The sequence below is a fragment of the Muscardinus avellanarius genome, assembly GCF_963383645.1.
Source record: "Muscardinus avellanarius genome assembly, chromosome: 1".
NCBI classification, from domain to species: Eukaryota; Metazoa; Chordata; class Mammalia; order Rodentia; family Gliridae; genus Muscardinus; species Muscardinus avellanarius.
This window is the reverse complement of record NC_137786.1, coordinates 159,510,616-159,582,704: the sequence shown is the minus strand read 5'-3', so window position 1 is coordinate 159,582,704 and position 72,089 is coordinate 159,510,616. Positions and strand designations below refer to the sequence as shown.

The 72,089-nt window shown below is 41.1% G+C and overlaps 1 pseudogene across 1 annotated transcript; it reads right to left on the bottom strand.

Moving 5' to 3' along the window:
• Positions 1 to 35,632: 35,632 nt before the first annotated feature.
• On the bottom strand, positions 35,633 to 65,187 carry LOC308258479 (oxysterol-binding protein-related protein 9-like; annotated as a pseudogene). The gene is made up of 6 exons: positions 64,921 to 65,187; positions 49,202 to 49,466; positions 44,791 to 44,810; positions 41,795 to 41,838; positions 39,492 to 40,921; positions 35,633 to 35,816 (listed from the first exon to the last, which is right to left on the bottom strand). The product of its transcript is annotated as an oxysterol-binding protein-related protein 9-like (transcript).
• Positions 65,188 to 72,089: the final 6,902 nt, after the last annotated feature.

Genomic DNA, 72,089 nt, shown 5'->3' with positions numbered 1-72,089 from the left:
TTAACCTCTTTCATGTAGAAGACAAGATTATAGAGTTAAAGTGAACCTCGGTGAAAGAAGGATGCACAGCTTCCCTCAACCACTTAACATCCTGATGAGCTCCAACCAGCTATAATGTGTAGAATTTCTTCTCAGTTGTTCATTTTGACAGTCCGATCTGAAGGTAACGTTACCCTGCAATACTTCCTGTGCTCTTTATGAGTTTTCAAAATACCTTCATCTGAAAACAAACAAAACACATCCTTCATCTGCACTGTTGTCTTTGGTTACCACATGTTCTGTGAAGACAGGGATTCCTATTTGAGGAGAAGACCCTGGTCTCAGCTGGTAAGGGAAGAAAGTGAACATGTGTGCTCTGAAGAGTAGGGGTAGAACATACATGCACTTTCCTGATAAACTTGGTACAAAACCTGACTTTGTCATTTATTAACCACAAGGCAGTGAGCAAGTTATTTAATTTCTCTAGATTTCATAGTTTTTCTTATCAGTAAAATGGAGACAAAAGCAGCTAATTGGATTGTGATGAAGATTAAAGTACTGGAAAAGAAAAGGAGCGGGTACCTGATAAATTTAATCTTCTCACATTAGTCCAGAGTTCTTCTGACTACACCGTGCAGTTTCCTTAATGGAAACATTCCAGCCTCTTCAAGTCTAAGGAATAACATTCTTATTGTTCAGATGGATTAACGATGCAAAAGTTCATTGATATGCAATGGGATTGCCATCTGAGTTAATATGAGAGGCTCTGTATCCTAGCAGGAGCATATGTTGCTGTAACTTGCTCACAGCAGAAGTCACCTGGAAGAGGCCCATCTGTTTGGCATGCTGGTTAGTGCAGCAGCCACGCTGTGTGGGATGTGAAGAGCACGGACAAGGCCACGTCTGAGGCAGTTGCAGGCTTGTCATCTATCAGGAACCCACTGAAGACAAGCAGGAGCCGACAGGCATCCTGCCCCATTCAGATGCTGGGAATGCCATTAATGCCAGCATTAAACCACTCTTTATTTGCATAGGCTATTTCTCAAGGGGAATTCAAAGAGATGCCTGCTCTGCCTTTTCTCGGGAGCCCGGGTAGGGAGAAAGCTCTGTGAAGAGGCTGAGCTGAGCTGGCTGTGGAATGGGCAGGTGGCAAAAAGATGTTGCAAGTTTACAAGTCTATTGAGGTTGGCTCTTCTTCCCTTTCTGGGTGGTGAGGGATCTGAGGAAGTTGCTGCTGCCTGTGCCTCAATGACCCAGGCTTCATTTTGACTTGTCTATAATAATAGGGGTAGAGAGACAATCATCAGATTTAGCCTTTTGTGGACTTCTGAGTCAGAGTCAAGTCTGAGACAAAGATATAGATCAAATGAGATAGATGAGTAACAAAGCAAGCAGGTGGGGTCTTCCAGGGAACTGATGTGGTAGCATCACAGTGCATAAATGAAAATGGGCATGGAGGAATTGAGCCATGATTCAGGAACAGTGGTACTTTTTAATGGATGTCTGCAGCCACTCGGTATGGTTGAGTTGTGACCAGTTATGGGGTCTGCTATGGTTTGAACGTGTTCCCTAAAAGTTCATGTGTGTGACACTTAATACCCAAATTCATATCTTGGTGGTATTTAGAAAGTAGGGCCTTTGGTAAGTACTTAGGATGAGATGAGATTATGAAGGTGACAACATTAGTGGCTTTATAAGAAAGGAAGCTATAGCCGAGCTGACTGGCTTGTTGCTTTACCAAGTGATACCCTCTGCCATTTTATGATGCAGCAAGAAGGCCCTGACCAGATTCTGTGAAATCCCCGGCCTCCTTTACAAATGTCCCAGGCTGTGGTATTCAGTTACAGCAAGGGAAAACGAACTTAGATGGAAACAAGAAGAGAGAACATTATTTTTATCTTCCTAATGTGATAACTACTTAACCAAATCCTGCTGAATGAATAGATTAGTGAGATCAAGAATTAATATCAAGAAAAGCCGGTTTGTGTTTTTCACCAGACGTAGCAAAAGAGACTACTATGGAAAATCTCTTGTCCCTTCTAGCCCTTTCAGGCATTAATAAAGAAATTCAAGGGATTAAGTTTATTTTTTTTTCCTCTGTGAATTAGGAGCTGCTGTTACTCTTTCCAGATAAGTCTAGTTTGTTTGTTTGTTTGTTTGTTTGTTTGTTTGTTTGTTGTTTTTAAAGTACTGGAGATGGAACCCAGGGGCATTCTACCTCTGAGCTATACTCCCAGCCCTATTTTTTTTTTATTCTTTATTTTGAAACAAGGTCTCATTGAGTTGCAAAGGGCCTCACTAAGTAGTAGCTGAGGCTGTTCTCGAACCATGATCCTCCTGTCTCAACCTCCCAAATGCTGGGATTACAAGCATGTGCCACCATGCCTGGCTAAGACTGTTTTAAATTTTACAAATAAAAACTATATATTTACAGTATACAACATGAAGTTTTGATATTATATATATATATATATATATATATATATATATACACACACACACACACACATTAAGACTAGCTAAATCAGTTGATTAACATGTGTGTTACCTCACATATTCATTTTTGTGTGGTAAAAGCACATAAAATCTCCTCTCTTTACAGTTTTCAAACTTACAATATATTGTTATTAACTATGATGTAGAGGAGATACCAATCCAAAATACCTCTGATCCTCACCAACAAAGAGTTCTACTTCTAAATTTTAGGAAAGGATTTCTGGGAAGATGGCGGTGGCCGCGGTCGCATTGGCGACTATGGCCGCAGCAACAATAGCTGGCAGCGGCCAAATAGGACAGGTATTCCTCTGAGAAACACCGGACATCAGATTTTGGTTTAATTGGGACAATATAGAGAGACATTTATAGCCATGACTTCCTAACTAAAATATAAGAAAGAAGAGCTGGACCAAGATGGCGGAGACGGCGGCGACAACAGCGGCCAGTATTCGGGAGAGGTAGATAAAACCAATCCAACCTGCATTGAACTGTTGGAGAAATCTCCCCCCAAAAAAGACTGCTCCTGCTCCACATTCTTAGGAATTCTGGACAACATACTGTGTAAGAGAAATGCTCCAGAGGAGGGCCAAGATGGTGGTGGCGGCAGTGGCCAGTATTGGGGAGAGGCAGGTAAATTCATTCTAATCTGTCCTGCACTTTTGAGGAAATCTCCCCGAAAATAGACTGCACCTGCCTCACATGCTCAAGAACTCTGGACAGCATACTATGTAAGAAAAATGTCTGGGGCACATCAGATGTAGCCCCACATAGTCGGGTTGGCTGGCACAACGCGTCCTGGGAGCCAAGGGCACTCCTGGCTACTGCGCTCCTCTGCGCAGCGCTGGGGCTGGGTGCACTTGGAGCAGCAGAACCCGCTCTCCGTCGTGAAGCTGTGGGCCTCTACTCTTGGGGAGATAAAACACATTGCTACTAAGTACTTGGGCCCCCAACTCCTGCAAAAGACACGTACTGTTTTCTTTTATTAAAAAATATTGAAGAGGGCAGAAGATGGTGGCGGCTGCAGTTGCAGCTGCAGCAGTGACCACGACCACAGCGATGATGGTTTGTAGCAGCTGAATAGGATATGCATCCCCCTGAGAAACCCTGGAAAACATATTTTGATTTAATAGCTGAATGGGACAACACACAGAAACATTTCCAGCCATCACATCATATCTGAAATATAAGAGAGAGAGTGGAAAATGGTGGAATTAGAGGCATGACAGCAGCACGTGAAGGAATGCAGGAAGAGAAATAAGAAAGCAGGATATTAGAATTAAAGTAGGACCCTTGTAGAAGTAAGAGAGTAACAAAACATGTAAGAGTGCTGTGAGGAAACATTCCCCTCTCCTGATAAAATTAAAATGTGAAGACATGGAATTAACTTAGAATAAAACTGCGAGTCTCTGCTTCGGTAACCCCACTTGCTAATATAAAGTACAACTTATAAGTTCCTGCTTATGATAACTGCCTGAGTTCTGGCTTCTGTGAAACTGCTTGCTTATATCCCATCTACCTTAATGTTAAAAGTTGTTTTAATTTAAAACCTAGGTTACTATCAGAAATTATTTTAAGGATAGACTTGTCTTTCAAAATTCTTGATGCTAAGAATTGTTTTTTTAAAGTTTGAAATATTTTAAAATAGTATAAAGTAGTTTAGAGAGTGAAGCTATTTTTCTTGGAAGTGAGTCCCAAGCTTACCACAACCTTATCTAAAGGAAACACCCGGACAGTTCCTCAAACGGTCAGTACTCATGGGCCGAGCTGAAGGTTGCCATAGTAACCAAGCATGAAAGAGAAAGTCACTCCTTGGCGGGCGGTGACGTAGAAAGGCTGTCCTTTAAAACTATTTGCTGTAATTCAAGTGTGTGTGTGCTTTCTTTTGAAATCATTGGTTGTACTTGTTTACCTTTTTATTTGATTGGTTGTATCCTACTTTTTGGCGGGCTGTGACGTGTGTAACCACCCCTCCAGGGGCTATAAATATAGAGCCTGAAGTGTGCTCGGGGTCCACTCTGACCACTCGCTCTCTGTTGGTGAGGCTGGACGTTGGCTCGGCCAGGGCACTCCCTGGTAGCCACCCGGACAGTCCTCAAACCACAGGCGGGCTTGTAAAAGAGCTTCGACCACTGGCTAGCCAGTACAAAAGAGCTGCAGCACAATAAAAGCTCTGCCTGTGTTACATCCTTGGTGAGTTCTTCGTTATTTGGGCAAGGGGGTGCATCTCGGACCCTAACACACGGTGCCCGCCACTGCAAGAAAAATGATTTTTGGAGGAATATCCCAGAAGAGATCAGAAAGCAGACTGCTCCTGCCACCCATGCACAGGAATACTTAACAACAACATACTCTAGGAGAGACCAAGAAGGTGGCGGTGGCCAGTATTCAGGAGAGGCAGCCAGATCCAACCAAATCCACCTTGAATTTTTGAAGAAATCTCTCCAAAAGTAGACTGTTCCTGCCCTAAATGCTCAGGAACTCTGAACAACATACTACGTAAGAAAAAGTTTTGCAGAGACAAACCAAAATGGCAGTAGCGGTGGCGGCCAGTATTCAGGAGAGGCAGACAGATCCAATCCAATCCACCTTGAATTTTTGAAAATATCTCCCAAAAGTAGACTGCTCTTGCCACACATGCGCAGGAACTATGGACAACATACTATGTAAGAAAAATGTCCAGGTCAAGTCGGAGGGAGCCCCACCCATATTGCTGGGCCGATTCACTGTGCTGGAGATCCCAGGAGACCTCAGCTCATGGCTGCTGCGCTCCTCTGCACTGTGCTGGGGGTCGGGGTGTGCTTGGAGCAGCGATCCCACTCTCTATGGTGAGGCTGTCAGCTTTCACTTTCAGTGGGGAGATAAAATCAATTGCTGCTAGGAAATTGGTGCTCTCAGCTTCTGCAAATGACACATGCTTTTTTCTCCTACTTAAAATATATATATGGAGAAAAACAGGAACCTCTGTAAATGTCATGCCCACAGTAACAGTAACCAGTGCCTGCAGCATGGCGAGGCCGAGTCTGGAGCCAGCCAGCCGGGCCCGGAGCCTGTTGTGCTGCAGGCCTGGAACTAGGGCCTGCTTCACAGGAAAGGACCAGTGGGCTTCTTCAACTGTGTGGCTAGGAAGCAATAGAAGCTGCTGCTGCCTCACATAATCTCTCAGCAGATTTCCAGACCCAAGTGACCTCTATTTAAAAAAAAAATGGTTATGAGTGGATCATCCTGTCAAAGTTATTCATCTTCTGGCTTTCAGTAAGTGGGAATAAGTGAGGAGAAATAGAAGCTGTAATATATTGTTGGTGGGATTGCAAGTTGGTGCAAACACTTTGGAGAACAGTATAGAAGATCCTCAGAAAAAGGAAAACGAACTTTCCATAGGATCCAGCAATACCACGTCTGGGTATCTACCACAAAGAATGAAAACCAAAATACCAAACTAATGCATGAACAACCATGTTCACAGCTGCACAGTTCATCATTGCCAAAATGTGGAATCAGCCAAGATGCCCTTCAATGAATGAGTGGATTTCAAAACTATGAGATATGTACACAATGGAATTTTGCTCAGCCATAGGGAGAACAAAATTATGGCATCTACAGTGAAATGTCACAAAAAATAAGAAATCAGATGCTTTTCTTAATATGCAAAATATTAGGGAGAAATGGGTAACAGGAGGAACTCTAGATGAAGAAGGGACCCTATAGAGGAGCAATGAAGGTGACATATCTGAGGAGATAAGAGGGAGGATAAGAGATGTACTTAAAGACATCAGAGTCAATCAGTAAGCCAAGCATGGGTAGGAGGGAGGGGAAGGGAAGGGTTAAAGATTGGGTAGGGGCTGATTGGGTGACGTGTGCATGTATATCTCCAGAAGCTTTTTTCCCCCCATTGAGATGTATGACTACAATGCACCAATAAAATTTTATTTTAAAAAATAAATAAATTTTAGGAAAGACCAGAACTTTCCTAGGATGCACTTAAGGCAGTGAAAAGACTTGCTTAGGGAAAACAGAAAGAGATAAATGGAACTTAGCAAAGCTTTCCAGTTGCTGCAATGGATGCTAAAAACTACTGGGCTTGGAATTCTGGGCCCCTGCACTTTACTGTCACACAGAAACTATCAGGAGAAGAAAAGCCACCAACCAGCTGCTATTGTTAGAGTAGTTCAGGTCACATGATTGACACATGAGGCGTTTGTTTTTTACTAAAAGCTTCTGCTTTCCTTGCAGAATCTGCTCATGTTAAAAGATTTCCACGAGGTGTACCTGAGAAGTCCAGTGCAGACGGGTTTGTAGAGCAAGTTTATCTCCTTAGCTTTCCTTCCAGGACTTTTGTAATTTATTTTGGTTTATTTGTTTTTGACAAAATTTGAAATTATAAAAAAAAATTATGTTACTCGTGAAATTCAATAGATCTCTCCGGCCTGCCTGATCTTTTCAGATCCTAATTATTTCTTGAATATCTACTCTGTGCCAGATGTTTTGTATATTGGCTTTAGTTTTCACAACAAACCTGAAGGGAAGTATTCTTATCATTCCCATTCTATAGGTTATGAAACCAAGGCTCATTATTGGCTTGCCCTAGTTGACATGCTGATATTTGAGCAGAGGTAGAATTTGAAACCAGCATTTTTAATAAAACATAAAAATGTATATATTTGTGTGGTACCATATGATACATATATACATTGTACAATGTTCAAATCAGGGTAAGTATATTTAACTCTTCAAACATTTATAATTTTATTACAGTAAAAACATCAAAGTCCTATTATTGTTACTGATAGTGAGCCAATTCTGCAATCGCACACCAGAAATCATCCCTCCTATCGAACTGTAACTTAGAACACATTGATCAATCTTTTTCTTTCCCTATCTCCCCAGGACTCTCACTAGTTTCTGGCAACCACCATTCTACTCCCAATTTCTGTAAGATCAACCTTTTTTAATTCTACATATGAGTTAGATTATGTAGTACTTATTTTTCTGTTCTATCGATGTTGTCGAAAATGACAGGATTCCTTCCTTTTTATGATTGGATAGGGTTCTGGTTGCACCAGCATTTCTCTGGGGAGTTTCCAAGCCTTTGGCTTTGGACTGAAGCAGCAGCATTGACCCGTCTTGTTCAGAGGCTTCAGCTTGGACTGAGCTTTGGACTAACCACCTGCTGGTTTCTGCTGCTCTCCAGCCTACATATGGCCACTGTGGGACTATTCAGCCTCTGATTCTATAAATCAATTCAATATAATTCTTTTTATAATTAAGTAGATTCTATTGGTTCTGTTCCTCTAGGCTAATATAGACATCTATGCATAATGGGTTTTCTGGGTTGTATATAGTTCTATTTTTAATTTTTTGAGGAAACCACATTGTTTTCTAGACTGGCCATAAGAATGCACACCCACAGCCAGGCATGGTGGTGCACGTGACACACTCGTAATCCCAGCATACAGGAGGCTGAGACAGGAGGATCGCGGTTCGTGGACAGCTTCAGCTATATAGTGAGGCCCTCCGCAACTTAGTGAGACCCTGTTTCAACATAAAGAATAAAAAACAGGGCAGGGGGTGTATCTCGGAGGTTGAATGTCCCTGAGTTCCATCCCCAGACCGGCAAAAAAAATAATAATAATAATAATAATGCACACCCCTCAATAGTGGGCAAGTATTCCCTTTTCTTGTCTGTCATCTTTAGTCTTTTTGACAATAGGCATTTTACTGAGGTGAGCTGATACCTCTTTGTGGTTTTGATTTTCCTTCCACTGATGATTAAGTAATGTTGAACTTTTTTTCATATTAAATGGATATTTATATTTCTTCCTTTGAGAAGTGTCTACTTAAGTCTATTGTCAATGCATCTTGTTCCTAATCCCATGCCTTGTTTGGATTATGATGTACTGGACTAGCAACATTGATAAGTATGCTCTTTAGGTCTTCAGCAGACTCTGATGAGAATATTAAACCTCAACCCAGGGCCTGGACCAAGCACAAGCTCTGCCACTTAGAAGTTTCCTCTAGGTTATCTTCTTGGTTTCAGGGCAAACAGCCTGAATCTACCAGTGTTTTCATATTAGTACTATTGTTCCTTGGTATCTGTAATGTATCCTCGCAAATACTATACATTTTTTCTTCTAGACATTTTCTATTGATAGTTGATTGAATTCATGGATATGGAACCCATGACTGTATAGATTCCTTGAATAGAAGGAGATCATAGGACTTCATGTAGGGCCTAACCCAAATAGTATTACCTATGCCTCTACCTTTCTATCTAGAGCCCAATCTAACTCTCTTATTAAAGAAGGAAATTAGACTTGTCTGCCATGACACATTATTAAAACAAACCATGCTGAGACCTATGGCCATGGTTTATCCTCCAAGATCCATATTCCTCGCCTTTCTTTCTTAATTCATCAGTCCCTTCCTGCTGTTCTTGTTTGACTAAGGACTTGAGGTGTCTTCTTTATGCATTATTAGACTTATGTGCGTGCATGATTTGATGAATAATTATATAATAAAATTAATTGATTGATTGATTGATTACAAATAAGTACCATTAAGCAAGACCAAAAGGTTTTATATCAGAATAGCACTACTTGGGAGGCTAAGAGAGGAGGATTACAGGTTTAAGGACAGCCTCAAAACAATTTTAACAAAATTGTTAGGTTTTAGCAAGCAGCAGCTCAGCAAGACCCTATTTCAACCTGTTTAAAAAAAAATGGGGGGATGAATGTACAGGTTGGAGATAGAATGCCCTTTGGTTCACTCCCTTGCACATGCACACATGAAAAAAATTAGAAAAGGAAAATTGATGAGAGAAAATAAGATCTATTTATACAGGCTATAAAGGTTTTATAGTTGATACAGTTGGGCCTGAAGCTGCTTCCTAGTGCTTTTTAAGAAAATTTGACACTGTACATTACATAATTCTAATCAAAATGTAGAAAATCATGCTGGTTACTCAGCAGGAAAAAACTTTGCATTTTATTCAGTACTGAAAGAAAATGTTCACATCCTACTTTATTAGGAGTACTAAAATCAAATCTATATGCTCACAATCAACCCTGCCTAAAACCTTGCTTAAAATTTATCTCATTCTTGTCTGCCTGAAGCTTACAAAATTCACTTTCTTCCACTCTTTAAAACTTGGAATTAATTCATCTTTGGTTTCTATTATTTTCAACAACTTTTACAATTCCACAGGGAAGCTGCAGGTGCTACTTAAAATCAAGGAGGATATTTCCTGGGAGAAAAAAGATAAAAGAAAGAGAAACTCTTCTTACCAATAATGATTGTACGTGCAGGGCATATATTCACTCAACAAATTTAAGCATCTATTCTATATAGAATTAAATCATAAGCTCAAACTTTGAACCAGCCTTTGAAAAAATTAAGAAAAACTATGTTCTGTGATATTTTATAGAGAAAACAATTTTGTCAAAATAAATATTTGGAAAATTCAAATGTGGGCCTGTTTATTACCCTTTTTAGCAAATATGAATAAGAATGTCAGGAAAATGTTATACTCTAGTGACCACAACCGTACAATAAAAAGGAATACCATCAAGAAACTAGGCAAGCCAGGCGTGGTAGCACATGCTTGTAATCCTAGTACTTGGGAGGCTGAGACAGGAGGATCGCAGGTTTGTGGCCAGCCTCAGCTACTTAGTGAGGCCCTCCACAACTTAGTGAGACCCTGTTTCAAAATAGAGTATAAAAAAATATCCACCTGGGGATGTAGCTCAGATCCAGTACTGTGGGGGGGGGAGGGAGAGATGGGGCAAGTGGGACAAGGGTCTTCCTTAAATGTACAATATTCACCAGGAGTGGTGGCCCACGCTTGTAATCCCAGCGCTTGGGAGGCAGAGACAGAAGGATAGCACTGGTTCGGAGCCAGCCTTGCTGGCTTAAGAGACCCTGTTTCCAAATTTAAAAAAATATATATAAAATAGGTCTGGGAGTGTAGCCCAGAGGTAGAAGGGCTTCCAGGAACCCCAGTACCACCAAAAAAAAAAGCGAAAAAAATGTACAATATTCATGTTCTGCTTCTTTTTCAATTATGAAATTTACAAAATAATGCATAAAGTGTGCATGCATGATTTGATAAATAATTATATAATAAATACCCATGTAACTACCACTCCAGTGAAGAAATTAAACATTGCGGACATTCCAGAGCCCCTCCATATCCTTCCCCATCTACACTTCTCTACCTCAAGGACTTAACCCTTGTGCTGAAATTTGTGATAACAATTTCCTTGCTTTTCTTTATAGTTTTATGACATATATATATATTATAAATACAGTTGACCTTAAGCACCTACAGGGCATTTGTTCCAGGACTCCTTCAGATACAAAGAGCTACAGATGCACAAGGTTCTCATGTAAAATGGTATAGCATTTTCATATAATCTTCTCACATTTACATAGACTTTAACTCATCTCCAGATTATTATACCTCATGCAATACAAATTCCATGTAAATTGTTGTTATACTATATTATTAAATAATGACAAGAAATTGTTTGTGGCAACACATTTTTTCCTGGCACTGGGGATTAGACCCAGGGGCATTCTACCTTTAAGCTACACTACCAGTGCTTTTATTTTTTAATTTTGAAACTGGGTCTCACTAAGCTGCTGAGAGTCTTGTTACATCACTGTGGCTGGTCTCCAACCTGGGATCCTCTGTCTCAACCTCCCAAGGACTGGGATTGCAGGCCTGTGCCATTATCCCCAACCACATAATGTGGTTGAATCCTCAGAAGCAGAACTGGTGGATTTGGAGAGTCAACTATAAAACTATTTCAGTTTTCCTCTCTTTGAATTTTGAATTTCCTGGTTTTTAAAGTAATTGGAATGTATATATTCTTTTATATTCTGAGAGCTCATATATCCTTGTGCTCACGTTCATGTGTTTTACTAGAGAATGTTTCTGGAAATGAAAATGTTGAGTCTAAGATATATGTGTCTTCAAATTCACTGAATAATGCCTAATTGTTCTTCAAAATGATGATAACAATTAATGTTCCCTATCCTGACTACTACTTGGTGGTGTAAAATATTTTAATTTTCCCAGTTAGAAGCATATATAATGCTATCTTCTTAATTGCATTTTCCTCATGCCTGATCATGTTGAGCACATTTTCCTGTACTTTTTTTGTGCTTTGAGATATTCTTTTTCTCAAAGAAACTTTGAAGATTTTTGTCTATTTTCCTATTGATTTGTTGTCTATCTTTTCTTATTGATCTGCAGGAGCTAGTCATATAGTGGAGATTCTAGCATTGTGTTGCTTTTATGTGATATGAATCTCTCTTCATTCCCCATAGTATGCATTTATTTTAGTTAGGTGTGTGTGTGTGTGTGTGTGTGTGTGTGTGTGTGTGTGTGTGTGTGTGTGACCAGGAATGGAATCCAGGGGCTTTCTACTTCTCGGCTACATTCCCAGACCTATTTTATATTTTATTTGGAAACAGGGTCTCACTGAGTTGCTGACAGTCTCACTAAGTAGCTGAGGCTGGCTTTGAACCTGTGCAATCCTCCTATCTCAGTCTCCCACATGCTGGGATTACAAAAGTGACCAGAAACTTTTGTTCCTCTGAGTCCTTTGCAGCTGGGACAGCCAACTGTGACCTGGACTCTACCGACCCATATGGAACTCTTACTTGGAAATGAGCAACTTGAGGAAGGTGTTCCTGTGTGAAAACATTTTGCTGGTGGTGGAATCATTCAGCCCAGGAGGGCTGCTACCAGTGTGGGTTCCAAAGCAGAGCTGGCATTGGTGGGGACAGTAGTGGTTGAATTAATTCATTCTCTTTCTGAGCAGTCAACTACATGAGTTTAACCTGTGCTTCTGGAATTCTGGCATCAGCATGAGTTACTCAATAACCAGAGTCAGCCAGGCATGGTGACACATGCTTGCAATCCCAGGTCTTGGAAGGATGAGACAAGAGTATTGTAAGTTTGGGGCCAGCCTCAGAAATCTAATGAGGTTCCTAGAAACTTAGAAAGACCCTGTTTCAAAATAAAACGTAAAAATGGCTGGGGATGCAGCTCAGAGGTGGAATAACCTGGGTTCAGTCCTCGATACCAAAAAAAAAAAAAAAAAAAAAAAAAGTAAGCAAGCAGAGTCAGTTCTGTTGCTTGCAACTAATAATACAGACATTACTTTTAAAAGAATATTTATATACTTTTATTGGTGCATTGTAATTTTCCATCATGGAGAGAGTTAAAGCGATACATTCCTCCACGCACACATCACTTGGCATAACTCCTCTGCATCCACTGCCCTCCCCTCAACCCTCCCTGCACATGTTAATGGCGTGGGTAGTGATGCCTTCATAGACGGACATAGCATTATTTGAACTACTTCCTTCCCTCTTGACCTCCCTCACCCAATCCCCTTCCACTATTCCTTCTCATTTATCTGAAATTCATTTTGTTCCCTAGTTTCTCTCTAGCTTCCACCTCTGAGAAAAAAATAAGACCCTTGACTTAAATGTGATTTTTCCCTAATATATAGAAATATAATTCACTTTCATGTGTTGATTTGTTATTTATCTACCTGTTTAAACTGTCTCATCAATTTTCTTTAGTTTTATTATAAATATACTTGTTATCTTCAAATAATGACAATTCTATTTCTGACTTTCTAATTCTTCTACTCTCCCCTGACACTCCTGTTTCTCTTCACTTTCCTCTTTCTTCTTTGTCATTCCCTCCTCTCCTCTCTGTTTTCTTTAAATATTGAATAAAATTTGTACTTCGAAATAACAGGAACTTGAGTTTTGTGCATAGGATTTTTTTTTCTTTCTGCCACGTGATTAAATCTATTAAATGGTTTTCCCTCTAGTCAAGATTTTATTTCTTATTTCAGTTTTGATAAATTACGTTTCTCAGAAATTTATCTATTTCATATAAATTTTTCAAATTTACTGCCTTAGAGTTATTTACATCTTCTTTCCATATTTTAATATTTAAAGCTCTAGCATATCTAGTCATACCTTTTCTCTTTCTATTTTAATTATTTGTACCCTCTCACTTTTCTACTTTATGAGTCTAATTTCAGCTTAATATTCTCAATGTCTTTATTTTTAAGGATATTAGCTCAAATGACCCTTTTTTCATAAATACATTCCATTTTATTAATGCTTACTGATACACAGTGAGTCTTGTCAAACATTGCTTTCCTTATCTGTTTCCCATCCATCTCAGGGTATTAAAAAACAAGTTGAAGATTCTCCGATGTATTTAGCTATTCAGCTACAAAGATTTCGCTGACTTTCATAGGGCTATAAACATTAACTACACATTTGTTATAAACACAAAACTTGTTCAACATTTTTTGGGAAACTTTATTTGTTCACTTAGGCTGTTAAATATGTTTGTTAAAGGAAATTGATTTTGCACACAAGCCTTAAATGCACTCACCATATCTTGAGTTAATTAACCCATAACTCTAACTCACAAGCTGAATATTAATGAACCCACTACATTATAATGTTGGGTGTTTTTTTTCATTAGCAAAAAGCATCATATTCTAGGGAAGATTTTTCTCTCTGAAGTCTCTTTGAAATAAGCAGCATCTATAGCAAATTTCAATTCAAACACAATGTGTTTGACCTCATTAAGGTCAAGTATTTTTTAATCCTTGGTGAAAATATTCAAATGGGTGATATAGAGTGAATAAGACAGATAGGGTCCCTGATCTCATGGAGCTGACATTCTGAAGCAGGGAATGGAAAACTACTGGCTGCAGGCAAGACTGAACCTGTGCCCTTGTCAGATGTCTGGATGTCCTTCCCAGAGTGACCCTGGAAATTATATGTGAAAAATGGCATTTCTCAGCCTAGTCGTGTGTGTGTGTGTGTGTGTGTGTGTGTGTGTGTGTGTGTCACTATGGATTGAACCCAGGAGCATTCTACCTCTCAGTTACACCATCAGCCCTATTTTATTTTTTTATTTTAAAATGAGGTCTCACTAAGTTGCCAAGGCTAGCTGAGAACCTGTGATCCTTCTGTCTCAGCTTCCCAAGTACTGGGATTACAGACATGCACCACAATGCCAGGCAGCCAGTTCCTTTAAATGACAAAAAGTCAGAGATGCCTCCATCATGAATGAGAAGGAAATTCTTTTGAATGAAGCCATCCACATTTCAGCAATGTGGATATACACACAGGGTTCTGAACAGAAAAGAATAGAAAGATACACTGGGATAGAGCAAGTGACAAGTTTTGGGGGAAAGAGTAATAAACAGGTGAGACTTTGAGTCCAATAGACAGCTGGATGGAAGCCTCTAATGGTAATTTATTTTAAAATAAATTAATATAAATAGTATGGTATAAATCAATGCACAGGTTAAAGTTGATCTATACTTTAAGAAAAGTACTACAAGAAAGAAAGCTTTAGAATATCATGGCAGCAATCTCAGATTGGCATTTCTAGTAATGTATTTTGATGCAGTCCCTAAGAACAGAGAGCAGTGAGTGTTCCTGGATAGACAAAATAATCTGGAGTTGTCATTATTCTCAAGGTAATTAAAGCCACTCGTGACCCAAAAAGCTGCTGGACGTTTCTTTTTTCTCTAGGCACAAAGCTAATGTTCAGAGCCCCATTCTAGTGTCCCGGATCTCCAATTGTGAAAGAGTTATCTTCTCTAAAGAGTGCATTTCTGTTGCCCTATGAACTGAATATAAAGTTATACATCTCCTTTGGAAATGTGGAGTGACTTCTCCCTCTCATTACCAGGCCCTGACACAAACAAGTGAAGGGTGACCTTTGACCCTGCTTTCCCAGCCAGTGAATTGCTAATGAGATCTGCTGCCCTTCAAGCAACAGAAGATGCTATCAACTCTTAGCTAGCTATGCTGCAGGACCGACTGAGGGTTCAGGTTAAGCATCAGCCAAATTTTTGAAAAATGATTCTTTCCCTTGGGGATTGCTGTTGGAATGAGTGATGCTGTCAGTTAAACAAAATAATTGGATTTGTATACTTTCATCTCTTTTGTTTTAGTTTTTGTTTTGACAGGTGAATTTGGGTGGAAAACGAGGGAATGATAGTAATCACTACATGTTTCTCTACCTTAAGTTCATTTACATTCCTCCATTTCAGTGCCAGAGAGGTCACTTTGGTGAGCTTTGTGTTTGAAAATGCAAATTAACATATATATATATATATATATATATATATATATATATATATTGCAAGTATACCTAAGTCAGTGTTGTCATTCATTCATTGTCAAGTTGTTTTGGAAATATATCAACCTCTGCTAATTAGACTATGTAGAGAGTACAAGTCTCTTTACCACCAATATTGCTCTTTAATAATAATTTAAATAAAAGCAAGTCTCTACTGGGCATGGTGATACATGCTTGTAATCCCAGCATTTGGAAGGCTGAGACAGGAGGATCGCGGTCGGAGGCCAGCCTCAGTTACTTAGTGAGGCCCTTTGCAACTCAATGAGACTTCGTCTCAAAATAAAAGAATAAAAAATCTAGCTGGGGGTGTAGCTCAGCGGTAAAATGTCCCTGAGTTCCATCTCCACCACCACACACACACACACACACAAAAATCAAGTCTCTGACCATATTTTGCCATAGGTGCAGCATTTATTACCATTCAGACACAAAAAGGTAGTATAGTCTTTTCCTGTAAGCATATGAAAAGTCTGTTCTCTGTTCTTAGGCACTGCACCAAATACATTCCTAGAAATCCAATCTGAGATTGCTGCCATGATATTCTAAAGCTTTCTTTCCTGTAGTACTTTTCTTAAAGTATAGATCAACTTTAACCTGTGCATTGATTTATATCATACTATTTACATTAATTTATTTTAAAATAAATTACCATAACGATCATACAATTTATTGATTTTTTTAAGTATAAAACCACCACAGAGTCAGACACAAAGTTTTCATTCCTGATCTTTGATGAATTGGGCCATTGTTGGCATTAAAAAAAGAAAAGTACATGCTTCATCCAATACCACTAAAACATTAAAATTTTTCAAAAACTAAAAAGCAGAATATCTAAAATAGAACAAAGCACTCCACCAACATACATGTCATTTATTTTAGACACAATCTCAGAAAAAAAGAACTTGAGTCTATCAATGCTGGCATGGCATTCCACCAATTTCCAGAAACCATTGGTGGAAAGAATAAAAATAATTCCTACGAGTCTCATTTCTATTATATTTAAGTACTATTTTACCCAGTATTTGGAAGGAGGACAGTAACTAGTATATTTTTTCAACAATATGTAGGAATTTCTTTCCAGTATATGAGAGTAACACTGTTTAATTAAAAAAAAAATAATGGATTGTTGACATGTTCATGAGTAGAATAGTTACAAAAATATGTCCTATTAACCATGTGATAAGAAAAATAAATTTATAATCAGAATAATACATCATACAAATAAATGGTGTAATGATCTTCCCCTGTAGTATTTAGAAAAGAAGGTTTGGGTTGGAGCATCCCTACCTACAGTACAACTCAAATAAGATTTGAGGCTCCAAGAAAGAAAAAGAAAACAGAAGCAAACAGAGGAAGAAGTTAGTGATCTTTATCTCCAACATTAGGGCGGGGAAGCATTCTGATAGCTTGAAATGGCTCCAATACTTCCTTATGTATCCCATAGTCCATTGCTGAAGAGGCCTTTCCAAATATTCTACAACAGACTCACGGAAGTATCAACTATTCTTAGGGTGAGAGAGAGAACTGCCTCTCAATGTATGCCTTGTTTTTTACCCTAGCGAGGGGCGAGCTGTAAGTGGAGCCTACTCCTTTCTTTTCTACATTAGAGGCTGAATGACATGACACCCACCTGGAAATTCCACCAGCTCACCCTAACAGACCTCACTGTCCAGCAATATGAAGCAGATGTTTCGAAGGTGAATATGAGGTGGTAATTACATGTTTTGAATACTGTATTTGGGATATGGTGGGAGGTTTGTTGCACCCTTTCACTCATGTCCAATTATATCATACAAAACAAGGTAACGGTTGTGCATAATTTAGGACAAACAATATGTTTTTTTTCCCTAAAAATGTGATTTTAGGACACCTATTCTGCTCTTTTATAAATAGGGATTGTTTATTGTTGTTTGTTATATGAAAATGGGAATCGTTGCAATAAAATGAGGAAATAGATGCCCATATCACTTCTAATATTTCCCTAAGTAAGCAAAAGCATCAAAGCAATTAATCTGAAAATAGTTGGAAATTGTGCTACAGGCATGTGTTATCAAAAATTTTAAAGTAAAAAGTATGTACTTTTTGTATATGTAGTATATCTGTAGATTATAATATTGGTGTAGTTGGGTGTCATTTGGGCATGTAGCTTAGTGGTAGAGAACACTTCTCTAGCATGTGGGAGGTATCAGGGAGGTATCAGGCTCAATCCTCAACACCATAAAAAAATTAAAGTTTTAAATCCACTATAGTGCTGACATAGCAAGGCTATCATTCATCTTGAAAGAAATGCTTAAATGCTTACAGTAATGGAATTGAAATTAGAAACACATATTAAGAACATGGCAGATGATGTAAAAGGCAGAGTGTTTAGAGAGGAATTGTCCAACACCCTGACGATTTGGTTAAGGCAGAACTTCTGGCTGATTTCTTCTTCTACCTTAGAACCTTCAAGTCCCCAGGAAAGGGAGGGTGTTTCTAAGTGAAATGCATTAGTCATCAGCTGAGGGACTGCCCAGCCTTCGTGAAGTACAGTGGGAATATGGTTTATGCAGTCCTCTGATCAGGCATCTAAAACACGAGATTCTGAGAAACGTGCAGTGAAGGGTGGTGGTGGGTCTTCAGGAGTAATGAAGGGGGATGTTATTCTCTTAAAAGAAACTGCAAAGTTATATGTGAAACTTTCATGGTACTGAATATATCCACAAATTTTGTTTGGGAGATCAAAACCAGATACTTTCTTTTGCAGAGCCTTGAAGTGTGACACAGCCACCAGGAGTTTGCAGAGAAGAGCCAGAGGTTTCTATCTAGCTCCTGTCAGCAAGAGAGAATGTGAACAGCGCATTGTCTTCACACAATTCCAGACTGCAGTGGAATTCCTTATTGCTGAGTATGGGAGAGTATTGGTGGTAGGCTGATGGAGATAACATGAGGGCGGTAAGAAACGCAGAAGCATACACGCATAGCTGTGTTTATAGCAACATGAGTGACAATAGCTGAATTATGGGACCAAGCTAAGTGTCCATCAACAGATGAATGAGTAAAGAAAAGAAAACAGTATATTCACACAGCGAAGTTTGACTCAGCCATTAAAAAAAAAAAAAGAGCAATATTGGGTCATTTTCAGCAAAGTGGATGGAACTAGAGAAATTATGCTAAGTGAGATTAGTCAGCCTCAGAAAGTCAAGGGTGGTATGTGTTCTCTCATTTGTGAAAGCTTCAGAGAACATAAAAACAAGGGAATTTAAATAATTCAAAGGTAGATCAGTAGAGTAATTGAAGGGGGTTGGGGTGAGAGTTAGAAAGAAAAAGAACCAAAGAAGAAAACAGTCCAAATAACACTATGATAATATGTAAAGGCACTATTATCAGTCTCACTCATGTGGAGAGAGAGGAAGGTGGAGTGGAGTGAGATATGGAAGGAAATAAAGGGCTGTGAGCATGTATATTTTTAACACAGTGAACCTCATTATGTTGTATAATATAATATTGGTAATTTGCCAATAAAATATAAAAAAGATACAAGGGGAAGGCACATGGGAAATGAGAGTCTTTTCCATTCTCAAGTGATCCATTATAATAATCTGCATGTTGTGAACTATAACATGAAGAGGTTCACACATATCTTTGCTGTGGCTCTTACACAACTCCCAGAGAAAGGTAGGATGCTGTGGAGCTGTCAGGGGTACTCACAAGGCCCAGAGATGATCTTCCTTCCTCTCTCTTTTTCTCTCTCTCTCTCCTCTCTCTCTCTTCTCTCTCTCTTTTTCTTCTTCTTTTTCTCCTTCTTATTCTTCTTCTTTTCTCTCTCTCTCTCTCTATCTATCTATATATATATATGATATATATACAAACACACACATACACACACACACACATACACACACACATACACACACACACACACACACACTGATGAAGAAGAGACAATGGGCCAGGTTTGGTGGCATGTGTCTGCAATATCAGTATTTGGGAGGCTGAGACATGAAGTTCATGGGTTCCAGGCCAGCCTCAACAATTTAAGGAGACCCTTAGCAATTTAACACGATTCTACTTCAAAATAAAAAATAAAATAGGGCTGGGGATGTTAGCTTGGAGGTAGAATACCTCTGGGTTGAATCCTAGTACCAAAGAAGTAGAGGAGAGGATTGAGGGCATGTGGCTGTGGCTGTTAATGTGATCATAGAAAATAGGAACACTTTATCATCAGTGTTCCCAACTGATTTTTAGGGTTAGGAAGTTCTGATCCTTGTAAGGGAATGAAAAATGTAAGAATGGTTCTAGGTTGACTCACATATGTGGAGAATGTCATGTAACTTACGAGAATAAACACCACTGTCATTGCAAATATACTTTTCTAGCAGCAGTCCAGCGCAGCAAAAATGATGTAAACTGCTTCACCCTGCTCTTGGCTCATCCATAAAGGCACAATGGATACACAATGCCACAAAGATTAGCTTTCAAGAAAGAAGAGTGGAAGTGCTTTCGGTGTGTTTCCTCAGAGAAATATGAATGTGAGGGCTGTCAAAAATAAAATACAATCCAATTTTTTAAGTTTGTTGAAGTTTTTGTGCACACAAAAGAACACCTGGGGAATTTGGAGACTTTGCACCAAAGCTAGTAAGAAGCCCTGCTCACAGCATTTTGTAAAGTATGAATGAGGACAGAAGGGTTTGGGCCTTCTGCACAATAGACTACAATGCATTAACATTTTTTATAGGATAAAAAAAATCTGTTTAAGCTGATGTGTAGATAGCTTATTTCGTTTCACGGAGTAATTCTGAAAAAGATATAAAGCTTATATCTTTTATTCTATAATGCATTTCCCTATGCACCACAACTATAATTAGAGCTAGCATTTTAGGAAATCAGAATGACCTAAGTTCTGGCTACATGGTTCTGTGTAATTGGTCTTGGAGTCTATCTAAAGTTCCATAGACACCCAAAATTATTTGTCTTGCCACCCCCTTTTCAGAAAAAAAAAATCACTCATCATCCCCCTGAATGTTTCTACCAAGTCTTTATTTTATCCAATGGCTCCCAATTGTACCTGAAGCCACTACTGCTCCATCGGATCATTCCAGCGTGCAACCCCACACTCATCAAGGGGAGGTATCATTGACCGTGGGAATCTATAAAACTATGTCTCTATATTTTTTCTTTGACAACTGCCCTCTTTTTTTTATTAATTTATTTTTTAAATTGGTGCATTGTAGTCATATATCAATCACATTGGAGTACAAGACTTGAGAGGATATACAAGCACACATCATCCAATTAGCCTTCCTCCAGCCCCCATCCCATTCCCTCCCCCTCCCTCCATCCCACACTTCTTTGGTGATTTACTTTGATACATTTGTTTATGTACCTCCTGCGTTTTAAAGAGGCTCTGTCCTCCAGTATTGCATACCCTCTGATTGGTCACATTAGTTGCTTCACTATAGGGCCCTTTCTATAGCTCAACCTCTTCCTGTTGCCCTTTTCCTCCTAGTTATTGCTGATTAAGAGAAGCGTCTGATTTGTATTTTCTGCGATATTTCTCTGTGCATGCTGCATTGCAAGTACCGATCCCACTCTTGATGGTCCCAGTAGTGGCCTGGCTACTCAGTGGACTGATCCAGACCTCGCTGGCTCAGCAGCGGCCTTGCCTCATGGGAGGCCCCAGTTCTGGTCTCGCTGGCCCCTGCACCGGTCTAACCACTAAGCTGGCTTTGGTCCCGGCCTTGGAGGCCGCAGGGGTGAACTTGCCTCATGCCAGGCTCCGATGCTGGCCATTGGCCCTTGCACCGGCCTAACCCCTTGGCAGGATTCCAATCCCGGCCTCGGAGGCCCCAGCACTGGCCTAGCCTCACAACAGGCTCCAATGCCGGCCTCGTTGGCCCCAGCACCGGCCTAACCCCTCGGCAGGTTCCGTTCCCGGCCTAGGAGGCCCCAGCACTGGCCATGTCTCACGGCAGACTCCGATGCTGGCCTCGCTGGCCCCAGCACCGGTCTAGCCCTTCGGCAGGTTGTTATCCTGGCCTCGGAGGCCCCAGTACTGGCCTTGCCTCATGGCAGGCTCCGATGCCGGCCTCACTGGCCCCAGCACCGGCCTAACCCCTCGGCAGGCTCTTATCCCGGCCTCGGAGGTCCCAGTACCGGCCTTGCCTCACGGCAGGCTCCGATGCCAGCCTCGCTGGCCCCAGTACCTGCCTAACCCCTTGGCAGGCTCTTATCCTGGCCTCGGAGGCCCCTGTACCGGCCTTGCCTCAAGGCAGGCTCCAATCCCGGCCTCGGAGGCCTCAGCACCAGCCTTGCATCACGGCAGGCTCCAATGCCGGTCTCGCTGGCCCCAGCATCGGCCTCATACCTCGGCAGGCAATAATCCCGGCCTCGGAGGCCCCAGTACCGGCCTTGCCTCATGGCAGGCTCTGGTGCCGGCCTCGCTGGCCCCAGCACTGGCCTAACCCCTCGGCAGGCTCCGGTCCCATCCTCGGAGGCCCCAGCCCCGGCCTTGCCTCACAGCAGGCTCCAATGCCGGCCTCGCTGAACCCAGCACCGGCCTAACCCCTCGGCAGGCTCTTATCCTGGCCTCGGAGGCCCCAGTACCGGCCTTGCCTCATGGTAGGCTCCGATGCCGGCCTCGCTGGCCCCAGCACCGGCCTAACCCCTCGGCAGGCTCTTATCCTGGCCTCGGAGGCCCCAGCACAAGCCTTGCATCATGGCAGGCTCCAATGCCAGCCTCGCTGGCCCCAGCATCAGTCAAACCCCTCGGCAGGTTCCAATCCCGGCCACGGAGGCCTCAGTAGTGGCCTTGCCTCACAGCAAGCTCCGATGTCGGCCACTGGCCCAAGCGCCCGCCTAACCCCTCAGCAGGTTCCGATCACTGTCTCTGTGGTTATTATTTCAAAGGTTCCAGGTATAATGTATCAGATCTCTGCCTCCCCTGAGTATTGGCCACTGGCATTGCCACTGCCTCCACCGTTTCAAATCCTTCCCAGGCTCTTTTTCCACTCTGAATGTTGTCCAGTGTTCCTAAGCATGCGTGATGGTAGCATTCGACATTTGGTGTAATTTCTCCAAAAAAATAAAGTTGGTAGGATCCGGTTTCTGCTTCTCCTGAATACAAGTCTCCACCACTATCGCGGAGAACTCTTTCAACACTGCATTTCTCCTTGGTCTCCGCTAAACTCTCTCCTTACAGGTGATGGCTGAGATTCTTAACAATATAGAGAAATAGCAGTCCTCTTTCACGGAGAATTTTTCCATAATTTCCAGTGCATTTAGATAAGTTTTGTCTGCATCTCCAGTGTCCTGGCATCCATAACGGCTTTCTTACCTCCTCTCCGATATTTTTCTTTATCTTTTTCTGTTCTGGGCCCGGTTTCTCCAGGGGTCTGGCGTGCTACTCGCAGTTCGGCCTGGGGCCCAGAGTCCCGCGACCTGGCGTGCTACTCACAGTTCGGCCCGGGGCCCAGAGTCCCGCGACCCGGGCCTCATCTGGCGCGCACCGCGTGCGACTCCCGCCCAGAACCCAGCGTCTTACTGGGCCCGGTTTCTCCAGGGGTCTGGCGTGCTACTCGCAGTTCAGCCCGGGGCCCAGGGTCCCGCGACCCGGGCCCCGGCTGGTGTGCACCACGCGTGACCCCCGCCCAGAACCCAGCGTCCTACTGGGCCCAGTTTCTCCCAACTGCCCTCTTTTGATCATTCAGCTGAATTGAATGTGACTAATCATTTAGTGTTGTTCAAACCACGTGTTTTCTTTCCTGTAGACACCTGTAGGTGGCACACTAGAGTCTCAGTAGGGTCTCGGTGATTCTTGTCCTTGTAGTTTCTGTTACTTGTGTCTGATAGAACTCAACAGAATCTTCTGTGCTGTTGACAGGAATTGAAGACCCTGGAGAGCAGGATACACAGGGATGTTACCAATATGACTCCTAGGAGGACAGTACTGAGAGGCTGGAAAGTACCCCTGATATTCATAACATGTATCAATTGGAATATGTAGCTCTTTTTGGAAGATAAATATTTCTGGTTCTGGACCCCCAATGTTCTGTATATATATATATGAAACCAGCTTCACACCTCATTAAACTAGGCAGCACACGTGTCCAATTGAAGCTGGCAGGGAGCTCAGGAATTGATTTTAATAATGTGTTCACATACTTATCACTGCTGATTTTCATAACTATGTATCACTCACAAAGAAAATCTTAGATAAACACAGATAGACACTTGGTGAGAAACCACTCCAAGCCTGACTCCCTGGGTAAGTGTTGACATCTACGAAGCCTAACTCTCTTGACTGTCTGCATTTTTATTCTTAAAGCTAAATGCATTTCCACAGGCCATGGATTTTCTAGGGGATATGGAATATGTTCCCTATTTTTTAGAAAAAATGTTTTAGACTCAGGAATACATGGGTATGAAATATCATAGCACAGTCAGACAATGCCAGCAGATACATAGAAGAGACTTCACAGGGGTCTAAAAAGAGTAAGTTGTTTGTTCACAAAGTTATGGCACTGCTGTGGGAAGAATGCATCGATTCTGAATGCAACTGATATTCTATAGTGTAGCAACTGATGACCATATATGTCCTTTTAAATACATATGCAAGCCAGGCATGGTGGCACATACTTGTAATCCCAGTGCTTTGAAGGCTGAGACAGGAGGATAGCAGGTTCAAGGCCAACCTCAGCAACTTAGAGAGGCCCTCAGCAACTTAATGAGACCCTGTTTCAAATTTTTTAAAAAAATAGGCTGGGGGTGTAGCTTGGAAGTAGAACACCCCTGGTTAAATCACCAGTACTACAAAAAATAAAAATAAGTAAACAAATAAATAAATAGGCAGTGAAAGTCACCCTCCTATTGTCTGCTGTTCTCTCTCTCTCTCTCTCTCTCTCTCTCTCTCTCTCTCTCTCTCTCTCTCTCTCTCTCTCTCCTGCATTATATGGATGTGACTGAGCCATTGAGCCATAACTGTTACTACATGCATGAGCCTCTGTTACTTCCCGATGGCCACCTCTGCATGGACGGATCACCTATCATCATCATCATCCAAGTGCTGAGGTCTCCAGCCAGGAGGACATTTCCACATGCCCTGCCTGCTCGCTCAGGTGGGAGTGGGATTAAAGGAGCAAGAATGGCTGTGAATGTAGTGATTGTTTTCTTCCACGCCGTTCTCCCTGCTTCTAGGTGAAATCCTCAGTCTTGCCAACAGAGTGAGACTACCTGTGAGGTGATCTCTGCTAGGATGATGGGCAATTCCACTGTGTCCAACGTCTTCTTCAGCACTGGTGTTCTGAAGCAGACTAGTTGACTCTCGCTTCTGGAACCCAAGAATTCTTCTTTTGGGTAGTTGGATAAATGCTATTTGTTTACACCAATGGTAACCAGATGGCTGGAGAGACAGTGCCTGATAGTGATAGCACAATTTGTTACTTTTAGGAAGAAGATGAAGTACACCCACATATTAATTATGGTAATTTTTCAGACACTACAGGAACATAATTTTATTTTGAAAAGACCAGACTGTATTCACACTAATGAATACATTTTTTTTCTGCCCTGCTCCCAAGGGTTGCTGCTAAGCTAATATTTATTATGCTCTGCTGCACCCAAACTAAGCTCTGTCAACCATCTCCTCTAAGTCTATAAAGCTGCAGAAAGGGCTTGGTGTTCTGGAATAGATGCAGTGCTGCAGGTGACTGGCAAAGTTTCTTTCTGAGATGTGTGAAGTTTGGCATTTTGAAAGGCATTCCCCAAAGCCTTCTGGTGATAAGTTCATCTCACCGATTGCACGGTGAGCCGGAGGCTCTAGCTTGCCAGCAAAATGAGATAATCAGAGAGCAAACAATGTATCAATGGTTGTTGCTTTTTAAGAAAAAGGCTCTGAGTCACCAGCATACGAGTAAGATTGCTGCTGGAGGGGTAAAGTGGAATTATGGTCAGATCTTTCTTTCTTTCTTTTTGCTTTTATTGGTGCATTACAGTCTCACATCATAATGTAAATCATGTTGACAATGGCATATATGCACACCGTACTTGATGCCGCCCCTGCTTCCCCATTTTTCTCCTCCCAATACCAAGTGCCCAGATTCACAATGGTATATTCACATGCATATATACATAGTCAATGGTAGTATTTCCATTAATGAACCTCAGTCTTCCTCCTCCCCTACCCTTCCTCCCTGGCTCCACTGAGATTCATACCCATGTTCATAGCAGCACAATTCACAATTCACAATAGCAAAACTAGGTTAGAACCAACCTAGGTGTCTATCAAAAGATGAATGTATTACAAAATTATGGGAAATACACACAATGGGATCCTTCTCAGCAATAAAGAAGAACAAAATGATGTCATTTGCAAGAAGATGGAAAGACCTGGCGAACATTATGCTAAGTGAGATCAGCCAAGCGCAGAAAGAGAAAGGACGTATGTTTTCTCTAATAAGCTTGAGCTAGGGAGTATTTGGAATACCAGATCTTTCAGATACCACTTTAGTAAACATCCTGAGAGCTTGAAACTATCTGTTTTCACCTTCTTAGCACAGGCCCTGTTGAAAATGCAGAGCTGATGATGGGGCTGTGTGGTTTGTTGGAGAGATGCTGAAGGCCCCATATGCCATATGCCTATATCCCCATATGCACTATAGCACACACCTTCAGAGCCTGCTTCACTGCAGCTTACCACAGAGCAGCCCTGGCCCTGCAGTCATCAGCATCACAGAGGGGGACTGGTACCCCTCTCTGGGTAATTACCTGGGCGAACTTTCTAGTGGTTTATCCCTGGGGATTACACTGGGAGATTTTTGGCAGGCCCGGTTCTTACAGCTCAAAGCCTACAAAGATGTTCAAGGTAATGGCTCTATGCTGAACAATGGGGAGCACAGAGGAGTCAGCTTTAAAGACCTCAAGTTTGACTATTTCAATTAGAGAGGAAATGAACCCTCAAGTTTTCTTGTAAAGAAGCAGAACATCATTTGTGATAAAGAGAAGGAGAGATAAGGAAAACAGAGAAGACTACAAAGAAGTTCTATCTGCATGTGTGTGTGTCTGTGTATGTGAGTGTGTGTGTGTTTGCACGTGCACTTCAAAACTGGTGGGAAATGAAGATGTGATGCCATCAGAGGTTTATGAGAAGCTTATCTGAAGCCAGCAGTCTTTATATAGTGAATAGCATTATTTTACATGCCTCTGACCCATCCTGTGACAATGATGCAGGGCAGTGATTCTGTGAGCATGTTGGTCTAGATAAAAGATCAAAACAGGCCTTCACCAAGAAGGTCATGCTACTCTTGCTGCCCTTATTCTAAATTTATTCTGACCAGAGCAAGTCAAGCCACACTATCCATATGAGCACAGAATTCATAATTATTTTACCACCTATCTACAGTATTATACAGATGCCTGCATAGGCCAAGTAAGTACACTCATCCATGCATATTTCCCTGTGGACATCTTCCATGGCACCATCTAACTGACACTGCAGAGACATCCAGGTAACCAAAATACCATGGAGATTCCTCAACATTTTGCTTTTTTGGCAAACTCCCACGAAAAGCAAGTATCTTTGGTTGGTTCTGAGTGTCTCATGTAACTAATCATTTTAGGATGCTGAGATGCTGAAAGGAAAGTAATCTTCGGCCAACCTGTAGCCACACACTTCTGGGCCATGTACTCTCAGCAATGTCTAATGGTAGAATCTGGATTTACTAGAATTACTTGTGTGGTCATCCCCCAAACAAAACAAGCTACAAATAATTTCCTAATCTCAGAGACTTCACTCAACACATCCTACTGACCCAAACCAGATCTGTGTTTTAAACAAAGGTGGTTACTTACTGACAGGGTGGTCAGATAGCAAGACTCCTAAAATGTGAGCAATTTTTCTTATCCCACTTATTCTGAGACTGCTGACCACTTATTAGGGATTAAATAAGAAGTTGTATCTGATGAACTATACTCAAATGCAACAAGTAAAAAATATTCATTTATTTACTCCGCAGAGAAAAATATGCTTGTTACTTTTACATACCACCCAGAACTCTGCTGTTCAATGAAGTAGCCACTAGCCACATAGGGCCACCAAGTGCTTGAAATATGGCTCATCTGAAGTGAGATGTGCGGTAAGTATACAATAAATACCAGATTTTAACATTATTTTAAAGGAATTCAAAATATCTTATTAATAATTTTTAATATTGGTTGCTTATTATAAAGATATTTTGGGAATAGAATAGTGGCACATGCCTGTACTAAGACAGAAGGATCACAGGTTGGAGGATAGCCTCATTAGGTAGTGAGACTCTCCTCAACCTATTTTTATTGATTGATTGATTTTTGGTGGTTCTGGAGGTGGAATCCAGAGGCTTTCTACTTCCGGGCTATACTCCCAGACCTATTTTATATTTTATTTGGAAACAGGGTCTCACTAAGTTGCTGAGAGCCTCACTAAGTAGCTGAGGCTGGCTTCAAACCTGCGTGATCCTCCTGTCTCTGTCTCCCAAGCGTGGGGATTACAAGCGTGCGCCACCATGCCCGGCTCATCAACCTATTGAAATCCTGTTTAAAAATAAAAATAAGATAAGGCTGGGGGTATTGCTCAGAGGGAGATTGCCTCTAAATTTAATCCCTAGTACCATACATACACACAAAAAATATTTTGGTATCTTTTATTAATTAAAATGTGTCATTATACTTAATTTCTCTGTTTCTTTTTACTTTTTAAATCTGGCTATTTAAAAATTCTCAATTACATGTTTAGTTTGCATTTGGAACTCACATTGTGTTTTTACCAGACAGCAGTAATTGAAAATATCATTCTTTGTTTTAACTAGGGTGGAAAAGAAGGTCTGCTGCTGTGGTTAACATCAGCAGGAGAACAGTCAAACAGAGGAGATGATTGAACTTGTCTTTCCCTAACACTAGTATGTACCACCTGCCATCTTTCATAAAGAGAGCACCAAGTTCAGCCTACATTTCAGAAATCTTGGATGATGTGAATTGATGCTACAGAGAAAACCCAGGACTCCTACTGTTGTAACCTATTCAGGCAAGAATAACTGTCCATAACCAATTATTAGTCCATCAAGCCACACTTTTTTACAGGTTCGAACCTGGACCCAAGTGCATGTGTCTCCACATAAACTGCAAGGGCCAAGATGCCCTTTGGGGAGAATTTTTATGCAGTTGTACAACATTTTGCAAGTCATCATTGATGATGCTTTTTGAATTTACAGCTTCCATCCAATAAGGTAACTTGTACAGCCGGTTTTTAAGATAACAGGGTCACAAGAGAGAAGGTCACTTGAGAGAGTGTCTCTTATCTAAGGTATGTGACCTTGGGATGGGCAGATGCCTTCAGGTAGGGCGGATGCCCTTAGCTTTTCCAGGAATTCTCCTGTAAGCCTTTTCCCGCTTAGATGCCTGCCTGCGACTTATAATTATTATACACAATATTATTGATCAACATTATTAGTTTAAGCAATTTCTTAGCAACTGCACTACACTGCACTCTCATAGCACTTTGTTATAAAACTTTAACCTAAAATTTTAAACACAACACTACTGAGCAAGATGCAGCCACAAAAGCAAGTGGCCATGATGTCAGGGGAGGGTATGGAAGGGTGGTTTATTTGGCTTGACTGACCTTGGTTCCTTTGCCTGGAGCCTGGCACAGACATGCACCAGCCATGGGTAGGACAACCCCATTAAGGTTTACCCATGCTCACAGGGCTTTATTGAGCAGAGGAAGCATTATGAAAGGAAGTGAGACTTTTCAGATATGCTTGTCTGGTGAATCTGGGAAAGTAAAGAATGACTCCAATTTTTTAACATATACTTTTATTGGTGCATTGTAATCTCAGATCAAAATGAAACGGGGGTTTCTTGAGAGGAAACCTGGCGAGTTCTTGTCTATGGTGAGCGAAGAATGATACCCGCAGACCACAGGAAGGGGAGTAAAAGGATTATTGGAAGCAGCAGGGAATGGGGGGAAGAGTGGCTGAACACCCCCAAAGGGGCTGGAACTCTGGGTCCAGCTGCTGCCTTCAGGACAATACTTGAGAGTAGCCCAAACCGAACTGCCTTCAGGTGCAGGCTGCTTTCTTCCAGAGTCCATGCGATCTGCCAGAAGAGAATAGAGAAAAGTGGCCGAACACCCCATAGGGGCGGTCGAAACTCTGGAGTCCAGTTGAAGGGTCCAAGAATTGCCCACCAACCCAAATATCGAAGGACTCACAAGAGATGTAAAATGCAAGCGAGGTTTATTGTGCTGCAGCTCTGTCCCAGCTAGCCAGGGGTCGAGACCAAGATACTAAATGGTCGAGGTTCGACCCCTCCCCACTCCAGGCTCTGAATTTTATAACCCTAGGAGTGAGTGGTTACACACGAGGGAGTGGTTACACACGTCAGAGCCTGCCAACCTTAGAATACAACCAATCAGATACAAGGACAAACAAGTACAACCAATAATTTTAAAACATGCATTCACACATGTCAGAGCCTGCTCTGCCTTTCCCACCCACCTTGGCTGGGCCAGGCTTATCTCTGCACTGAATAATCTGCCTGGAGAGCAGATTATCCTGGCCTTGTTTGCTGATCTAGCTCAGAGATATGGGGATGGGGTCCCATTTACAAAGACCTTGGCCAGCAAGCTGGAGATTAGAGGCTTTGACCTTGTGGGTCCCCTACCCTCGTCCTTGAATCCTGCAACCTGGGCAGCTGGGCTTATGGATCTCCATTCTATTTCCAATCCTACCTTACTTCTATATCTTAACTCTATATTTTAATACCTTATTTCTAATCCTAATATGGAAGAAGACTTCTCTAGTTAACTTCTCATACTGGGGGGAAAGCGCTTCTTCCAGCCTGCTTTCCAGTACCCCTACACAGTATCTGCCTTCAGGGTCACTACCCGAGTGTTGCCCGAGCCAAGTGCCCATCAGTTGCAAACTACTTTCTCCCAGAGTCCACACGATCTGCCAGAAAAGAGGTACAGGTCACCCCTAGGGGCCTGGTCAGACATGATGTCCAGCGGAGGCCTTCAGGTCACTACTCGAGAGTCGCCCAAGCCATGTGCTCTCAGATGCACTCTGCCTTCTCTCAGAGCCAACACGACCTGCAAGAAAGAGAACAGCTCCCCTAAAGGGGAGGGGGTCCCGAGAGGAAAAGTCCCCTTTTTGCCATCGAGTAAGGCAAAAGCCTGACCGCTTGCAAGTCCATTTTGGTTAGGGTGACTTCCAAGGAGAATTTTGGGAAATAGCTCTCAGAATTTGCATAGGGTATTTGCAAGTCCTTGAAGAATCTCCTTTCAGTGAAGTGTCAGCCTTGCTCCTGGGTTTGGGCTCCTGGGTTTGTTGATTAGTAAATTGATGGCTTTGTGAAGCTCTGGTCCTTCTTATCTCTGAGCCTTTGGAGTTTCAGGCATTTGTCCCCCCTCAGGAAACTCAGGAAATTAACTTTTTTCTACCGAGGCCTTGTCCCTATCTGCCTATTTCTTTTCTACCTCCTCAATAATGAAGTTGAGTGAGAGGGACATATACACACTCATGGCCCTTGGTGAACTTCCCCCTGGCTACCACCCTGCAAATGAATTTAGCAGCTAACAAGAGAAAAGCTAGGCTTATTTTGTAAAATGAAAAGAGAATTGTAATACAGCCTGCTCTTCTCCCTACCCCCCTTCATTTTTCTCCCTCCTTTTCCTCTTCTTCCTTTTTCATCCTCCTTTGGTACTGAGGATTGAAAGCAGGGGCATTCTACCTCTGAGCTATCCCCCAGCTCTATTTTTTTTTGAAACAGGATCTCACTTTTATGCCTAATGTCTCACTAACTTGCTAAGACTGTCCTCAAAACCTACCTCAACATACTGAAATTACAGGCATACACTATCACAGCTGGTTCTACTTTTCTTCTTTTAAAAGAAAGCAAAATAAATGTCTTCACTGATTTGTTTGAGGGAAGGTATGAGTCTGAGGAAAGTGTAAAAATTTGCCCATGGGGAAGCACAAAAGAAACAAAACACCACGAGCTGGTTTATGGCTGACAGATCAGAATCTACTTGTTTTTCATAATCTTCTTTATTACAGTGGTTAATTGGGCTCCTACTGGGAGACACATGTCAGTGGAGAGGGGAAGATAGCTGCAGACTAATGGTGCCCCAGTTGTATTCTAAGGTTGGCAGTACTGTTATATTTATAAAATAAATATCCATCCTGTTATTTAGACAGAAAAAGTTAGAACACATTTTTGCCTTCTGGCTAAAAAAAAAAAAAAAAAAAAATTCTTGCCATTGTTGATATAAGAAATGAGCATTTGAAAACCACTATAATATAGCCACATATTAGATAACATGGACTATTTCTTTTCTGCAATGTTACTAGTATTTAAAATGGAATATGAAGTTTATTTCTGTTAGGCAAGTGTCTAAAGAAGAAAAACACCAGTTGCTTTACAGAAATGAGCTCAAAGGGGCTAAGGTTTATAAAATTTTTAATATCAAGAAGAATAATTTTTGGGGGCTGGGGATATAGCTCAGTGGTAGAGTACTTGCCTAGCATGTGAAAGGCCCTGGGTTTGATACCCAGCACTGCCAAAGAAACAAAACACAAAACACTTTATCCCAATCTGAATAAATCTGAGCAGTGGAATCAGCCATCTCTGTGTCATTGGCTGATATAAGGCCACATGTCAACAGATGGTGCTGGCCCAGTGACAGAGCCTCCAGTCTGGTCCCTGGGAGGGGCTCCTGGACACAGGATGGATTCATGAGTCCACCTGAGACAGACAGACAGGACAGCATTCTCCATCTTTTCAACTGTAATAACAAAAGTAAAAAGGAGGCAAACTGGAAAGAAAGGAGAAAATATATAGTTTTATCATTTAGAAATTATCTTCACCTGGCAAGGTCTGAGACAAAAGCCCTTTATCCACACTTTTAATCACAATAGCCCATCTGGCCGGTCCTTCTTAGGCTAAAGTACTCCACAGGTCCATACTTTTAACATCATAATGGCCTATCTTCCCACCTGAAATTCCTGTGATTTGTGGTAAACAAAGGATCCCTGCCAAAATCTGATCTTATACCACCCAGCACCCAGACCTTGAACCCTGCTAAGTAGCAGGGCCTTGCACAAGACCAAAACAGCAGGGCCCTGCATACTGGATAAGCTAACCCAAGTTTCTGCTTCTGTAAACCTGCTTGCTTATTTTAGCGTAATAGATGGATCATCCCCCTCTGATTTTCTTCCTTATAAACCCCTCCCCCTGGCGAGTTGGTGCCCCTCTAGTCAGATTTCTAGAATGAGGGTGCCGCCGCTGGCCAGTTAATAAAGGCTTCAGTGGGCACATTCCCTTAGACCTCGAGTCTCATTTCTCGCTAAACCTCCATACAACACAACTTACTACATGACTTCCTCAGTTTCCTAACTTTCAACTCCATCATATATCAGCCACTTTCTCCTGGACCACACTTCCCTTTTTTCCTATATTTTTCCTTCTCTATAATATCAGTGCACTGACTTCCTACTTAGACACAACTCCTCATCTCCCAAGTTTTCTGTTCACTTCTTTATTCCAAACACGTTCAGTTATCCCAGGGAACTCTAATTCCTTAACCCCAGCCCACCTTTTCCCCATCTAACAGCTCCCTGTTGACAGTGCTTCCTTCCCCTTCCCACCCTTTTGCTGTGTGTGAGGTATGATACTTGCCTGCAGAGATGACTTGTGGATTGAGACACTGATCTGCTGATTTAAAAAGAAAACAAAACAAATTCACCAGTCAGCTCTCTCATGAAATGGTCACACTAGTGTTAAGTGGAGAAAACTCCAAATTGTGACTTCCAGGTAGCTGTGTATTCTTTCGTGTAAACAGTGCTGGGGTTTGGATATAAATAATGTTCCCCAGCCCATGTGTTAAAGGCGTGGTCCCCAGAGTGGCATTATTGGGACATGCTGAAGTCTTTAGTAGATGGGGCCTAGTGAGTGGTCCTAAGGTCCCTGGGGGCATGTCCTTGTAGAGGATCATGGCACCCAGTTTCTTCCTTTTACTCTCTTGGAATCCTGGCTCATGAGGTGAGCAGTTTTACTCCACACTTAGCCCTGACATGAGGCATTGCCTATCAGAGGTTCAGGGAAACAGGGCCAAGTGATCTTGCTTTCTTTATTTGGAGGTTCTGGGGATCTGACCCAGGGTCTCAGGCATGTTAGCTGCACAGTCTACCACCCACCTAGGGCTATTTGATCTTGGACAGGAATCTCCAAAGTCATGAGCCAAAACAAAATTTTCCTCTTTATAAGTTAATTGCCTGAAGCATTTCATTGTAGTAATGGGATACTGATTAATACAAGGGAAGAATAGCCCTCAAAAATTGGAGTGCTGAAATTTGAAGAACTTGATTAAAAAGTTGTTACGGTTTGAGAAACTGTCCCCAGGGATCTTTGTTAGACACCTGGGAATAATTTCCTGAAAACTCCCCAAAGAAACAAAAAAACAAAAAAACAGAAAAATGATGGGTTCTTGTCCTGAGCTAAGGGTAAAGACACATTACCCCAGACTCTTGCTGGAGATTTAAAGAAGTTTATTAAAAAGACAGAAATACAGAAGATAGTTACAGCCCCATGCTAGAATGGCATGGGGGTGGTTCAAATGAATGCCCCACCAAAGATACAACAGTGGACCAAACTTTTTATACCCATGACCTCCATCTTGTTTATGTAATTCTGACCTAGTAAATATCCCTGAAGTTTCCTCCCCCAGCAAGGTGTGGCAAGGTTTCTCCTTTCAGGAAGGTTCGACCCCTCCTCCCATCCTAGCTAGATTATCCAATTATTATGTAAACCTGTCTTTAGAATGAAGATGAGGAAGTCCTAGTTCCCCTCTCCTATAGACTTGCTAATCACCTTTAGCTAAGTTAATTTACATTGGAATAATTGCCTGCTTCTAGGCAGAAACCTAGTCCTTTCACAGATTTGCCCCTCACCCAATTTTTGGAATATATTAATAATCATAGCTTTCTCAAATCTTCCTAGGCCATTCCCAATACTGGTACAAAAGTCAGATGAGCACTTACATGTTCATTTGTTGTGTGGAATTATATTATGTGGGAAGACAAAAATGCAAAAGTAGCTATTCTTGCCTCTGGAACCCCAGAATCCATTATTAAAATGATAAATTCCCAGCCTAGTGAAGTGGAGTGACACTCTGGGTCATTTTAATAAATGTCTTCTTTCTTTCTTTCTTTCTTTCTTCCTTTCTTTCTTTCTTTCTTTCTTTCTTTCTTTCTCTTTCTCTTTCTTTCTTTCTTTCTTTCTTTCTTTCTTTCTTTCTTTCTGTAGTACTGGATATGGAAAACAGGGAAACGGGCATCTACCTCCAAGCTACATCCCCAGTCCAATTTTTTTATTCTTTATTTTGAAACAGGGTCTCACTGGGTTGCAAAGAGCCTCACTAAGTAGCTAAGGCTGTCCGCAACGATCTTTCTGTCTCAGTCTCTCAAATACTGAGATTACAAAGCGTGTGCCACCATGCCCAGCTCAATAAATGTCTTTTTGGAAATAAGCCACATAAAAAATATGTTTGTTTATTTTTAGTACTGTGACTTTTTTCTTCAAAGGTGAGAATGCCATTTTTTTCTCTGAGGAAATTTTTTCCCCACACTCCTAAATATTCTTAAAACTTAATGGTATCATGGACTCTGGGGTTCCCTTGAAGAATCTGTTATTGTGCTAAGGACTCTGGAGGACCCTAAACATTAGGGAAAACCTGAGTGTTATCCCTGGCCCTGGTCCAGACCTGCACTACAGGTGCTTTCTGCCTCTGTGAGTTTGACTGTCTGTTGTAGACTGGCAGTGTCAGCACCAATCCTACTGGCCTCTTGGGCTGTTGAATGGGGAAAGAGCTCTCTCATGTGTGACATCCAGCACAAACATACATGAGCCTATACTGCTATGGCGGTATATAGGGGCAGCATACTGCTGTCACAGTGCTGCCAACGAGCCACTCGAATGCTCAGAGATCCTTGTGTACATCAAAGATACTGAGATTTTTCTGTTCCTTTTTTGCTTTGTATAAAATTCTGGGCAATCTTCTGCCATCATAGGTCCCAATATTCTAGACATGGGGTAATAAATGGCTCCAACCTTTAAGGAGGTTATAGTCTGGCTGTGGGAAAAAGGCAGAAACATGTGGATACTTTATGAAAGGTAAAATATGCTTCTTCTCTTTGCCTGATTTTTAAATATTGAAATGTCTCAGGGCTCTTTCCCCTTTTCTTCATATCTGTACTCCTTCTGTGTATGATTCTTCCCTTCCTGTGACTATAAAAACCATATGGCTGGATGTGGTGGCACACGCTTGTAATCCCAGAGCTTGGGAGTCTGAGACAGGAGGATCACAGAGGTTCAAAACCGGCCTCAGCTACTTAGTGAGGCTCTCAGCAACTTAGTGAGACCCTGTTTCAAATAAATTATAAAATAGTGCTGAGGGTATAGTCTGGAGGTAGAAAGCCCCTGGGATCCACTCCCCAGTACCACATACACACACACACACACACACACACACACACACACACACACACACAAAACATAGGCAGGGACATGCCCGGCTATCTCCTCAGCCCTGGCTCTACCCTGAGCTCTTGCATCTACGTAGAAATTCTCTAAATGCATCTCCTCCTTAGATACCTAGTGTGTAAAACCAAGCCTTTCCTTATGTCTGCTCATCCACCGGCTCCCTCATCCCTGCGGATATTACCAGGCTCCACCCCATCACTGTGGTCTTGATTTTCATATTCATAGCACCATTTTCATCTGAAACTGTGCTTTTGCTTTCTTATGTGCTCTTTCACTGAATCTCTAAAGTAGAATGCCTGACATGTGACAGACATTAAATCAATAATTGTATGAATTAAATGCAAAAGATAAACCCCCAGTTATATATAGTAAGTGCATATAGAGGGAAATTCCTGTGGGCTTGGAAAGTTAATAGTAAGCCCCATGTAGTGAAATCTAAAGCCAGTTTGTACCAGCTCACAAGAGCTGATTATCACATTTTCAGGATGACCCAGTTGTTAAACACAGCCATTATTTTTTGAAAGTAAAATTTTATATACTTCTATTTATGCATTATAATTATATATCAGAGTATGTTTCAATGTGATACAGGCATATACACATACAGCTATTGGTGTACTTCCCTCCCCATTCCACTTCACTTCTTAGTATTTTTCCAATAGAATTAAAGTTAGAATAGTGTACTGATACATGCATACCCTGTCTATAACAGCACCATTCACAATAGCCAAATTATGGAATCAAGCTAGGTATCCATCAACAGATAAATGGGAAAAAATGTGTTTTATACACACTGTGGAATTCTACTCATCCACAAAGAACAAAATTATGTAATTTGTAGGAAAATGAATGTAACTAGAGAATACTATGCTAAGTGAGATCAGCCAGTCTCAGGTTTATAAAATTTTTCTTATATGTGGAAGCTAGAGAAAAAACAGGAAACATAAAGGGCTTTGAATTCGTGTGAAAAGAAAACAGTAAAATAGTGGAAGTGGATTGGGGGAGGAAGGATGGTAACAGTTCAAGCATAGTCATTATTAAAAATTAAACTAAATTAACTTATAATTAAGTACTCAGCTCATCATTTCTTAATTATTTTAATACCACCTAGGCTCTTGAGACCGTTTAATTTCATTATATCTGCTGATAGGAAAAGCTTTAATTTTTTTCAGGTTGAAATACAATCTAATAATAGTTCCATTCCAAAATAAAAGTTATAATAGATAAAACCATAAAATATTCTAACATTTGATTTTTTTTTTTAATTTATTTATTTATTTTTTTTTAACAATTTTTTTTTATTGAACATAAATAGTATACATTTACACTATATTTGGTGCCCTCTCCCCCCGCCCCCGTTTTCTCCCCCCCCCCACCAATGGTTGGCCAGGTTAACCATGTCTTATTCATAATTTTACACATGTTCAGGTGAAGATGCTCCTTAATCAAGATCGGCCTTTCTCCTCTCCTATCTTTCCATTAAAACTTAGCTAGTATTTCCCCTCTAATATCTGGGGTCCTACTGGTATCCTTTGTGTTTTCTAGTTTGGGCATATTAGAGGAAACATGTGTATCTTCTCCTTCTGTGCTTGGCTGATCTCACTTAACATGATGCTTTCCAGGGCTTTCCATCTTCTTGCAAATGATAAAATTTTGTTCTTCTTTATGGCTGAATAGAATTCCATTGTGTGTATTTCCCACAGTTTTGCTATCCATTCATCTGTTGATGGTGGTCTGGGTTGGATCCATATTTTGGCTATTACAAATTGTGCTGCTATGAACATAGGTATGCATATGTTGCTGTATTTCTCTGAATTCAACCCTTTTGGAAAGATACCCAGGAGTGGTATAGCTGGATCATATGGTGGATCTATTCCCACCTTTCTTAGGAATCTCCACACAGATCTCCATAGTGGCTGAACTAGTTTGCACTCCCACCAACAGTGTAAAAGAGTTCCTCTTTCCCCACATCCTCGCCAGCATTTGTTGTTGTTTGATTTCTTTATGCTTGCTACTCTCACTGGGGTTAGATGGAATCTCAGTGTAGTTTTGATTTGCATCTCCCTGATGGCCAGTGATGAAGAACATCTTTTCATGTATCTATTAGCCCTTTGTATCTCTTCTTTTGTGAAGTGTCTATTTAGTTCATTTGCCCATTTCTTGATTGGGTTGTTTGTTTTGTTGGTGTAGAGCCTTTTGAGCTCTTTGTATACTCTGGATATTAGCCCCCTATCAGAATGGTGGCTGGTAAAGATCCTTTCCCATTCTGTAGGCTTCCTCTTTAGGTTATTGATAGTTTCCTTTGATGAGAAGAAACTTTTGATTTTAATACATTGCAGTGATTTGCTAAAACAACTCTGAGGAATCAATATTTATAATAGATCTAATATTTATAAAATATCTGTCATCAGATGCATATATATGTGTATATCCAAAATCATATGTAACTAGGAAACATCAGGTATATATGAATCCAAAATTATATGTAACTAGGAAACAGAGGTTGTGTGTCATGCCGTAATAGTAGACTTAGAGAGAAGAGTGACGTTTAGATTTGTAAATGCTTTTCAAAGCATGAGGTCTGGAAAAGGATCTTGTTTCAAACTCTGAAGTTTTCTCAGGACTGAAATCAAAATCATAACTGCCACAGAGGAAAAAAGGGAAGCTTTTCCCACTTTAATTGTTGGTCTGTGCCAGAATCCAGTATTCCTGAGATAGGAACCACCACAATAAGGAGGGTGTGTCAGGTCCTCCCGAAGGAAAATTGCTGCTTAGTGAGGCCTCCTGCTCTGGTCACCAGGTGAAAACTTCATTTGCCTACTTCTTAGCACCAAGACGTTTTGGTATTCTTCATCATAAATCCAGTATTCTCCATCTTCATGGAGTAACATCGTCTCCCACTGAGCTTACTTCTCCTTCCTTTCTCCAGCTTCTGCTCTGTCTTTCCTCAAGTCTGCACTTGCTTCAGTTGCTGCATCAGTGTCTCTAATTTTTAAATTGAAAGTGACTGCCTTCCAAAGGCAGCAGAACGCATACTCATTCTGACCGTCTAACTTCCTTTCTTCATGGTTATAGGCAACTTTTTTTTTTTTTTGGCGGCATTTGACCTCCGAGCTATATCCCCTGCCCTATTTTTTACTCTTTATTTTGAAACAGGTTCTCACTAGGTTGGGAAGGGCCTCACTAAGTAGCTGAGGCTGTCCCTGAACTGTGATCCTCTGGTCTCAGCCTTCTGAATGCTGGGATTACAAGTGTGTGCCACCACGCTCGGCTAGGCAACTTCTTGATATCTACAAAAACCATATATTCCCTTATTGCATACTTTGCATGTATTACCCATTCCATTCTCTTTCAATTGAGCAAAAAGACTTCCTGTCATTTGGAGAAAAAAAATCTCAGCAGTGATTCTCTGCTTCTTACCCCCATAGAAAGCTTTGAGAATGTAAGGTTCATCATAACTGAGAGATGAGACACAACCCTGCTCTAGGTTGTACACTCCAACTGACTTCCCAAGGAATTCTGATTTAGTCCAGATATGAGCATTGGATTGTATCTTCTTGTTAAAATACTCAGCATAAAAGGTTGAAATGGGTGGATGATAGAAAACCTGCTTAGCCATGAATGTTACACTATTTTTGAAAACCCAAGAGACTGGTCCTTCTGAAACTAGCTTCCATGCTCTCTTCAGTATCATTGGATAGTGTTCAGTGACACTGTATGATCTCACCCAAGATTGGGTTGCATGGCTTTTGCCAACCAACCTTTCCTTCCTGAATGGAAGGCAGAGAGGTGCCACTTCACAACCTGAACCATTTGATCCCTGAGATCTCTCTGGTCACTAATGCTCACTAACAGGTTCAGATGTGCAAAGAAGTCTGCATACATTTCTAAAAGAGATCTTTCTTCAAGAATAAATGTTAGAAGAAATGCCTTAGTAGGATCCATCCCAAGCCTACCCCTGACAAGAGATGCATAATAACACTCTGTGCTCCTCCACTCACTTGGCCTCTTTGTCATCATTAGAGTCAAAAAGATTGGTGTCACTTGTAAAATTGGACATGAAATAATTAATGACTCTGGTATCTGGTCACTTCAGGCTAGTTTCTGTGTCAGGACAGAGGCAGATTCAGAAGAATCTATTAAGCACTTTGGAGTTGAACTACTTTGATAGAATTAATCTGCATCATAAATTTCATCTTCACTGCTAGAATAAGAGAACTCTGAGACTATATTGGAAAAAAGTTGACATGGCCGTGGACTGCTACCAGGTCTAACTTGGTAGACCTTGGATTCTGATGATGTCCTAACGTCATTAATACAGGTCCAACAGGGAGGGAAAATGGACTCTGCTCTGACTTGCACAACTGAGCAGGTTCTGGAAGCAAAGCAGTCTGTGAAGGCATTGTGCTGATCACAGGCTCCAAAGGACTAGGTTGATATATTGTATCCACAGGATTGATAGTATTTATAATTCCATCTGTGCACTTCTCTACATTGTGCTGGTAATCTTCAGCAACACAATGCAGTGTTTAATTGATTCTACAATGCTATTTGTTGTCTCTTTGAGAATTTCAGTTTTCTTTCTCTGTTTGTCATCTTTACAGTTTTGAAGCTTTTCATCAAAAAGCTTTAATTGTTCTACCGAGATTTGTAGGTAAGCATCTGCCTCTATCAGTTTCTTGTCAGTCTTGGACACTAGGAAGAGATACTGAATCCAAATCACCAATGGGGCAGTGGAGGAAAGCAGGGACAGAAGAGACACTTCCAGAGCACTCTCCCAGCGGCCTACTTCCTCCAAGCAGGCCCTACTTCCTACAGTTTCTATCACCTCCCAATAATTGACTCAAACTAATAATCCATCAAATGGACTCATCCACTCATATAGTTAGAGCCCTTATGATCCAATCATTTCTCCAAAGGTCTAATGAGTCTTTGGGGGGAACATTACATACCAAAACTATAATAAGAACTCCGGGCAATTGCGCAGAAAAGCTAAAGTCCAAAGAAAGGAAATTGGAGAGATAATGGACTGAGTCTAGCAGAACCTTTAGGCTAAGAGGTTTGGATTTTATCCTATAGGGAATGGGGCACCCCTGACATTTTTTCAGTAGCCATGTGATAAAATGAACACATATAGTATATGCTCAGTGAATACCTGAGGAATGTATTGAAAGAGTATTTTGGGTAGAGCAAGACTATTCATACTTCTTTACATGTCTTACCAATTCTGTAAAGAATTTACACAATAATTCTGAATATGTGCGCTTAAGATATCTGCCAGGAAGAAGAATTGTTTTCTACTAAAACTTACTTTTCCAAATTTTTGTGAGCTGCATGAAATTTAACTTAGACTGCACTTAGACTATAGATTGAGGGTCCCTTTGCCCCAAATAGAGGAAACTGATGTCACTAGAACCAAAAATGTAGAGTAAGGTTGAGCAATTTGATGGAGGCTCCACATGATTCACTGTATCCACAGGAAAAAAAAGCCCCCAGGACTTTTATTGCCAATAAACCTGCCAACATACCCTCTCTGCTGACCTGAAAAGTATTTCTCAGTGTACTTACCTAAGGATGTGTTTCTTGCCACCGGTGAAGCTCATTAGTAGCAGCTGAAAGTAATTAGAGGACTAATTACAGTGGAGTAATGAGGGAACTCAGCACTAATGATGTGATCGTCTTTGTTACCCGTTCAGCAGTGTTTTTTGTGTCTCATCTGTAGTTGCAGGAAGAACATGTATTCTGCTAAATAGCAAAGGGGTCTTGCCATTTTTATTGTAAGAACATCACAGTTACAAACATGATGAAGGACATTTGCTGCCTTTCCTCATAAAAAGTGAATAATGCATCCAACAGTGTGAATGGTACCCGAGCCCTTATGGTTAATCTCTCCTTCTTGATATAAAGACAGGTATACATGACAAGATAATATCTAAAATGGTAAGGCAAAATAAGGAAGGTAGTTTTTTTATACTGGGGATTAAACCCAGGGATGTACCTCTGAACAACATCCCTAGCCCTATTTTATTTATTATTTTAAAGCACAGTTTCACCGGGCATGGTGGCACAAGCTTGTAATCCCCGTGCTTGGGAGGCAGAGACAGGAGGATCGCGCAGGTTCCAAGCCAGCCTCGCTGACTTGAGACCCTGTTTCAAAATAAAAATATAAAATAGGAGGGCCCCCTGGCCCCGACCCTGGGTGGGTGGGCAGGCGCTGGCGGGGTACCCCTAGGCGACCCCCCTCTCCACCCGGAAGGACCCCGTGGTCCGGGCCCCCTGGCCCCAACCCTGGGCGGGTGGGCAGGTGCTGGCAGGGCACCCCTAGGCAAACCCCTCTCCACCCAGAAGGACCCTGTAAAAAAGGAAAAGAAAAAGAAAAAAGGAAAATATCAGAGAGGGGTCAAGGAGGTGGTGGATGCCAGGATACTGACGATGCAGACAAAACTTATCCAAATGAACTGGAATTATTGGAAAAATTCCCCGCTAAGGAGAACTGCTTCTTCTCTACATTGTTAAGAATCGTGGACATCAATCACCTGTAAGGAGAGAGAGTTTAGCGGAGACCAAGGAGAAAGGCGGTGCTGAAAGCGGTCTCCGCGTTGGCGGTGGAGACTTGTATTCAGGAGAAGCAGAAATCAGAGCTTACCAACCTTTTTTTTTTTTTTTTTTTTTTGAGAAATTACACCAAAGGTTGAATGCTACCGTCGCGCATGCTTAGGAAGACTGGACAACATTCAGAGTGGAAAAAGAGCTTGGGAAAGATTTGAAATGGTGGAGGCAGTGGCAATGGCAGTGGCCAGTACTCAGGGGAGGCAGAGATCTGATGCATTACACCTGAAACCTTTGAAGTAATGACCCAAGAGGCAGAATGCTACTATCACCACGCACCCTCGAGAATGTGGGACAAATAGTTGGGTGAAGAGGGTGCTCAGATTAGAGCCTGCTGAGGGGTGAGGCCAGTGACGGACACAGCAAAGCTGGGATCGGAGCCTGCTGTGAGACAAGGCCCATGCTGGGGCCTCCGAGGCTGGGATTGGAGGCTGCCAAGGGGTTAGGCCGGTGCCGGGGCCAACGGCTGGCATCGGAGCCTTCCATGAGGCAAGGCCGTTATTGAGATCTCCAAGGCTGGGATCAGAGCCTGCCGAGGAGTTAGGCCGGTGCTGGGGCCAGCGAGGCTGGGATCAAAGCCTGCCACAAGGCAAGGCCGGTGCAGGAGCCTCCGAGGCCGGGATCAGAGCCTGCTGAGGGGTTAGGCCGGTGCCGGGGCCACTGGCCAGCATCGGAGCCTTCCGTGAGGCAAGGCCACTATTGAGGCCTCTGAGGCCGGGATCGGAGCCTGCTGAGGGGTTAGGCCAGTACTGGGGCCAGCGAGGCCGGGATCGGAGCCTGCTGTGAGGCAAGGCCGGTGCTGGGGCCTCTGAGGCCGGGACTGGAGCATGCCAAGGGGTTAGGCTGGTGCTGGGGCCAGCGAGGCTGGGATGGGGCCTGCCGTGAAGCAAGGCCGGTGCTGGGGCCTCTGAGGCCGGGACTGGAGCATGCCAAGGGGTTAGGCCGGTGCCAGGGCCAGCGAGGCCGGGATTGGAGCCTGCCGTGAGGCAAGGCCGGTGCTGGGGCCTCTGAGGCTGGGATCGTAGCCTGCCGAGGGGTTAGGCCAGTGCTAGGGCCAACGGCCGGCATCCGAGCCTTCTGTGAGGCAAGCCATTATTGAGGCCTTCGAGGCTGGGATCGGAGCCTGCCGAGGGGTTAGGCTGATGCCGGGGCCATCGGCTAACATCGAAGCCTGCCATGAGGAAGGCCGGTGCTGGGGCCTTTGAGGCCGGGATCAGAGCCAGCTGAAGGGTTAGGCCAGTGTTGAGGCCAGTGAGGCCAGAACTGGGGCCTCCCATGAGGCAAGGCCACTGCTTGAGCCAGTGAGGTCTGGATCAGTCCACCGGATAGCCAGGCCACAACTGGGGCCGTCAAGAGTGGGACTGGTATTTGCAACACGGCATGCACAGAGAAATATCACAGAAAATTAAAACCAGATGCTTCCGCTAATCAGCAATAATAGGAGGAAAGGGGCAACAGGAAGTAGTCGAGCTATAGAAAGGGCCCTATAGTGAAGCAATTAAGGTGACCAATCAGAGGGTATGGAATAGGGGAGGATGGAGCCTCTTTAAAAAACAGGAGGTACATAAACATATGTATCAAAGTTAATCACCAAACAAGCATGGGATTGAGGGAGGGGGAGGGAATGGGATGGGGACTGGATGAGGGCTAATTGGATGATGTGTGCTTGTATATCCTCTCAAGTCTTACATTCCAATGTGATGTATGATTACAATGCACCAATAAAAATAAATTTAAAAAATACATAAAATAGGTCTGTGAGTGTATCCCAGAGGTAGAAGGGTTTCCAGGAACCCCAGTACCACCAAAAAAGAAGAAAAGAAAAGAGAAGAAAACACAGTTTCACTAAGTTACCTTGCACTTGCCTCGAACCTGTGATCCTACTCTATCAACCTCTCAAGTACTAGAATTACAGGTGATACCACAGTGCCCAGCTGACAGTAAGGAGATCTTACCAATGACATAAGTGTACTTGCTAAAGAGAAAGGAAAACAAAAAACTTTAATTAGAAACATTAGTGTCTTGGTCCAGACAGACATGTTCAGTCTCAAAATAATGAAATACTGAGAAATTTTATCAGGATGCTTGGTTTAAAAAAAAGATGACTATATTGTAAATATTATTACTCTGGACGTAAAAAATATAGTAGATAAAATGATGTGATTAGTCATTTAAAACAAATGTTTCCACATATAATTATATAACACCTGTAGGACAGTCTGATAATGATGATGTTGTTGACAAGAATAATGATAAAATTACTGAGATTTCTTTTGTGTGTGTGTGTGGGGGTGGGTGTCTGGGGATGGAGCCCAGGGGCATTTGACCTCCAAGCTACACCCCCCCGCCCTATATTTTTATTCTTTATTTTGAAACAGGGTCTCACTGAGTTGCAGAGGGTCTCACTAAGTAGCTGAGGCTGTCCATGAACCACGAGCCTCCAGGTCTCAGCCTCCCAAATACTGGGATTACAAGCGTGCACCACCACACCCGGCTAAATTATTGAGATTTCTAAGAAAATGTATGAAATATAATCTAAATAAAGAAATCTTTTATTTTACTTAAGTTTAACAGACTATATGGTCTATAGCAAAAGAATCTATTTCAAGGTGTTTTGAGTGTTGAAATTATTTAAAATGGCTGTCTTTGGGAAGCAGGAATGCCCCTGGTGATTAGTATACCTCACCCAATTCACATCTAATGGATTAATGAGACCTTAATCTAGCTGGGTGTAGTTGACCACACCTGCAATCCCAGTATTTGAGAAGCTGAAACAGGAGGACTTCAGGTTTGAGGACAGCCTCAGCAACTCAGAGAGAACAACTCAAGACCCTCAGCAACATAGCAAGATACCCTGTTACAAAATAAAAAATAAAAAGAACTGGAGAGTGTAGCTCAGAGGTAGAATGACCCAGAGTTTTATCCCAAGTACCAAAATAATAAATAAATAAACCTTAATTTCTTTTCTCCCTTATGTCTTTCTTGGCCAAAGGAAGATTTGTGTCTTCTATTGAGATTCCCTGCCTTTTATTCATCCCCAGTTACTCTCCTCATTGCTTCCAGGAAAAGCTTTGCCACATCTCAAGTTTGTCCCAATTTTGTGGTTGCTCCCATCCCAGCAGGCACACAGGCTTTCTGGCTCCATTCTACCTCACTCCCTCCATTATCTCCTGATGTCTAGCTCCTATACCCTATATCCATCCATAGCCAAAATATCTGTGATTTCAATGAAAACTTTGTTCTTCTATGTCCTTTGAGCCTGTATTTACCTAATACTGTTGAGAAAATTTTCTCCCTCACTTTTTCTTAAGCTCTTACTCAAACCACAAGACTTGGCTCAGGTAATATCTCTATGCACTTTTCTTTATTCTACTTCTCTCTAATCTGAAATCTCAAATGCTTCTCTTTCTCTCTTTAGTCTGAATTCTCAAATGTTTCTCTCTCTCTTCTCTCTCTCTCTCTCTCTCTCTCTCTCTCTCTCTCTCTCTCATTTCCACCTTAAATTATCAGATAATTCAATGCGTAATGAATATTTATTGAGTATATACTGTGATAAAGGAATTACTTTTATTTCTAAGGATACAGCCATGAACAAAGGAATCCACTGCCCTCATGAAAGGCAGGGAAATGCAGGTTCAAAACAAAGCCAAATTTCATAGTGTTTCCTAATGTTAGTACAGAAAAAAAACTGAGAATTTTAGACTCCTAAAAGAAAGAACCAATAAAAAGTCTTAGAAATGTAGACCTTAAGCCGGGTGTGAGGATACATGCCTGTAATTCCAGTACTTGGAAGTCTGAGATAGAAGGATCGTAGGTTTGAGGCCAGCCTCAGCAACTTAGCAAGGCCCTCAGCAACTTAGTGAAACCCTGTTTCAAAATAAAGAATAAATTAGGTCTGGGAATGTAATTCAGAGGTAGAATACAGAGGAGGGACACAAGAAGGATAAGAAGGAAAAAAAGAAAAGGAATGTTGACAAATTAACCTCAACAAGCATTTCTTCAGTGACCTTATTTTCAGTTCAAGGAAACCTATAGCAAACGTATGTACATGGACTTATTCAATAAAGGCAGTTTATTGATAGCAGAGTTTATTGATAGCTCCTCGTGTGCAATCCCTGCCATCTTCTGACTCCTTATTGAGTGTTTCTTCATTCTTTCAAACTATGATAATTTTCTGACAATCTATATATTACATAGCCTTACCCAGTAAGGTCAAGTATGGGATCCAAAGCTTAGGTGATTTTCCCACACTATCCATGGTTTAGCCAGAATGATGGCTTCCTAAGAAAGCCATTTCTCTATGAAATTATGTTAAGAGGCAGGACTCTGGAAAGGCAGCAGTATTCTCTGTGTCTCTGTCCCATTATCTGAGGCCATTTGGACACTGTGGTGCCGGCTGTGAGGACGTGCCGATGGACAGGACAGATGGAGCCAGGATGCAGCTTGCAGAAACACCTGCTCTTCGTATGCAAGACTTCTGTGAGAGGCAACCTGAATGAAGACTCATATTTTGACATTCCCATTCTGACTCATATTTTGACATTCCCACTCTCCCTGTGAGTTTTGAATGTGCAACTTAGTAATGAAGAAGGTCATACCTTCAAGCCTCTACTGCTGCTACCTTCTGCAGGAATGCCCTTCCTACTCTGCTTCATCCAAGTGAACTCACTCTTCCTGGCCCTCCTCTACACTGCTCAGATTACTCCTGCCTTCCCTGAAAGCCCCTCCCTCTGAATCAGTGTTTCTTCCCCATTCTTGTTTTATATTTTTTAATGGTGCATTGGATTTACACACCATGATAAGATTCAGAGTGAATCATTTATACATGCACATACCACATGGTGCATTTCCCTGCACATCAGACCCCATCCCCCCTCTTCTCTCCATATACATGTTAGTGAGATTGGTAGTGACACCTTCATATATGGACACAATATTATTTAAACTGTTCCCTTCCTCAGGCCTCCTTTTTCTTTCCTCTTCTCTCCCAATCCTATTCTGCTATTCTACTGGTTTCTCTCCTCATTTATCTGGAATCGCTTTAGTTTCTGTTTTCTCTGTACCTTCTACCATTTTAGAGAAAGCATACAACTCTTGACTTTCTGAGGTTGGCTTATCTCACTCAGCATAATTTTCTCCAGTTCCATCCATTTTCCTGCAAATAACATAATTTTGTTCCTCTTTAGGGTTGAATAAAATTTCATTTTGTGTATAGACCATATTTTCTTTATCCATCCATCTGTTGACAGAAACCCAAGTTGGATTTTTTTTTTTTTTTTTTGCGGGTCTGGGGATGGAACCCAGGGGAATTTGACCTCCGAGCTACACCCCCTGCCCTATTTTTTATTGTTTATTTTGAAACCAGGTCTCACTAAGTTGCAGAGGGCCTCACTAAGTATGTGAGGCTGTCCGCGAACCATGATCCTCCAGGTCTCAGCCTCCAGAATGCTGAGATTACAAGTGTGCGCCACCACGCCCGGCCTCTAAGTTGGTTTCTTAATTGGGGTATTGTGAATTGTGCTTCTATAAGCCTGGATATGCATGTATCCCTATGGAATTGCGACTTTAATTATTTTGGAAAGGTCCTGAGGAGTGGTACAGCTGGGTAATAAGGTGGTTCCATTCTTAAGTCTTTTGAAGAATCTTCATACTGGTGTCTATAGTGTTTGCACCAATTTACAATTCCACTAATGTTGTAAGAGAGTTCTTATTTCCTTGCAGACACCAGAATTTGTTATTATTTGTATTTTTTATTACTGCCATTCTAACTGGAGTTAGATGAAATATCAGTTCAGTTTTGATTTGCATTTCCCTGATTCCCAATGATGTTAAAAATTTTTTTGCTTTTTTTTGCCATTTGTACTTCTTCTTTTGAAATGTGCCTATTCAGTTAAATTACAGATTTTGTTTTTACTTAAACCAGAAATTATTAATCCCAACACTTTTGACGTTTGAGGCCAGATAATTATTTGTTATCCCTTGTGAATTTTAGGTTGTCTTGCAGTACCTGTGGCCTAGGTATTTAGTAACACTGCCCTAAAGTCATGACAATCAAAAATATCTCCAGGCATAGCCAAATATCCTCTGGGACCAAAATCACCTTAGGTTGGAAACTACTAATTTACACCCTCCTGCATTTCCTAGTAACAATAGCAGCAATAGCTGCTTTCAGGGATTATGCACTAGGAACTTGGCCAAGCACTTTACATAAACTCATTCTAGTTCCTCAGATCTAGAATACTAGCCTGACTTTAGGTATGGTGATTCTGAGCTAGGAGAAGTCAAGTAACTTGCTCAAGGTCCCAGAGCTGAATAGTGGTAGAGCTGGGCAGTCCTTCTGACTCCAGGACCAATTCGCATAATTACCAGTCTGCACAATCGGACCTCCCTGCTCAGGTTCCTGCCAGCGTAACCCTGAAACGTGTCCTCTCATCCCTGCCCATGGTTGTTCTTTTGCAGCATTCACAGAGGCACAGTTATTGGGCCACCCAGAGACTCCAGGATGATCAGTCAATGTCCCCTCTCCAAAGACACAGATCTCAGGTCTGTAGGGTCCATCTCCAAACACAGAAATGCAAGAACCAGCTGAGCAGAGATCTGAGTCACAGCTGAGCAGGGGCTCTTCTTCAAGCTTCTAAGTTTTAGTAATGTCCACCTTGTGCTTCTATTTCCCTGGCCCAGGAGGGTAGCTGCTTTCTGCATTTGCTGAAAGTGATACCAAACTGTTCAATTTTGACTTATTAGTTAGCTAGTTAACACTTCTTTATATCTAACAATCCTTTATACTAAGTTCTCTCTCTTATAAAAACAGCCAGTGTGGTCTCTGTCCTTTGATTGGACCTTAACCAATGGAAGTGCTTTCTAAGCGCTCATGAAGGCCCATTGCTAAACACTCCCAGAGGCAAAGGACAGAACCGAACACACTCACATATAACTAGGGCAGTTATTATATACAGTCACAGCTCTAGATGTGCCTCCTAAGAATGTTGATGCTTATCAAGAATGTTAACATATCTGGTCTTTTGTTCGTGATGAAATCATGGAAGAAAATAAAAGAGAAGCTATCCACAAGAGATGATTCAGATGATTTATCATCAGTTTTGATTCTGTTTTTATGTGAGTTCTCCGAACACACAAGCAGTAAGCAAACACCATGCACAAGAGAGGAAAACAGCCCGTGTGCAGGGGACTTCTTAAGAATGTATATTTAATATAGCAATAAACTGCTGGAAGGAAATAATTAAAATAGAAGAACAGGGCTTCCTTGGGTGAACTTTGGATCAGCATCCCAGGGAATTTCTTGAAGAAAAGAAATCAATGGGGAACAGAATCTAGGATGATAAATCCCACTGGTCCATTTTGATGGACACATGCTTTTTGCTTCCAAATCATAGGATGTGAGCAGTAATGAGTTTTAATCAGAGGAAAAGCACACTTCTTGCTTATATACCCAGCATGAAGTTTTAATGTCTTTTCAAGGTACTGTTCCGATGTGTGCATTCTGCTTTCAAAATGTCCAAGGACTTTCAACCACACAGTTATTACTTGTTGTAATCACCAATTTGATTCAAAAGGCTAACCTTGGTCCAAAGGATCCTAAAGCCTTTGAGTCATTTTTAGAACGCCCCCAAGAGTTTCCATAAGTTCTTTGTAGGACTAGGCATCATGTCCAGAAGTCCTGGGTGCTCATGAAGAGAGTCAGCTTCCTGAGGTAAAATCCCAGTCCCTCTGACTTGATAGGAGGCCCCTGAGGCACTGGCAGAGATTGTTTCCCCTTCAGGGGCCACTTCCTACTTCAATATCTGCTCAGACTCCTACAGTAGAAATCCTGATTATCTGAGAAATGACAGTTTCCTGGTGAATTAGCCAAAGTTTTCCCCATAAATAATCAATGCTTTCATAATGTTTCTTCTCCCCCCCCCCAAAGTGTGACTTTAACTAGGTTTTAACATTTACATCTTCACAATTCTTAGGGAAAGGTCTGAAGTTCTATACTAAAGACCGTGTGTGTGTGTGTGTGTGTGTGTGTGTGTGTGTGTGTTGGTGTGTTGCTGGGAATGCTGGGGATTTAACCCAGGGGCATTCTACCTCTGAGCTACACCTCTAGTCCTATTTTTTATTCTTTATTTTGAAATAAAATTTCATTAAGTTGCAGAGAGCCTTACTACATAGCTGAGGCTGGCTGCGAACCCAGATCTTCCTGTCTCAGCCTCCCAAGTACTGGGATTACAAGCATGGTTCACTACACCTGGTTTATACTAAGGACTTTTGAAAGTCCATACTTATTTGAAATTTCTGTATGAACCTTAAATGTATTAAAGAACAAATAAAAATCATGGTCCAATGGAAAGAACCTGGAATTCTTACACTGATCCTATTGTTAGCAAAGACTGGAAACTTAAGTGAGGTAGGTCCCAGACTGTACCACTTATCTCAGTTTTAACAGTGAGAAAAATAATGTCTTAACCAGGCATGGTGGCACATGCTTGTTATCCCGGTACTTGGGAGGCTGAGACAGAAGTATCACAGTTTCACCGCCAGCCTCAGCTACTTAGTGAGGCCCTCTGAAACTTAGTGAGATTTTGTTTCAAAAATAAATAATAAAAAATAGGGCTGGGGGTATAACTCAGAGATAGAATGCCCCTGGGTGTTCAATCCCCAGTGCTACAAAAAGAAAGAAAGAAAAGAAAGAAAGAAAGAAAGAAAGAAAGAAAGAAAGAAAGAAAGAAAGAAAGAAAGAAAGAAAGAACAACTTAAAAATTCTGCTCTCTTCCTTGAAAAAAAATGTCTAATTTTAGAACTAGGTGGGTGCCGGGGTCCAGCCCTAGCAAGAGTCGAGGTTCGTGTGTTGGTGAGAGGAAGCCGAGGTCGAATGAGAGAAGAACTGCCACATGAGATCAGATTCAAGCTTCTCCATTTTATTCAGGATTTGTTACAATTTTTATACTTTCTTTTTTGGCAGAAAAAAAGCAAGGGCATAGCCATGCAAGCAGGATCTCCAAGGACAGGAAAAGTTATTATTTACAGACTTCAGGGCAGGGTGTCAGACATTTAAATAATCATAGTATGCTTTGTCTCACTTCACAAGGCTGACTCAAACTTAATCTTATACATTGGCCCAAACTAAGGTCAGTTTGAACTTAATGTTTGGCCCAAACTTTATCCTTGGGAAAAATGTTTGCTGCCTGAGGCTCTCACAAGCTGCTGCCCATCAGTTTTAGTTATAATGCTAGACATACTTCATGGGGGATCTACGCCATTGCGGATCCCCTAGTCGAGCTTTCTCAAGATCTGCATGAGATGCTGTAACAGGTGGGAAATAATGAGATGATCCTGGAGTACCTTTTAGTTCTAGAAAGTAAGAAAGTGATAAAAAGCAAATAAATAAGACTTACATATGTCAAAGGGGCACAGTAAGCAATTGAAAGAATTCCCGATGGCCCAAACTGGAACAATTGAACAGCAAAATAAAGAGCACTGGGTTATAAGCCAGACTGTAAAATAAATATCCAGGGGTCCAGACTTATATAAATGGGTAAGTAAATAAATAAGGAAAGAAAGAAGAAATAAAGGAGAAGAGACAAATCTCACGTGTGTGTGTGTGTGTGTGTGTGTGTGTGTGTGTGTGTTTCTAGAGATTAAACTCAGGGGCATTCTACCTCTGAGATACACCCCCAACCCTATTTTATTATTATTTTTTAAAACAGGGTCTCACTAAGTTGCAGTAAGTTGCTGAGGCTGACCACAAACCTGCAATTCTCCTGTCTCAGACTCCCAAGTACTGGGATTACAAGCTTGTGCCAATCTCACCATCTTAAAAATTCCAAATATTAAGCTGGGTGTGGAAGCCCATGCCTATTATCCTAGTACTTAGATACAGGACAGGAGGAGACAGGAAGATCATAGTTTGGAAGGTGACCTCAGCAACACAGTGAAACTCTCAACAACCTATAAGAACCTTTTTCAAAAGAAAGGGCCGAGGGTGCAACACTTAGGTAGAATGCCCCTGCGTTCAATCCCCAGTAACAACAAAATTTAAAAAAGGACAAAAGGACAAAAACATTCCAAATATTGTTTTGTAAATACTTTGTCTTCAAAGAGCAGAAATAGAAGTCCCCACTTCCAAGAATGGATTGTGCATATTTTTTCCAAAGAATACTATACAGAAAATTTGGGGTGGGTGGACATTATAGTGGAAATACTCGGTCAGGTGATCAGGGTCAACATTAACAGCGACAAATCATGTTGATGCTGTTTCCTTGATATTATGGCAAGAAACGGGTCATAGAAGGAACTCTAGATGAAGGAGGAAAAACCTTAGATGAGCAAGTAAGGAGACCTAACTGGGGTGATGGGATGAGGAAAAAGAGAAATGCCCTAATGTATACAATGTCCATTCACAAATATATCAAAGTCAATCACTAAGCCAAACAAGAGAAGGAGGGAAGGGGAGGGAATAGGGTGGGAAGTGGGTAAGGGCTAAAGTGATGTGTGCATGTATGCCTCTAACATCTTGTACTCCATTAAGACATATGACTGCAATACACCAGTTTTTAAAAAACCGTTCTAATAAACAAAGTCTGTTTATAAAAACACAAAGGAGATTTATAAATTACTTCCCCCCAAACTGTGCCTTCCTGAAATTCATGGGAGGTATTATGCCTTAGTCTTTTAATAAAGTAGCCAAAGGCTGTGTAGTACCAAAAGCCATTCTTTCTTCTTTCTTTCCAAATACCCAAATGAAGGGAGGGGAGGGCGAATTTCAAAGTATTCATTTTAAAATTCCCTCTTCTTCAGGCCTCCTTGCCACCTGGAATCACCCTGGGATCAAGTTCTGGCCAGTGAAATGCACCTGTGCATGAGGCTCCCAGGAAGCTGGTTAAAGAGCCAGACATCCTCCTCTCCTGGACCCTTTGCTCTCCCCACCTCTTCTCACCTGGAACCAGACACTTTCAAGGAGGAAGAAGGAGGATTAACAAAAGGAAGACCTGCCTGAAGTTCTGCTGTCATTATGAATCTGTCTACCTCACCCACTGCCCTACAATACATTTCTTTTCATGTGTAAAAAAAAAAAAGACACTAATAATAATAATAATCCCTTTCATGAGGGAGGAGAGGGAATGAGAAAAGGTGGGATAACACTATTTGGTCACATTGTCTTCCTACTAGAGACAACTACAGGTAATCAGTTAAAATGATACGGGCTTCCATCAAGATGTATGACTACAATGCATCAATAAAAAAATGATACGGGCTGGTTCTGATTATATGGAAGGAATTGGTCTGTTTCCTTTAGCCAAAACAAAGCAAAAGCCCATCACCTAGATGGACGGAGCAGATCCGCTGCTTGGGCATTGCCTTGAGCAGCTGCGCAATGCCCTTTTTTCTCTGTCTTTGGCTATGCAGTCTCTGGCCCTGTGGAGTGGAGCAGCTGGAAGTCAGCACCACGGGGCCTTGGCTTTATGTTCCTGGGTTTGTCATTGGATGGGATATGTAGAGAGCACCAAGCAGCCATCGCCATTGGTAACTGTTTCTTCCATTCTTCAATTTATACAGGCTTCCAATATGTCTTTCTCTCCAGGAATGAGTCTCCTTTTTGCCTGCACTTCAAACAAGTTTAGAACATATTTTTATGCTAAGTAAACTAACCAGGATATACCTGAGATTTCTTTTTTTTTTAATTGTTTTGTGGTACTAGGGCTTGAATCCAGGGATATTCTACCTTTGAGCTACACCCCAAGCCCTATTTTATTTTTTATTTTGAAATAGGATCTCACCAAGTTACCTTGTGCTGGCCTGCAACCTGGGGTTCTCCTGTTTCAGTCTCCCAAGTACTTGGAATACAGGCATGCACCACCACATCCATCTATGGCTGAGAATTAGAAATGGCCCTTTCCCTATATCACTATTTTTTCTATTCTAATTTTATTATTCTTTTTGAAAATCTTTATAAGCCATTTCAAAATCCTTTCAAAGCACATATCGAATTTAAATATATGTTTTCATACATACATAGTTTGTTTAGGATTATATAAGCAGAGATTGCTGCAGTCCTTTTTGAAGGGCCGATTCAAAATGACAGAAATTATCATTCTGTAGAACTTTTCTTTATACCATCTGTTCCCTCGTGTTTGTAATTCAGGAGACAGAGTTGTAAACTTCTCCAAAAGTAATGAAAGTGAGATGGTTGAATGGCTCCCCACAGAGTTAGCTCCAGGGTTTTTGTGTGATTTTCTGGGTAACAAATGTAGACAAATGTAAAAAAAATGGCATTTATTTTCTCAATTCAGAAATGAATCGATTACACTGCATGTTTGGTAACCAAATTGTCAAACCTTGTTTCAAATATCTTTTGTTCTTTTTCTTTTTGTTTTTATTAATACTATTGTTCACTGTTTTGTTCTTTGGGGAAAAAAAAGACTATGGAAATTAAGCTTTGGGAATAGCTAATAGCTTTGACATATCCAACCAACTTAAAAAACAAAATATGATAGAGAAGTAGAAAGAAACGCTTCCCAAGAAACCAAAAGGTCATGACTGCTAATACTAAATTACCTCTCTCTTTTCCTTCTGATAGAAAGTTAATATTTGGCTTTTGGGGAAATATTAATGATAAGATCTCTTGTTTTCCCACTGCCAGCAACTATGCTAAGAACAGTGCATACACTATCCCATTTAATTCCTGTTTTAAGCCCATGATGAAGTAAGAGAGTAAAATAAGGCCTCTCTTTGAATAAGGAAGATATGTAATCTATAATAAGCATGTGGCTTTAAGAAGGGAATTAACAGCCAGGCGTGGTGGCACACCCTTGTAATCCCTGCCCTTGGGAGGCTAAGACAGGAGGATCGGGATCTTTCAGGTTCGAAGCCAGCCGCTGGCTTAAGAGATCCTGTTTCTAAATAAAAACATAAAATAGGTCTGGGAGTGTAGCCTGGAGGTACAAGGGCTTCCAGAAACCCCATTACCACCAAAAAATAAAAATAAAAAAAAGAAGGGAATTAACTTTGTCCTTCTGAATGTGCTTAGTTTATATAGTTACCCTGATATGAAAGAATTGAAGCAGCTGAATCAAAAGCCAAGGATCTGGAATCAATTTGCTAATCCCAGTAGGAATAAGTTGGTTATGCAATCTTGTCTATGACATAAATACCTGGCTATTTGGCTATGATATTGTCTTCCTGACAGAGAAAACCCAGTAGGAAGGCTTGTAATGTTAAAATATGTCCTCAGCTGGACGTGGTGGTGCATGCCTGTAATCTCAGTACTTGGGAGGCTGAGACAAGAAGATCACAGATTCAAGGCCACCCTTGGCAACTCAGCAAGACCCTCAGTAACTTAGCAAAATCTGTTCAAAATTTAATAAAAAAATAGAGCTTGGGGTGTGGATCGGAGGTAGAATTCCCTAGTTAATCTCCAATAGCTCCCTCCCACTAAAAACCTGTTCTTATTTATATTTGACGAGATATCAAGTTTTGTAAAAGACATTTTAATCATTATAGAAAGTCATTAATAAAATATATGAAATATCAATCACTAACACATACTTAGAGATCAATAAGAAGATAGAATCTAAAAGTAATAGCTGTTCTTCTTACGTTCCTTGTTACTTGTACAGAATTTAGATTTGTATGAAATATGTTATACTATCATGGCCCAAACCAGAAAAATATTTAAAGGGAGAAGGTGCTAAGGAAATATTTGATGGGTGAATTAATAGGAGTTGAACATACAAAAAAAAAAAAAAAAGCTTTTTGTTTTTTTTTCTCTTTCTCTCTCTTTCATTTTCTACCCAAACAAGAAATGCAAAATAATTCTGAAATTTTAGATTGCAGTCATTTTGTTAACTGTTCTTGCTTATAATATATATTCTAGAGCAATCGATAAAACACACACACACACACACACACACACACACACACACACAACTGTGTTTATTCTTAAACAAAGTTAAAATCTCCCAATCAAAGATATCCAAGCTTAGAAAACTTTGCAGAGGTCACATGGCAGGAATGTCTGACAGAACTGTAACTCAAATCCAGTTCTGCCTGACTTGAAATCCTAGGTTTCTTCTGGCTAAAAGGCAAAAAGTTATGTTTTATAGACTTTATCATCTGTAAAATGGGACGGTAGCAATAAATAATAATGTTGAAAGTTAATATTTATTATAAGGTAGGCCTGTTTATGTGATTTAAATATGCTTACTCATTAATTCTCTTAACAATCATATAAGACAGGTTCTATTATACAGATGAAATAATTGAAACACAGGCTGGGATCAAATTCCTTGCCCCAGGTCATAAAGCAAGAGGTGAAACAGCAGGTAATGTAGATCCAGGATCTACATTATAAACACAATATTACACAACTTACAAATAGTGGTATTCGTTTCTACCACCAATAATCAATGAGAAATGATGCAACAGTAACAGAACTATAGGAATGACTCTAAGAAAGATCTGAAAGCTATTTATGGAGAAAATTCCTTGAAGATAATTGCTTAAAAAAAAAACATTTTTAGCCGGAGTGGTGGCGCATGCTTGTAATCTTCGCACTTGAGAGGTGGAGACAGGAGGATCGCGCAGGTTCAAAGCCAGCCTCACTGGCGTAAGAGACCCTGTTTCCAAATAAAATACAAAATAGGTCTGGGAGTGGAGCCCAGAGGCAGAAGGGTTCCATCCCCAGTACCACCAAAAAAAAAAAAAATTTTAGAAAATGACTAAAATGAGAATTAGCCCATGTTCATGGACATTACCTCATAGAATTGTTGTGAATGATAAATGAGTTAACACATATAAAGTCCTTAAAATACCTCCTGGAGATAGGAAGTGCTCAGTTATATTAGCTATTATTATATTTTTGGTGTCAGACTCATCACCTGTTTATTGGTAGTATGACCTTCAACAAGATAAATTTTTCTCTCTGACTTCAATTTCCTCATCCATAAGAACTGAGTTCTTGTAATTCCAACATTCGGGATGCTGAGACAGACAGGAGGATCACAGTTCATAGCCAGCCTTAGTGAGGTCCTTTGCAATTCAGTGAGACCCTGTTTCAATAAATAAAGAATAAAAAATAGGTCTGGGAGTGTAGGTCAGGGGTAAAATGTCCCTGGGTTCCATTCCCAGTACTGAAAAAAAAAAAAGAGTTAATAGTAAATATCTTAGTGCTGCTATGAGATTTAGGTGAGATAATAAGAAACATCAAATCTTGCCCAATGCCTGCTAAATGAGAGGGATTTCACTGAGGTTGAAGTTCTTTCCTCTTGAAGAAAATACAGTGTCTGTTGTTGTTGTTGTTGTTGTTGTTGTTTTTTACTATGCTTTTTCAATATCCCTAGACTCAGACATTTCAGGTACCAACTGAATTTGTTCTTCATTTGTGTGTTAATTTTTTCAAGGGCTGCCGCAGCAAAGGACCAAAACCTGGTTGACTTACATAACAGATATCAATTTTCTCACAATTTTGAAGTCCAAAAGTCTGAAATAAAGTTGTTGGCAGGGTTGGTTCCTTCTGTTGAGGTGCGTTCTCAGCTCAGGAACTCAGGATCTGTAGGGTCCTTGGCTAACATGACAGAAAAGAATTTCAGCACGCACAAGTTAGAGACGCAGACAGAGGTTTATTTAGAGAAAGGGGAGGAAATACACTTTCAAGAGAGGATGCCGGCCACCTCAAGATGAGGAAGGCCTTTTGCGGCGCTCAGGTTTCTCTTCCTATAGGGGACGTTCACGAGGGAGTGGGCTAGAGGAGGTGTGTGAGAATGATTTCAGCCCCATAGAATAAACTCCCAAGGACAGTTTATGCTGGTCTGGTAGCTTCAGGTCAGCTTCAGGGTGGATGATCTCAGTCTGGTAGTCCCGAGGCACTTTCTGGTGGTCTGGTCAGCCTTAGGGTCCTCAGGCTGATTGGGGTCCTCATTAGCTGACTGACAGACAAGCTGGAGTATCCTAAATTATAGGTTTCTCAAAATATCGTCTCTGTCTTGTTATCAATGCACAGGGAAATTCTAGTTTCTTTTAGTTAACTCTAGGATCTACAGGTTTCCCAGGAATTTGAGTCAGGGCTAGGAAAGAGAACTGGTTTGTGGATTAAAGGCTGAAGCACTTCAGCTCCAGGTTCTTAAAGTTATATTTTACTTTTCTTTCCAGTCTGTCTCCTTTCTATCTGCTTGTTTTTTTCTTTCCGACATCACTTCCAAGGGCTCTGAGGGAGAATCTGCCTCAGTCTGATCTTTTAGCGTCTGATAACCTCAGGCTCTTTTTGGCTTATGGAAGGCTTTCTCCCTGCAAGGTAGTCTTTCCTCTCCGTGTGTGTCTCTCTCTGGGTCCAAACTTCCCCTTTCCGTAAGAACATGTTCATATTGGATGTTGGACTCACTGCAACAACTAGGTTTTAATTTGATTATCTCCGCCAAGGCCTTATTTCCCGGAAAGTTCATAGTTTAAAATAGTGGGGGTCAAGTATCAACATCTTTTAGGAAGAGGCAATTCACCCATAACAGTTTGATTACTTTTTTGTTTATTTATTTAGTGTTTTCATCTGAGAAGAGATACATAGTCACTAGCTTGTTGTTTTTTGCTATCTCGGGTCGTACAGACAACAAAGCAACCGTCTATTAATTCCACTATTTCATTTAAGCATTTCAATGGGTTTTTAATTTTTTAATGTTTTATTGGTGCATTGTAATCATACATCTTAATGGGATAAAAGATGGTAGAGGCATACATGCACACATCGCCCAGTAAGTCCTTACCCAATTCCTGCCCCATTCACTCCCTTTCCCTCCTTCCCATGCTTGGCTTAGTGATTGACTTTGATATATTTGTTTAAGTACATCATGTGCTTTAGAGAATTTCTCTCTTTCCCCTTCCTATCCCCTCAGTTATGTTGCCTTATTTGCTCATCTATAGAATCTTCTTCATCATCTAGAGTTCCTCCTATGACCCTTTTTTCTCCCTAGCTTTCGCCTATTATGGAAAGCATCTGATTTTTTATTTTTTGTTACTGAGTTATCTCACTTAGCATAATGTCCTCCAGCTTCATCCATTTCCCTGTAAATAATTTAATTGTATTTTTCTTTATGGCTGAGTAAAATTCCATTGTATACATATTCCATAGTTTTGTAACCCATTAATCTGTTGATGGACATCTTGGCTGGTTCCATAGTTTGGCAATGGTGAATTATGCAGCTATGAACATAGATACACATGCATTAGTTTGGTAGTTTGGTTTCTTTTCTTTTGGGTAGATACCCAACAGTGGTATTGCTGGATCAAATGGTAGATTTGTTCCCATTCTTCTGAAGATCCTCCATACTGTTTACAAAAGTGGTTGCACTAATTTGCAATCCCACCAACAATGTTTTAGAGTTCCCACTTCTCCACATCCTTGCCAGCATTTGTTGTTGTTTGTGTTTTGAATGATTGCCATTCTAGTTGGAGTTAGGTGAAATCTCAGAGTAGTTTTGATTTGCATCTCTCTGATTGCCAGTGATGTTGAGCATTTTTTCATGCATTTATTGGCCATTTGAATTTCTTCCTTCATGAAGTGGCTATTTAATTCATTTGCCCATTTTTATTGGGTTATTTGTTTTGTTAGTGCTGAGTTTCTTGAGTTCTTTGTATATTCTAGATATTAGTCTCTGATCAGAGGAGTAGTTGGCAAAAGTCTTCTCCCATTCTGTTGGCTCTGGTTGAGGTTCTTGATAATGTCCTTTGCTGCACAGAAGCTCTTCAGTTTCATTCAGTCCCACGTATTGATTCACCTTTTAGTTTCTTGTGCCTTTTTAAAAAGAAGAAATTGTAATTGCTCTGGAGCAGCAGGAGTTTTCACATTTGTTTTACAAAAATTATCTTAGAAGTGGAGGAAGACAGAGCTTCTTGCAGTTCCAGGCCACGTTTTACCACTAAGATCAGACATGCCTTTGTTCTCACTTATTTCATTAATATTGGGAGATCTGAGAAAGATCTTATTTGAAAATCAGCATACTTCTTACAAAAACAGCAGTAACACAAAACTCTTGACAGTCACTGCTCTAAGGTACTTCAAGAAACTCACTAAGTTCTTTTTCAAGAACTTTGTTACATCCTCATATTATGCTGCTCATGCATTGGTAAGCCAAAAGCAAAGTTCTTTCCCATGCTGGCTAATGCATATGTAGTGTCACCATGCCAGGCCCCGCCCCCTCCATTGCTGCCAAAGTCTTCTTCCAGTGGGGTTCTTTGTTTCAGGTACTGCAGCTTATCTCTTGAGAGATCTGTAGGAAGGGTGAGTTTCAGTTTATTCTGAGTGTTATATAAACTGCTACAAAATTCCTAGGTCATCTCCAAATCAGGGAACAAGGGCTCAGATAAGAATTTCTGTACCAAGGAAAGCAATCATCACCCTTGCATCTCTCTTCTCTCCTTCCTCTCCTCTCCTCTTCTTTCTTCTCTCTTTCTCTCTCTTTTGCTCTCTCTCTCTCTTTCTCTCTCTCTGTCTTTCCCTCTCTCTCTTCCTTGTACTGAACAACTATAGACTCAATGTTTGTATACTTGCCCTAAGTTTATATGTTGAAATGTTAACTTCCAATATGATAACATTAGAGGTGGGGACTTTGGGAAATAATTAGGTCATAGCATCAGAGCCTTATACATGTGTTCAGTGCTGTTATAAGAAAAGACACTAGAAGCTGAGCATGGTGGCACCATCCTGTAATCCCAGTACTTGGGAGGCTGAGACAGAAAGCTCACAGTATTGAGGTCAGCCTCAGGACCTTATGGAAATTCCAGCCAAGATGTACATTAAGAGATAAATGGATTAAAAAACTATGGGATATTTACACAATGCAATTTTACTCAGTCATAGAGAAGAACAAAATTACATCATTTCTAAGGAAAGGAATGGAACTGGAGAACATTATCCTAAATGAGATTAGTCAGTCACAAAAAGTAAGAAATCGAAAGCTCTCCCTAATATGCGGAAGCTAGGCAGAAAAAAGGTCATAGGAGGAACTCTAGACAAGGAAGGGGAAACCATACATGAGCAAATAAGGAGACCTAACTGAGAAGGTTGAGAGGGGGGAAGAAGGAATCCCCTAATGTACATTAGCAAACATATCAGAGTCAATCAGTAAGCCAAGCATGAGAAGGAGGGAGGGAATGGGGTGGGAACTGGGGAAGGGCTAATGGGGTGGTATGTGCATGTATGCTTTTACCATCTTGTAACCCATTAAAATTTGGAATACAATGCACCAACAACAACAAAAAAACACTAAAAGAGATACTAGATCTCTCTCTCTCTCTCTCTCTCTCTCTCTCTCTCTCTCTCTCTCTCTCTCTCTTTCTAACACACACACACACACACACACACACACACACACACACACACACAGTGAAAAGTAGCAATTTGCAAAGCAGGAAGTAGATTCTCTCCAAAAGCCAATTTTTCTGGCTCCTGACTTTGGACATTCAGCCTCCAGAACTGTGACAATGAGTGTTTGTTGTTTAAGCCACCCAGGTTGTAGCTATTTGTCAGAAGAGCTGAACTCTCCTCCAAATCTCCCTCCCTGGTGGCCATCTCATTCAGTTATTCTTCAGACCCGACAGTCCCATAAGCAAATATTGTTTAGATTATTCACCTTCAAAAATCATGTGACCATTCCCTGCTCCCACTTACTTTCTTACTTTCTGCCAATCGTTATTTTTCATTTGGGATGCATTTGAGTTTTCTGCAACCAGAGGAAAGGACAGCTACACGATTTCATGTTACACCTGGTTAAAGATATCTATTTACTTTCCGTTAGTATCAGTGATATTGCCAGTTTTATAAGAGAAAAGCATATTTTAATAGTTTTGTAGCATTTAACTAAGAAATAAAATGTAATTGGAAGTGCTTTACGAGACTCATTAACCATGCTTTAAAGAGTCCAGTTGGCCTTCTGATATATATTCTCATGTCTTTCGAATGAACACTAGCTTTAGAAGATATTTTTCAAACTATTTTCTTTTTTACAATCTCAACATCTAATAAAATAGCAATTCCTAAATGAGCACTTCCTTGAATAAAATGACTTTTTTTCTCATCTGATCACAGAATATGGGCATGCTTTGTACTTTAAAAATAACTGAGACTTTATAAGACAGAAATGCCAAGTGGGCCTTTGGTACAATGAACTTTATGTTGGGATTGTTCTGAAATTTAGATCTGACTCCACCTTCAGTACATATTAATTTAGTCTTGGGGATTGTTAGAGTCTAAGCTTCATATAAAATAAAGATAAAAATAACCATCTTTTTTGTGGTAATGGAGATTAAACCCGGGGGTGTTTTACCTCTAAGCTATATACCCAGCCCTGTATTTTTATTTTGAAGCAAGGATTCACTGTTGTTGAGGCAGTCCTAAAACCTTCAATATTCCTGTCTCATTTTCCCAAATGTCGGAATTATAGGCATGCACCTAACAAAAATATACATCTTCTAGAGTTGTTGTAAACATTAAAGTGTATCATAGACCTAAAAGTAATAGCTAAAGCTATAAAATTCTTATGACTATATCAAAACTAAGAACTTCTTTGTTGTATTTTCAACAAAACCATGAAAACATGAAACAATAACCCCTATACAGAATGATAAAAATATCTGTACATCATAAATCTAATTAGGGGCTCATATCCAGAATATGTATTCTAATAACTTGAAAAAATAAAAATGTACACCTAAAAAGAACTTATACAAGAATATTCACAGCAGCACTATTTATTATAGAGCCAAAAAGTAGAAATAAGCCAAATGTTTATGAATTGATGGATGGATAAATTAAAATATGGTATAACCGTCTAATGGAATGTCATTCCGCTCTAAAATGGAATGAATTACTGATATGTGCTACAACATGGATGAACTTTGAAGATAATAAGGCTTAGTGAAAGAAGCCAGACATAAAAGACAATATATTATAAGATTCCATTTATGGAAATGTAAAAAAGAAGGCAAATTTATGGAAAGAAAGTAGATTAGTAGTTTCCAAAAGCTAAGCAAAGGAGGGAAGAGTGAATGGGATTGGGGGTGACTGCTTAAGAGTACAAGGTTCCCTTGTGTGGGGACGACAGTGCTCTAAAATTAGATTGCTGTTATGGCTGCACACATCTCTGAATATGCCAAAATGACTAAGTTGCATGCTTTAGTTAAGTGAACTTTACGGTAGGTGAATTACTTTCAATAAAAAGATTGAAAAATTAGGTTAGCAATTTTAAAGGCCTTAGCAGACTATAAAAAGCACAATGGTCTCTGGGCTGTCATAAACCATGTTGGCTTTGTCAATCTATTGTACTCTTCTTCATTTTATTAATTTTTGTTCTTGTCATTATTTCCTTTCTTTTACTTCCTTTAGATTTAATTGACTATTCCAATTCCTTTCTCAACTTTTTGGTACTGGGAATTGATCCCAGGGACATTCTGCCTTCTAGCTACAAACTTAGCCCTTTTATTTTGAAGCAGGGTGTTGCTAGGTTGCTAAGAGTCTTGCTAAATTGTTGTGGCTGGTCTTGAACCCATGATTCTTCTGTATGAGCCTTCCAAGTACTGGGATTGCATTCATGCACCACTACACTTGGCTTCCTTTCCAAAATTTTTAAAATGGATCTTATAGCTCATTGGTTTTTAGTTTTTCTTCTTATCAAACAAATGCATTTAGGAACAAACATTATTCTTCAAGTATTGCATTATCTACATCTTCAGGTTTCCATGTGTTCTATTTTTCATTTAGTTCCACATATCTCCAGTTTATCATTCCATATCTTCCAAAAAATTTAGAAATGTATTTATTAGTTCAAGAACACGAGAGAATTTTTTAGTTATAACTTGTTACTGATTTCTAGCTTAATTAATTGCATTGTGGTCAAACATGTACTTTATGATTTTTAATCTTTGAAGTTTGTTGTAAATTGCTTTTGACCTATTAGACTGTCTGTGATGCAACGTTCTAGAAATATCCATGAGGTCAAGTTTATCATGCTCTTCAAGTCTTGTACAGCCAGAATGACTGGCATCCATTACTGAGAGAGGTGCGCTGAATCTCCAGCTCCAGTGGCTAATCACAATTCTCACACCTCGCCCTCCTGCAGCATCAGCAGCACTTCCTGCTGCTGGGGCTGGTTTTGAGTGCTACCGAGGGCTGCTGCGGCCCCCATGCCTCCCTGTGCAGTGCCTGGACCTGTGGATTTAAGGCCGTGTCTGAGGCTTGGTGCTTCAGGCCCCCTCTGCTCCTGGGGTTGCCAGTGATAGAAGCCCTCAGAGGGCACCTCCCCAGGGCTCCAGGAATCACCCTGTGCCATCACTCCCTCTGTAGGAGAGGCCGCACAGTGGGCTGTCCACATCTGCTGCAGAGGACCTCCCTACGTTGCTGAGGCTGGCCAGGAACCTTTGATCCTCCCGTCTCAGCTTTGCTCAATATATTTTTTTACTTGTTCCTTCAAAACTATCGTTTGAATTCTTGAGTTATTAAAATCAAATGTTAATTGACTTTACATTTTCCCGCTTTTTCCTTCTTCTGCCTCTTTTATTATCTTCCTTGCCTAACTTCTTGTCTTCCTCTCTACCCTCAGCCACATAAGATCTATGTTATAATATGTCATTAAGAATGTTATTACCTTACAGAATTGGCATTCATTTACATTCACTGATATATTTGTTGTTTGTTGCTTTTAAGCCTGCACTGTAGTATTTATAACCTTCTCTCAGGCATAATTTTCCTTTCACCTGAAGTGACACTCTACTATCTCCTTCAGTGCCTGCTAGTGATTGATTTCTCAATTTTGTGTATCTAAGATATCGATTCTGAATTTGTTTTAGGAAGTTTTCTTTTATTTTCTTTTTCTTTTTTTGTGGTACTGGGGGATGGAACCCAGGGGCTTTCTGCCTCCTGTCTACACTCTCAGACCTACTCTATATTTTATTTGAAACAGGGTCTCACTAAGTTGCTGAGAGCCTCACTAAGTAGCTGAGGCTGGCTTCGAACCTGTGTGATCCTCCTGTCTCAGCCTCCCAAGTACTAGGATTACAAGCGTGCGCCACCACGCCCAGCTTCTGGAAAGAAATTTTTTTTAGGTTTTGACTGTTAGGCAAATAATTTCTCTCATTATGCAAAAATTTACTATTTAGACTTACTTTGGTTGTTTTTTATGAAGTCAACTTTCAGTCTAATTAAAAAACTCTTTTCAAGGTGACCTTTTCTTCTCTGTTCATCTTTTAATTTCTACCTTTGAGTCACATCTTCAGCCCTGTTTTATTTTTTATTTTAAAATAGTCTTGCTTAGTTGCTGAGGGCCTCATTGAGGCTGGCCTTAGAACTGCTATCCTCCTGTCTCAGCCTCCCAAGTACTGGGATTGTAGTCATGTACCACCATGATCACCTGAGATAAATCGTTTCTAGAGGGACATTAATATTTTCTAGACATTCAACACAGCCTCGTGATAAAAAGAAATTACCAGGCATGTCCAAGATGTAAACCTATCACTAAAAGTCAAGAGAAACAAACCCATAGGTGATTAACTATTAGAGTTAGACAATTAGGATTTTTTTTAAAAAAACATGCTTTATATGTATATGTGGAGAAACAGAAAATGATAAAAAGTTGGAAATTTTCATCAAAGAATTGTAATTGAGAATAATTAAAGTAAAACTCTAGAAATGAAAAATATTATAAAAGAACAAAATAAAATTTTGAGCTTTATTTTTGGTGGTACTGAGGTTCCTGGAAACCCTTCTACTTCTGGGCTACACTCCCAGACCTATTTTATATTTTTTTATTTGGAAACAGGGTCTCTTAAGCCAGCAAGGCTGGCTTCGAACCTGTGCGATCCTCCTGTCTCTGCCTCCCAAGCGCAGGGACTACAAACATGAGCCACCACGCCTGGCTAGAGCTTTTAAATAAGGAAAATTACTAATTCAGTGGTCACATTTGACAAAGTAGACAGCTCAAAAAAACAGAAACAGAAAACTAGAAAATGGGTCAGAAGAAATTATATGGAATTAAATATGAAGAAAGAAAAATATGGAAAATATAAAAGGGAGGGTAAGATATAGCAATGTTAGTGAGAATGTTTGTATATTATGTTTAAAAGTATTTCCAGTGGGAAAAAAAAAGCTTAGAATAAAAGCAAGACAGATACAATATTTGAAGTGATAATGGCCGTGAATTTCCCAAACAAATGAATGATCTCCAAGCACAGATAAAAGAAAGTTTACAAGCCCAAGTAGGAAAGAAGAAGTTTCACGAACCCAAGTTTGATCAATGAGATGAAACCTCAAGAAAATTAATGAAAATCAAAGGCAAGAAGAAAAGACCAGCTGTGTGTTTGAGGCTCCCCACATCTCTGCCAAGAGTTCTGCTGTTTTGTTTTGTTTTTGTTTGTTTTTGTTTTGTTTTGTTTTGTTTTGTTCTTGTTGTGCTCTTGCAATGACTCTCAAACCAAACCCTACATCAGACTTTTCACCAGACTCTGGGCTTCCTCACCACTCAGAACTGACACCTGCCTCAAAGGGGCAAAGTGACAGGAGGTCGGCTCACCTCCCCAATCCCCGTAGGCCTGCCAGTCCTCAGTGCTGCAGAGCTTCCCACTCCCTGCCTGGAAGAGGTGGCTTTGCATTGTGCCCCTGTTTTCTAGTTGTTCTTGGTGGGAATACTGGTCTACTGTTAAGTATTTTATCCCATGCAAAAGCAAAAGTCCTTCCGAAATGTTCATGTCACATATTATATTTTCCATTGCTATTTCTTCTTATCTTAGTGAACTTAATAAACAGTCCATTTTAAAGTTCATGCCAAATGATTACAATATCTGCAACCTGCCTGTCTCTATTTTCCATGTTTCTGCTGGTATTTGTTCTTCTTGTCTCATTTCTGCAAATGCCTGGTTGTCATCGATTTTGTGCCACACCGAGTATTTGAAGAGATTCTTTTGAGTTATATTTTGAAGGCTACAATGACTTTAGCTCTACCAGGAAGGATTTTCGTTTGCTTTGCCAGGCACCCAGTGACCTTAGTTGTCAGGATCACCAGTTTCATGGATTGAGCCATCTCTGGTCACCGGACATGAACCAGCTCTTCATTCCCTGCAGAGGTTGATTTACTTCTGATTTTCCCTCACACCCCAGCAATTTCTCTAACTGGATTTAGAAATTAAGGTGAACCCATTTCAGTGAAGGTAGTGATAACATATAAAACCTAAAAGTTATCAATAGCTGCATTTTTTGCTATGTACAAAGGACATTCTCACCTAAAAGAAGTTAGCATGATGTCAGAAACAGAGATAATAAAAATAATTATGGCTAAGACCTAGCCAGAGTTTCTCTGTACTGTGTTTTCAAACACTCTCTACATAAAACTTCTTTATTCTCCGCACAAGCTTGAGATATGGGAGCGGGTCCTGCTGTGGTCTGAGCCTGTGGCTCTGTTTGTTCATCTCTTTGTAAGTCAGAGAGTTTGAAATGTGAGGTTCCTCACCTTGTAGCCCATGTTTTCTCAGGAGCAACCTCCTCGTGTCTCTTGTTCCAAGTCCAGATATTTGGGCAGCTGGGCCTGGCTTTGTTTTTGGTTTGTTTTATACATAATGACATTGATCGACAATCTTTTTTTTTTTATTTCTGCCCAAGTAACTAGCCGATGCTGACAGAAACTACTACGTACCTTTGCCCAAGTAGAAGGGTAAGCAACCAGAACACATGTGACTTTCTAAGAATTAAACAGTAAAGATCTTACAGTGCTCCCCAAAAGGTATTTTATTGTATTGTATTTCATTTTATTATTTTTATGTGGTACTGGGAATTGAACCCAGGTGCTTGCTCTCTACCTCTGATCTAAATGCAAACCCACCCCTAAGGCTGGTTGTAAACTTGTGATCCTCCTGTCTCAGCCTCCCAAGAGCTAGGATAGCAGGCAGGCTCCATCATACCCAGCTCCTATTTTTATTTATTATTTTGAGACATAATCTTGCTAAATTGCTGAGGCTGGCCTTGAACTTGTATTCCTTTCCAGAAAGGTCTTTTGTAATTCATAGCTACTCCACATAAACCATAAGACTAATTACATATGAAATTTAAAAAGGCACTCACCATCTCATTATTCTAACAGTTCTTTGAATTTTCTTTGTAATTCTCATCCCTATTTTTTGAAAACAAGGCTACCACACTTCCACTGATATGATACATCATTAAATGTACTTTACAACTAATTAGCATTTCTCTAGGTACTGGTCAGAAGCCCCGAGAAACAAAAATAGTGGGGCAGACACGGGCATTGCTCCTTATTTAGGGGTGGAATGAAATAGGAGACAGCGAAGCTTCCTATGGACTAAGAGCTGCCAAGCGTCCACTGCTGCCAGGAGCCTCTCTCCCTGTCCCTGATGTGACCCACCATCTGGCCCCAAAGAGGGTCACATCTGTGGCATACTCAGCTTAATTTTTCACTCCATTTCATATTTTACTTTGGAGCAAAACAGGATGTAATTAATTATCTTATTTGATTATTTCTACTTAATAAGATAATGATTCCCATTTAGAAACTAACATTCAGAAGATTACATGATTCACACTTGTTATAAATGGCAAAGCTGATATTTGAGTTCTGAGCTGAAAGACCCCCCAAAAGGAGGCGGGTCTTTCTGTTTAATCATTATCGCTTCCTTGGCTCTGCAGTAGACTCCTTCGGTGCTCCCATAGAACTTGCCAGACTGAGCAGACGGGCCAGCCAGTTAAGTTGGAATTTCAGATAAACAAGAAATTATTTTTTGTATAAGTATGCCACAAATGTTGCATGGAAATCTTACCCCCGCATCCCATGCTGAAGGGATGATTTAAACGGCCACGTTTATGCTCCGCATCCTTCTCTCTCTTCCTCTCTTTTACTTGAAGACACAGGAAGTGTGTCCTAAGCCCTTGAGCTCTGGAGCTGTAACGTGCTGTCAAGCCCTGTGCATGCTGGATTTATAAGAAGGTTAAGAAAGCTGTTTCAGAGAGGAGGCTGGAACAGACGATGCAGAGAGAACGCGGCGAGGGAAAGGAAGGACGGCTGCTGACAACTTACCAGACTCTTAACAGAGACACACGTGAGGACTGAGGTTCAGAAGACTCCCGTTTACCTCCACTAGTGAGAGAGTCCTCCTTGCTTGCAACCCTGGCCCCGACTAGCCTCCTCCTGGCCTTAGTGGGGGGTGCACGGCTGCAACAATGGCTGCACTCTCCACCACCCCTGGCTTTACAGCAGGTGCAGCAGGCACTTGTGCCCATACAGACTCTATCTGCTCCTTCCTGCTCACCCTGCAAGGAATTGACTCAGACCAGATTCTACAGACAGACAGATAAAAGGACTGAGGGGCCACACAGGTCAGGGAACATTCTAGAAGGCACCAAGAGGTATCCTCTTAAGAAATCTTTTATCGACCCATCTCTGCTGGTGCAATCACATCACACACGTGCACATACACATGCCCACATGCAGATGTCCCCATGTGCCCCAGCCATTCTTTCTCCTTCCCACCACATTATCATCTCTACTCCCCAGCTGCTCATCAAGCTGCCTAAATCTAGGTGTCATGTCAAATCCTTTTTGAGGCTGAGACAGAAGGATTGCAGGTTCAAGGACAGACTCAGCAATTTAGCAAGACTCTCAGCAACCTATCGAGACCTTGTTTCAAAATAAAAAAAAAATAAAAATAAAGCCGGGCGTGGTGGCACACGTTTGTAATCCCAGCATTCGAGAGGCTGAGACCAGAGGATCGCGGTTTGGGGACAGCCTCAGCTACTTAGTGAGGCCCTCCCCAACTTAGTGAGAACCTGTTTCAGAATAAAGAATAAAAAAATAGTGCAGGGGGTATAGCTCGGAGGTCAAATGCCTCTGGGTCCCATTATCAGACCCACAAATAAATAAACAAATAAATAAATAAATAAATAAATAAATAAATAAATAAATAAATATAAAAAGGGCTGGGAATATAGCTTGGAGGGAGAATGCCCACGAGTTCAATCCCTAACACCACAATACATAAATAAATCCAGGAGAGCAGATTGAGCCTTGGGCTGGCTGACAGCAGGAGGCTCTGTGCTGAGTGTCCAGAACAAACCTCATGTACATTGGATATAGGGTGTGGGGAGGGAAGACAGAGGGAGGAGAGGCTAGAGACAGATCTGTTTGGGAGGCCAGGAACATGATCTCTCCAGGCTCTTCTACCTTATGAGAGCCTGTGGCTGAGGCTCCGAGAGGCCTTGTTGAAGCTTTTCAAGCAATGCCCAGAAGAACAGGTGTGGGGGACCACATATGGGGAGAGCTTCCCCGCCCCACTTCCATGAAACTTCGTCCCAGGGAACTTTGCTTTGTTCCAGGAACAGAGTGAAAACAGAAGAAAAAGGAAGATTTGATAGCTAGAGGGGAGAAAGAACCACTTGTGACTTGTCTAAGAAGTAATCCACTGACTGGATGCTTGGATTTTAAGCAGGCTAATCAGAGAAAGAAAAGGAAGAGGGTGAAAATAAAAAACAAACCTGGCACTGGCACATGTAAACAATGATATGGGCCATCCCAGAGGAGGAGGATCCCTGGGTCACGCCCTGGGTAGCTTCCTCCAGCCCAGATCAAAGAACCCTCAGTAAGGCATCTGAGGGCTGTCCCACTCTTCCCTGGCCTGCAGGAGGAGGTCCGGTGTATTCTTGCCGCCATAATCTAAATGACCACATAAATTAGAGGAAAGAGGATTTATTTCCTTATGTTAAGGGTTCAGTCCATGTGAGGCTGAGGACTACAGATCTCAGGGCATGGCAGCAGGAGGCAGAGTATATGGGCTATGTTCCTCACATCAAGAAAGTCAGGAGAGAGAGAGAGAGAGAGAGAGAGAGAGAGAGAGAGAGAGAGAGAGAGAGAGAGAGCATAGAACCATATATAATCAAGGCCACACTCCCCAGGGACTGCCTCCTCCAGCTACACTACCAACCTACCAGGTACCACCAGATAAATACATTACAATGGATTTATCCACTTCTAGGATTCCAACCCTCATGGCTCAATTACATAGTCTCCAAACATTAATAAATGAGCTAGCTCTTTAGGGGACATGCTATATCTAAAACAGCCAGCTCTGCAGATCTGGCTCATGCAGCGGAACCATCCTCAGAGCAGACAAGTCTGCCAGGCTCCTGACTTTATGCACCCAGACAAGGAGGATCCTCAGGACTGTGCACCAGCTCCTTGCCCCTCACCTGAGGCAGTCGGATGGCTCAGCAAAGGTCTGA